Source organism: Oreochromis aureus, linkage group 2 (assembly GCF_013358895.1).
Source record: "Oreochromis aureus strain Israel breed Guangdong linkage group 2, ZZ_aureus, whole genome shotgun sequence".
Classification (NCBI taxonomy): domain Eukaryota; kingdom Metazoa; phylum Chordata; class Actinopteri; order Cichliformes; family Cichlidae; genus Oreochromis; species Oreochromis aureus.
In genome coordinates this window covers 27,745,582-27,817,379 of record NC_052943.1, presented here as the reverse complement: position 1 = coordinate 27,817,379, position 71,798 = coordinate 27,745,582, and the positions used below count along the sequence as shown (strand labels likewise).

Below are 71,798 nucleotides of genomic sequence, written 5' to 3'. Positions count from 1 at the left end.
AGATTATGCATTTCTACTGTCTACCCTTCTCTGAAATTAAAGTGCTTGGGAACACAGGCAGTCCATACACAGATATTGTCACTATGCTTTTCTGTCATTTGCAGTTTTGTTGTCTGTACTACATAGTCAGAAAAAAAAGAAATTGATAACATTTCACAGTTTGTCTTGTACTTCAAAAGCGCATATCATTCTTACAGAAGTGGCGAGTGTTGCCAAAACAGTATTTGAATGAACTTACTCTTCATTAACAGGACAGGTGGGTACAGAGAATTTAACATCCAGCTGATAAAATCAGCTTCAGATAAATTCAGTAACCAAAACAGAATGTTTATGTCTATCAGAAGTTCCAAGAGTTCCAAAGGTCACTATTTATTTATTTATTTTCAGTTTTGTTTAACCAACAGTAAAAAGCCAAACTAGTCTTGAATCATAATAAAAACCAAAATAAAAATAGAAAAAAATGAAATGAAATAATTATATTTTTAGACTGAGAAAGTTTACAAAAATGCCAAAGTGGCCTGGGCCCCCCTCAGGTTCTGATGCCCCTTAGTGCCATTTTGTGTAGCCTGCCAGTGTGACAGTTCACGTTATAGTATATATAAAGCAACAAAGTAAAACAGAATTTCTCTTCCATTTTAACCTATATTCTAGCCAACATAGATAATTAAATATTCCAGTCATTAACAAATACAGCTGGTGTCAATAAATGCCAACTCAGTTTAAAAATGTTGATTATTACAAAATACTCAACTTAAACCACCATTATCTGAGTAAATACTGTACATTAAAACTCCTAATACATTAAATTAAGACTTGTCTTATGTTTTGATCCGTGTATCAAGCCGAAGAGAAAGTTAAAGTAATTCGAAGTAATACACATAAACATAGAACTTGATAACATTTGACAGAACATGACAGTGTTTATGTGCTAAAGAACACTCAGAATATCATTAAAAGGCAGAGACTCCTTTCATATTTCAGTTCACTGACCCTCCTGGAACACAAAACTAAATATTTAAATATATAAGATATTCTCATAAATGGCTGTGTACTAGGAAGCTTACAGTTTAAAGCCTGTTTAGCATCCAGAAGTTTGCTTTCTCACATATAGCACAGGTCAATTTGGAGAATTGTTCTCTCCTGCAGTGCATGTGTTTTACATGATGGTGTCTCTTATATGCATGTGCAAGTTCACAGCCTGATATGGGTCTGTTGGTGGAGTCAGATGGGACTCGGACATAAGGATATTGCACAGTTCATATACAACTGGATCACATGGTTTGGTCAGTCAAAAAACACACTCATTTTTACACAGATCAACATGTTCTTCTTCAGTGGGGCAAAGGAAGTCTCTTGTCCCGTAGAGCTCAGGTAATGGATACATTAGATTAGGCCGACCGCTGGGGATATTGATGTTTTTCGATGGCCTGATGGAGTGTGTGTTCCAAACCTGTGCAGCGTCATCCAGCTCATCCTGTTAGAAAGAATACATACATTTAAGAAATGTGTGTGAGAGAGAGATAGAACTTGCAAATATAACAAAAATAACAAGACAAAACTTAAAAACGTCAAGTTTCCATGAATATTGCTAGGTGTACACAATGTTTATGCTGGAAAGGGAGTAGGATGAAGTTTACAATTTTTCTGTTCCTACCCCCTTATTTTAAATTTCATTACTTACAAATCAGTATTCAGAATTCAACATTATATGATCCATACATGTGTAACTATATACACAAGTTTACACTCATATACAACACATAAACATACACACATAAAACAATTTCAGCTCATAAACCAAAACAACAACAAACTACGTTTTTACATAAAGTAAGCACCCTGTGGTTAACACCCGCTTAATCTCTGAACTTATTTTATATCTATGTGACAAATACCTGAATGAACACTTTAAGCCTGGGTTATTCTTGCCTTGATCTATAAAAATTAGGTCAAGGCTTCAATAGATCATTAGTCCTTACTACTAGCGTGGCTTACCTACTCCCTCATAAACATAGAGTTTGCCACATTAATAGTTTTAGTTTTAGGAGGTTGTCCATCTTTTACAATTTCTTTAGCCAAGCCAGGACCAACATCGAGAAAAAAGTCATTAAAACCATTTGCAATTTGTTTTATGTCACTGATCATTTTATTTTGTATTTTGAAAGTTATTTGGATATTCCAATCTATTAGTTCCTTTATTTACAATATTATTTCGTACTGTCCACATGTTTTTCATATCATTTCATTTACTCCCTGCTCCTCTCCACCTCTTCTCCCTCTCTTGTCTCTTTCTTCCTGCAAGTCTCTCCATTCCCTCAACCTGGTCCAGATCTCATCTCTCACTATACTTCCTCTGTTCCCTTTATCTCTCACTCACACATGCATGCATCCATACACACAACAAAACATAATTATTAACTCACCTGGATAAGTCCCATGCAACAAAACTGAAGGAGGTTTTGTACCCGTTGTCTCTGGTGTCTGCGAATAAGGACAGTTCTTTGATTGGCGGTACTTGCTCCCTCCAAGTAACTCTTAAGGGTGGCGTTAGGAGCCACGGGCCCAAGGAAACGCTGAGAACCTCTAACATGGCCATTTTCAGTTCCAAGATCGCCCCTCACAACTCTAGGGCAGCCCTTTAAACGCTGCACAGCTTCTATGTAATACCCCCTGATCACTTTCGGATTACTATTTGTTGTTTAAGCATTAAACCAGATTATTTTTCTCGAGAGACCATCAATACTCCCATTGATACAGATGCCATATGGCTTCAGTTTGTCGTAGGAGTCCATGTGCCAGATTTCGGCCCTTTTGAAAAATAGTTCCTTCTCGTGAAACGTCTTGCTTGCCTCAGTGCCACCCCTCAGGGATCCAGCTCCTTCAACACCAAGTACACATCCTCTTTCCTCACGCGTAGTCCATGTTCCCTGCATTTAGCATACATCCATTGGTACCCGTGAAGCTGCCCAGATTACTGCAATTGGTTGTCAATGAATTCAACCAAGACTGCCAGGTCAGAGTAAGCTTTGTGACGAGTGTGTCCCCTTGCGCTTAGAACTCTCTTCAGATGTCTCTCACATATATTAAAACTGTGTCTACTGCCAAGCACCGTTTTAATGTCTTTATAGTTTAGTCCAAGCTCAAAATAAAAATCTATGAATCTCTCACATGGATGTGTGTCCTCCATCGCTGTGATAGTTCCTAAGGTTTCAGTGCTGACCTGGAGTTGTAAGGACTTTAGACTTTTGCGAGATGTCACAAAAGTTCTTCTTAATTTTTTTTTTCTCCCATGTCCCTTGCAGGGCTCCGTACAACCCCCCTTATCCCGCACCGTTCCAGTTTATTGATTGAATTAAATAGTGTCTCTGTATGTTTTTACTAACTTGTGTTTAACACCAACCTGCCAGAGGGTCTGCAGATGGAAATTAGCCCAAGGCTATAATCTGGCATATTTACATTTATTAAAATGTTCATTAATATGTATTGCCCCTCTTTCTAAAAATAAATAAATAAATGAATAAAATAAATTGATGTGTCATGACAGATTGTGTCAACTGCTTTCTTGAAATCCAGAAATAGTCCAGCTGCATACTGTTTCTGATCTATAGCATTTGTAATCTCCTCAATTGATTCGATTAATGCCAGTGATGTTGATCTTTTCAATTTGAATCCATATTGATTGTCAGGAGTCATTTATATTTATCTAAGAGTTTGTCTAATTGTTTATTAAACAGATTTTCTAGGATTTTGGAGAATTGTGGTAGTAAAGAAGCAGGCCTGTAATTTGTGAAGTGGTGTCTCCCCAGTTTTATACAGCGGCACAACTTTAGCTATTTTCATTCTGTTTGGAACTTTTCCAATCTGAAATGATAAGTTGCAGATGTATGTTAGTGGTTCTACGATTCCTTCTATGACCTTCTTGACAATTTTCATGTCAATATCGTTACAATCAGTGGATGTTTTGTATTCAAACATGTTTACAGTATCAATTATTTCTTTTTCCTCCACTGCTGTGAGGAACACTGAGTTAGCTTCCTATCAATCGGGCTTTCACTACAGTCTGCTGATGGCAGTGACTCGGGAATTCTTTCTGCCAGATTTGATCCAACATTTACAAAATCATTTTTAAAGCTATTGACCACATTAGCAATATTTTCCATTTTAATGCCACTGTAAATAAAATATTAAGGATAACTTTGTTGTCCAGAACTATTTTTAATAATACAATTTAAAATATCCCATATTCCCATCATATTGCATTTATTGTTGATCAATATTTTACTATAGAGCTTTCTACATACTGGATAATATTGGTCAACTTATTTTAGTATTTTTTATATTTATTTTCTGCCTCTTTTGTTCTTTGTTTTAAGAATTCCTTATACAGTGTATTTTTCTTTTTACATGCATTCTGTAAACCCTTAGTGATCCATGGTCTATTTGAATATTTTTGCTTTCTGCTGTATTGTTGGATAGTTTTTATCATACAATGCCATGAATGTTCTTAAAAATGTGCCATAAGTAATGTCAATATCACTTTCTTTGTAAACATTATCCCAGTTCTGATTTAATAGATCATTCTTAAATGCATTCATGGTTTCTTCTGTCCTTACATGCCTGTATCTCAGTTGTTCCTCTCGTCCTCTTGTAATTAGTGTCAAACTGCAAAAACGGGTAAGTAATCACCGGAGATGGGCAAATCCGATTACTGTAAGGGATTACTGTTGCAAAAAAAGTAATTAGATTACTGTTACTTTACCTTAAGCACGCTGCGTTACTGCGTTACTAAACCGTCGTGATTTTGTTTGTGTCTCATGACAATGACGTAAGCGCGTGCGACGTCCGTGGTAGCAACAGATGTGTGTAGACCAATGACTGTAGAAAACATGGACGACGCGACAGCTGCCACAAAATGAAGCCAAAACGTCTCTATCGCCCCCTGGTGTCTGGCTGCAGTATAGATCATAAACCCCGCCTCCTCCATGTTAGCGGATGGGACTGGGGTCAGACTAAAATGAATTAATTCTCCTCAGGAGTGCTGACTCATTCAATAATACAGACTATTACAGTAACAAGTGTGTAGCATCGCTAACTAGCTAGCAACAAGTCTCCAACACAATGCGTATGCTAGCGGCTAATCTAGCAAACAAATTAACAACAGAGTAGTTTAGATGTTTTAGAATTATAAGACGTTAAGCTGTGTGTCTTTTTCATAACAGTGACGTGGTTGTATTTACCTTAATTGAACAAGTTGTTAGTCGTGGTAAACCCATCAGCAAATAAACTGGAGCAGCCGGGCTACGAAAAAAGTGTAGGGGGGCGTGTTTGCGCTCATGTCCAAAGGATATGTGGGCGGGAGTGTGACACAGTCGCTCCACCTCAAGTCACTACTGCGCAGACTCTGGCTCCAAAAATGTAAGCAGCCTACAGAAGCGGGATATTTTGGCTTCATTGTTGCACAATGGGCGGAAGTGCAGTCGCGTCGTCCATGTTTTCTACAGTCATTGGTGTAGATCAACAATGGATAATATGGAGTCCGGGAGAGAGTCTGACCATGCAGCGTTTAAAGCCTGGACATACTTAGATTACTTTAAGTTTTATTCCGTAAAAAGTGACAAAAACATTAGCCTTCGCTGTACACTCTGCGTGGGAAGAAAACTTCTTTCCACAGAGAAAAAATAAACTTCAAATCTGAGCAAGCCCGAGCACACTGCCACTGTAATGTGAAATTCATAGAGAAACCCCTGGATCCCTCCGCTGACACGACCGCTGCGGCACCAGGGAAACCGGCCCCACTCCTGCTAAACAGGTGCTGCTGAATCTTTGATTTTATTTATTTTTTGCTGTGTTTTACTTGCATCTATTTGAAAGAGCGAGTGTAAACACAACGCATTATTTTATTTTATATCCTGGAATCTGCAGAAAATAGGTTTAAATGTTAAAGAAATTCTTAAAGTCAAAGACAGTTGCATATAATTTAATTTTTGATTAAGACTAATAAAACAAATTTTAAAACGAGGCTTTCCATTTGATTCAATTTTATATGATGGATTATGCAGAAAAAGTAGGATTGGGCTGAAAGGTCTATTGCTTTATTACGTATTCAGGTTGTGTATCATAACTAAGTAACTAATTACTTTTGAAAATAAGTAATGGGATTACTTTTTGGAGAAGTAATCAGTAATTAGTCACTAATTACTTTTTTAAAGTAATTTGACCAACACTGGTGATCATTGATGTCATTAATTATCGGATAATTATCAGATTCAACTGGTCAGTGTTAAAATCACCATAGGGAAACATAACTTTTTGATTTGTTTTAGAGAATACTTCTTCTATGAAGTCATTAATTACTTGAATACTAAAGCCAGGTGTTCTATATATACAGCTAATTACATTTGTCTCTTTTTCTTTATAAATTTCAATTGTTATACGCTCTGATAATTTAGAGTATATAACAATTTATAAGGTGGTGTCATACTTTTCACCACCTTATAAATTAAGTTTTTATCCACATACACAGCCACTCCTCCTCCACTTTTGGTAAATGGCCTGCATTTGTATAGCGCTTTACTTAATCCCTAAGGATTAGGCGCTTTACACTACATTCAGTCACACACCCATTCACATGCTGGTGATGACAAGCTACATTGTAGCCACAGCTGCCCTGGGGCGCACTGACAGAGGCGAGGCTGCCGGACACTGGCGCCACCGGGCCCTCTGACCACCACCAGTAGGCAAACATGGGGTTCGTATCTTGCCCAAGGATATTTGGCATGCAGCCAGGAGGTAGTCGAACCACCGACCTTCTGATTAGTGGCTGACCTGCTCTGCCACCTGAGCTACAGCCACCCCTACGAAGTTCACTTCATATCCCTCCAGCCCAAAGTCCAGTCCTTTCTCTGCATTGATCCATGTTTCAGAAATGGCAATAATTCCAAATGGTTTTGTCAACTGATTTATATATTCCTTTATATTATTGAAATTGGTGTACAGACCTCTGTTATTAAAATGGATTATTGATCATTTGTTTTCTGTGTTGATGGTGTGTTTAAACTGTTCGTCAGTGAAGTAGCAGCAGGTATTGCTGATGTTGTAGAAGTAATTATTTTCCAGGCCTATATCCTTTTCCAAGTCTAGAACATTATGGTCTGGGTATTGAAATGTTCTCAGTTCCAGATTATCATAAACAGAATTCCAATGAATTATATTGTTATTGTTGCCAGATGCAGATGAAGTTCTTTCAGACTGTGCCATGTGCTGTGTTGTGTGTCACGTCGTCTATGCATTTGTACCTCCAGTGCAGGATGAGCATCAGTATTTGTCCAGCACCTCAATGTTTCTGATGACAAACCTTTGGCTTGTTCCGGTGTTGCATTGAGTTTAATGAATCCTGTACAGTTTGTGGTTCATGTATTGTGAATTTTTTCCTGTTTCTTCAAGTAACGTGCTTTCCTGGTGATGTCCGCATTTCGTTTTGTCAGATGTTCAATCATGAAGACATCGGATCCTTTCAGATTCTCTCCTTGTTTTATCAGTGCAGTTTTGTGTTTTCTGTTAACAAATCTCACAATGATGGCTGGTTTGTCGCTGTTCGGGGTAGAGAGTTGCCAGGTCCAGGATGGCTTTCTGCTGCAGTTTGACAGCAGAAATCTCCTCTGTCATAAACTCCAGCGACTTCTAAATATCATCGCCCTCCTCAGCTGAGAGACGCTCTCGTAGCGTTACCCTGACGACCCACTAGGTAGTTTCCCACTAGCATCCTTTGTCCAAACTATTCCAGGGAGTTTGGATTTAAATTAAGCAGTGTTAACCGAGGTTGGTACTGATAGTCCACTGGCTCTGCTCCAAAATCAAAACTCCAAAAACTATGAAAAAACTATTTCAGTATTGAAAGCACTGTGTGTGTGCATGCGTGCAACACAGCAACAAACAGGAACTCTCTCATTTATGTATCATTCCAGTCTACATCACACAAAGGTTGGTGACAAACAGCAGGTTATTTAATTAATTACTACCTCAATACAAGCCTTCCTACAGTCCCAGTTTACAGCCTGAAGCAGCCTTGAGCTTCAGAATACTTCTTACTCCTGCTAATGATGCTGGCTACAGTTCCCTGTATTTCTCTTCCTCTCTGCAGCCCATGTGGTTTTCGCTTCATTTCCAAAACGTTCTGTGTACTTATACATCAACAACTTCTGTTTGTAAAAGTTTTTTTAAATTGTAAACTGTGGTGAAAGTCACAGGATTGAACGATGAGAACGATGTTTGGTATTATTATTCCTTCTGATGTTACGATGGCTGTAACATTCATTGGAAAGATTTTACTGACATGACCATTAATAACAAATGCAGCTTAAAACTCATTTATTTAGTCTGGCTTTTAACTAGATTTGTGCTTTATGTTCGATTGTGCTGTTTTATGTTTACCTGTTTTATATTATTGTGAAGCACTTTGTGAATTTTTATCATGTGAAGAGTGCTATATAAATCAATAAAGTAAAGTAAAGTAAAGACAAATGCGTCCTCTTTTTCACCTAGATTTGAAGGACGGGTCGGGTGTATCCTTCGTGGCCCGCCATATCCCAGGATTCATTGCGAATCAAAGGTTGAAGAAAGTTTTTTTGGAAAAAATGGTGGACTGTCGAAGCGAAGCAGTCAAGAAATAAACTTTTAAAAGTAAGTATTGGGTTTTATCTCACTTAAAATATCCAGCGGAATAAATGTTAGTATAATGAAAAGTCTTAAAAAGTTAAATTTATCCAACCTTCGGCTATGTTAGTTATTGCCACTTAATGCAGCGCAGGTCACACGAGATTTGGTTAGTTAGTTAATTTAGTTTCCTGCCGAAGCTGGGTCTGTTTGTCAGTGTGAAGCCAAACGTGCTTTTAGGAAACACCAACCAGAAGCTTCACCAAAAGTCTGACCTGTGAACTGTGGCGAGGAAACAGACTCAACAATGCTGTGCTGAAGTATTTGGTTAAATGAGCTCTCATCCTGTATAAACCACTAATAATGAGACAGACGGTAAATGGAGAATTTCTCTTCCTGCTCAAGTTTCTTATATCAAAGAGCTTGAGCCTGTCACCTGTGTTAAAGACCAACATTTCTGCAGGATCCTATGGCCTGTTTCCCCTTTCTCTAAGTATTTTCCCTCTTTGAATGATTGTATGATTTAAATATATAAAGTGTGTCCAAGCGATTCTATTAGAAAACTGTGTTTTCATTCTGCAAGTTAACAGATATTTGATAAACCTCTGCTGCTTTTGTTGTAAACTTCTTTTGTTGATTTCCTTCTTCAAGTGTCCAGAGTTAGAAGTGACTGAGAAGGTGAGAGGTGGCGGGACAGAGGCTCTCACCCCTGATGAAACACCAGGACAGATTCAGCAGTGTGTGAGGAAGAGGAGGAGGAAAAGGAGCCAGCAGCAGCTGAGAGATGCAGAGGAGAACAGGGGGAGAATAGACAGCTGTTCTTTGTAGTTGAGGAACTGGTGAAAACATTTAAAACAGTTTCTAGATATTTGCTTCATGTATTTGCAGAAGTATCTCCAACACAAACAGCTGCATGCAGGGAACAACTCACTGATGTTTATCCTGCAGGACAGGATCTGACAAGGAAAGAAGGAAAAACAAAGGAAACCACAGACAACTTTAACATTTCTTTGATTTATCCAGAATACATTTAGTTCAAATATTGCTTTCATCACAGTGGGCTGGTCTCAGTGGGAAAGTGTGCAGCTCATTTAAATAAAACGTTCAGAGAGCTGTGAAAAGTTGTCCCTTCAGAAAGTGTGTCAGTATTTTATAAGGATGTCATGTTTCTGTATCATCTCTCTCCTCTTAGACCCCTTACCCAAACATCAGCCTGTTTAATGCTCTGATATCTTCAACATCTTAAATAAATTATATTTCAGTTTTCTCATCAATAAAAGAATATTTACTGCATCATTTTGTCTTCCATTTTATCTGAAACATACAAGGATCAAATCTTTTTAGTTTATTTTGGGATGTGGGACATTGCCCTTAAATATATCTAAAGCTTTCAGACAGTGGTCATTGTATATTAATATTTGTCTGTTAGACAGTCTCACAGGTATAAATATGAAATAGAAATATATACCTTGAATTTTAACTGAAATGTAATATTTAAGACAACTGAGTTAAATTTCATTTTCCTGAAATGGTGTAAAATATCAATTTGATGTACCATCAAAATCAAGTGAGACTCGTTTCAAGAGCCACACTGACAAACTAGTATACTAGCTAAACTTAGCATTATTGTTGGCGAAGGGGACTCGGCGCATGGCTGTAATGTTCACCCAGATGGATGCCACTCAAAAAGGGTGGCACCAGGACACACCCATGCAGGTCAAATTCACAGGTGCTGCTGCTGGGGCTGTAACATTCACCAATCTGCAACAAACTGCATCTTATAATTGTGCAACAATTACAAAAAATTGTTCCTTAGTGTGAAATTGTAGGGACTGTGAATATGTCATCATCTGTTGTGCATAAAATCATCAAAAGATTATGAAAATTTGGAGAGGTCATTGTGTGTGATGATGCCTGGAGCCATGTGTACTCAGACAGCACTGCTTTAAAAGCAAATTCAGTTTTGTAATGGAGATGAGGGCATGGGCTCAGGAACACTTCCAGAAATCACTATTTCTGAACACCGTTCACCATGCCGTTCACAAGTGCTCTATCATGCCAGGAAGGCAATGTAAGCGAGTATCCAGAAACACCGCCATCTTCTCTGGGCTCATTTAAAATGGACTGAGGAAACGTGGGAAACTGTTCTGGGGTCAGACAATTAACTGAAAATTCTTTTTGGAAAACAAGCAGTTTAGACTATGAAAGCCATGACTGGGATATCTGGGACTTGTCCTACATAGCCCCTTTTCCATTAGTACCTACTCAGATCCACTCGGCACGGTTCGCCACTGTTTTCGGGGTGTTCCATTAGGTCATAGTAAAAAACTACCAGGTACTTTTTTAGTACCTGCTCACCCAGGCTTCCAAGCGATCCGAGCAGGTACTAAAATGTGACGACAACAGACTGCATGCCACCGATTGGCTGGTCAGTAGAGTAACTCGATGAGTCTTGAGAGTGTCTCGTTCGTGAAACTCAAAACCGCCGTTTTTGAAACCGGGCAATGAGGGAAATGGCTGCAAAAAGCAACACCGTGTTCCCCAAGTCTGACAAAAAGACACAGAGCGAGCAGCGGGCATATTCTCTCCTCGACATCCAGCTTTTTTGTAGCATTCGTGTCACATATTAATTACGTAGTGACACATTCAGTCGAGTTGCTATGGCGACAGCCATGCAGGTTAGGTAGTACTGGATTGTAATGTAAAGCCAGCTGATCCAAATCGAGTCGTGGCGAGTAGGTAGGTACTAATGGAAAAGGAGCTTATGTAACCGCTGAAGCAGTCGTACTTAATGCTGCACTGAACTAAGATAACAAAAGTAAACACAGAATGCAGTGCTTAGCAGCAACAACTTCAATCAAGTGTTTGCTGACAATGAGTCTTTTACAGCTGTGGAGGAATTTTGGGACACTGATGTTTGCAGAATTGTTATAATTCAGCCACATTGGAGGAGTTTCGTTGAACTGGCTTTTTAAGGTCATACCACAGCATCTCAGTCAGATTCAGGTCAGGACTTTGACAAGGCCCCTCCAAAGTCTCCATTTTGTTTTTCTTGAGGTAGACCAGCTGTTTTGGATCGTTGTCCTGCTGCAGAACTGCTTCAGCAGATGGCTGGATGTTCTCCTCCAGGATTTTTTGGTAGACAGCAGAATTCATGGTTCCATTTACAACAGCCAGTCTTCCAGGTCCTGAGGCAGCAAAACAGCCCCAGACCATCACACTACCACAACCATCATATTTTACTGTTGGTATGATGTTTCATTTTTAAATTGCTGCATTACTTTTCTGCCAGATGTAATGGGACATAAAAAAGTAGGGGTGGGACTCGATTAAAAAAATTAATCTGATTAATTAAAAGGCTTTTTAATGAATTAATCTCGATTAATCACATTAAATCTCACAAGAAAATTTGCCCCAAAGCGCAAATGTGTTTTTAATTTAAAAGGGTTTTAGTGGACAACAGAATCAAATAATAGACATGGTCATGAATATTATAAACTCAAGCACTTTTAATTTCTGAAAAACAACAAAGCATTTAAACTGCATTTCAATTCAAAACAGAGAAACCAAAATAATATCCCTGGCCAAAATTGGGCAGACTTAAAATTAATGTGCTATTTTAAGTATTTGAAATACATTTTCAAAACGTAAATTGTCTTTAAATAATAATAATAAAAATTTCAACATAAAGTGCAGTGTTTCCTCTTAAAAAATAGGCAGAAACATAAACGGTTATTTGACCTGTCCTTCTCTTTCAGCCAGCTACTTAGACAAACTAGCCTGTTCACATTTTCAGAGCTCAAGGCAGCTCTCTTTTTTGTTACTATGTGACATGTGATGTCTGCAGGACAGACAGCTGCAGGTGGGTCCCTGCTTGATTGGACCGGACAGTCTTTCTCGCTGATGGTGGATTCTGTTCTGTACAAACTCAGGGCCCTGTTACACAGGGCTTCCTCATCTGAATCAGAGTCTGAAGACAATGAAGAGAGGAGGAGGCTCTTCATCTTTGCTGGCTCCTTTGTGGTGGCATCTTTACACTTTTCCTGCAGCAGCGCCTCAAGGCTGGTCCAAACCTCTTCTCGCTCTCCCCTTACAAGACACTCTATGTCCTTAAAGCGTGGGTCAAGCACAGTATCGACCTTGAAACACTGATGGCTGAGTGTACATTGGGATAGGTCCTTTGTGAAGGCAGTCTTAAATTTCACCATGTAGTTTGAGTCATCACCTCCATGGTGTGATGCAGGTGGCAGAAAGCAGGTAAAACCACTGAACATGAGACATATGTCTCACCTATAAGAAGCTCAGTCACAAACCTGTAGTAGACAGTTCAAGAAAGGAATTATTAATCTACGCAATAACTGTCAACTGTAGAGCTTTTTGAAGAAACAGTAACAGTAAGTTAAAAAATTGTTTTATGTACCTGCATGGCTCAAGGACAGTCGCCAGCTTTTGGAGTTTTATCAGCTCTGATGGAGTTAAAATGACTGACTTGTGCTTTTGTTTGTCTAAAGCGGCAAAAACGGCTTCTTCAGTAGCTGAGAAACCATATCCAGCATTGAATTCCACCGTGTGGAAACATCCTGTGTGAGTGGCTCTGTTGCCTCAGTCTTGTTTGCTCTTGGTGTAGTTCTGCCATATTATCAGGGCTGTGTTTAAAGTGACCCACTATCTTGCGACATTTTGCTAATCCATCATTAAACACGCTATCAGCAAGGCTAACAGTGATGGTTCTTTACAAGATGTGAGAAACACGAGGCATGTGTTGGAATGGGAGGTGTCTTACTGCAGCCACCATGGTTCGTGCACTGTATGTCCCAATTGTGGTGATCTTTTGTTGAATTCCCCTTTCCACTGCCACAGAGAGAAACCGCTCAGAGCAGTTTTCGGCATAGTTTCTGGTGTTTGTCTTCTGCACAGTCAGGGCAAACGACTGTAGAGTCCATGTCCCATCTTTGACATGTGCAGTGACTCCCATGTAATTAGAATTACTAATGGAAGTCCAGTGATCCCCAGCCACAAAGTCTGCTTTCTGTAATGCATCTGATTTTGCTTGCTTTTCAGTGTCATAAAGCTGTTGAATTTTACTTGGATCGCCTGATGCTAACTGTAGCACATTTTCTAACCCCCATCTTCTACCACTGATAATGGTCTACAGTCCAGAGCAATCCATTTGGCGAGAGAATTTGTAAATTTGCCCGATGTTGATTTACTAATTTTGGTCCTAAAGTCAGTCGTGTCATCAAGATTGGGCTGCCGACACCTTTTTTTGATACTCGAACTGTGACTGCTAGCACTAACAGCTCCCACAGTTTCTGTGCTCGCTGCAACATATTTTGCATTTAGATGGTACCATAAGGTTGAAGTGCTTCGGTGGTATGCAAACTCCTTTTTGTACAGTTTGCACAAAACAACGCTTTTATCAAGGCTTCGGTCAGGTAGTCTTTTGAAATGAAATTTGCCTCCAATCAGTCCTAACATCGTGCTTTCTTCTGATTCTTCCATTGTTGTAGTACTGATGTGTGCATCAGTGTGATCGCTGTATTGACAAAAGTTCCTCGTTGCTTGGATGCAAAGAGTGATTAAATGTGTTACTATTTTTTATGCGTTTATTTGTTTCAGATTAATAATTGCAATTAATGCGTGGGGGTGTCATACATATGAACAGCATTAACAGAGAAAAAATATATAAAATGTACAAATATACAAACCAGTGTAAAAAAGTAAATATGTAATAAATAGTGTTGTGTATATACAGTTGGGTTATTGCACATAGAATTTGATATTGCACAGTGGTGGTTTATAGAGAAAATGGGAAAAATTGCGGTGGGGGGGGGGCTGTGTTATCGGTGCATGTGAGAGTTCAGGGTGGTTATGGCCTTTGGGAAGAAACTGTTTTTGAGTCTGTGGGTTTTTGTGCTGATGTTGAAACCAGGGTGGGAGCTGTCCTTGATGATGTTTGCTGCTCTGCTGAGGCAGCGGGAGGAATAAATGTCCATCAGGGAGGGGAGAGGGCAGCCGATGATCTTTTGTGCTGTCTAGACCACACTCTGAAGCCTCACACTATCCGCCTTGGTGCAGCTGCCGTACCATACCGTGATGCAGTAGGTTAGCAGGCTCTCAATGGACGAGCGGTAGAAGGTCAGCAGCAGGTTGGAGTTCAGCTTGTACTTCCTGAGGACTCTCAGGAAGTGCAGCCGCTGTTGGGCCTTCTTTACGACTGCTGAGATGTTGTCTGTCCAGGAGATGTCAGCAGAGATGAGGACACCAAGGAACCAGAAGGAGAGAAGCCATCTGTCCCACTTTAGATGGAACAGCTGTCATAGAAATCTGGCCAAATTCATTAAAGCCCCCAAAATGTGACTATCCAGTGTTGAGATCAGGAGGGAGAGTTGCTGTACACACCTATCTGCATCTTCTCTCCTCTTTCCATCATGCCAAAACCTCACCCGCTTAGTGATGGTGTCTGCTCCCAGAGCATCAAAAAACAAGCTAAAATGAGGCTTCACCTTGGTGGTTTCAGAATTTCATCTCAGCTTTTTGCAGATGACGTGATTCTGTTGGCTTCATCAGGTGGTGGCCTCCAGCTCACACTGGAGTAGTAAACAGCTGAATGTGAAGCAGCACCTATGAGAATTACCACTGAAGCTAAGCTTATATACATATTTAAATGTATTTTGTTTTTATTTGTTTTGGCTGGGGGTTCATTATAATTTTTTTCTCCATTTCTCTCTTCAGATCTTCAACAGCTTGTCTGTGGGAAAGAGGAGGCTCTGACAGACCAGCAGGTCTGTAAGCAGGAGAAGAGCTCCAGTGTGGACCAGGAGGACCCAGAACCTCCACAGATGAAACAGCAAGAAGAGAAACTCTGCAGCAGTCGGGATGGAGAGCAGCTGGAACTGAAGCAGGAGGCTGACGCCATCAGAATTGATGAAGAGCGGCTCAGACTGCTGGCAACCATCTGGAAACCTGAGATAAAGCTGCACAGAATAGGTCTGTAAAACTGTGATGATTCATAGGAAGAAATAAAGGTCCAACTTCAATAAGCGGCATGAATGCATCTCTTTTCTGTTAAAATTTAACACTGAGCCTACATTGTCTAAATCAAAGAAGACACTGAAGTCTGAAAACTAATTAAGCTGTGAACTCAGTGATTTTTTGTGTTAAACTGTTGTTGCTCGTTTTCCAACAGATATTAAGTTGATGTCTGTGAAAGTTCTCAATCATCCAGGTTATTGTGGTCTAAGGAGCTTGGAAAGAAAAGCATCTGCAGTTCTTTAAGTTTGAAGACGTTTCATTAGAGAAGCATCTTCAGTTCTAAGAGCAATTGGTGGAGAGTCCCAGATTTAAGCCCTATGGGAGTGTCCCCCAAGAGGGTCATAGACACCCTAATGAACATATCACATGAGCCAAGGTGTGAAAACAGGTGTAGGTCACAACCAGCCAAGGTTTTGAGCTCATTGTGAACCCTAGCCCCACCCTATCACCCCTCACCGTCATTTGTTCCTGAATTTCTTTTGAGGATCTTGTGGTCTACTCTGCTTTGTCAGGCAGGTCCTGTTCAAGAGATTTCTTGATTGAGAACAGGCGTGGCAGTAATCAGGCCTGGGTGCAACAGTGTGCCTGTGCCACTGATACACTGATCCACAGGTTAGAAAATACAGGTTGTGCACACCAAACAAGCCAGACAGAAAGCGATGCTATAATTATTCCTAACTTGTGTTTCTGAATATGAACATTTCTGAACAGTTATTTCATTGCACTGCTAATGTTCTTATATAAAATGCAAAATCGAAATGTAAATGCGCTCCAATTGTGCAACAATGTGTGTGTGCCAGAAATATGTGGCGCTTATTAATGGTGATTAATAAGGTCAGTGAAATTCTGCTGTAAGAGTGAACCAGGAAGCTCTGGTACTCTGCTTATAACTGCTGGCAATTCTCAAGCTTTATGCTCTCCAAATAAATTAACAGACATAGTGGTACCTTTATTTTAATCCTGGTTCAAAAATGTTGTGCTGGATTTGGACACAAATCCAAATCCAACAACTGGTACATGTCCAGCAAATAAGTGTCCAACCTGCAGTGTATTTATTTAGTTATAGGTCAAAAAAACTCCATGTGCTTACAGGTAGGAGAGCACTAACAGTTAGTAATGTTACACATTTATACATTTCCTATATTGTTTCTGCAATCAAAGCTTTGTCATCATCCCACGACCCCTCAACCTGAATGTAGGGAATAGACCAGCAAAATTTACAGTGTAACTTAAAAACATGCAGAATTAGGCTACATCCACACATACCCGGGTGTTTTTGAAAACACAGATTTTTCTATGCGTTTGGGCCTTTCGTCCGCACGTAAACGGCGTTTTCGATCACTGAAAACTGAGATGTTTAAAAACTCCTGCCAGGGTGGAGATTTTCAAAAACTTTGTTTTTTCCTTTACATGTAGACGAGGAAAACTGAGATTTAATCACGCAACGTCAAAGGTGTGCGCCATTTCTGACGTCACGCCACGTTATTGTTTACATGAGATACATTTCTACAATGGCAGATATAGACAAAATACTGCTGCTGTTAATCTTGCTAGGCATTTACTGTCCCTCCACTTAGAAAGACAGAGGCGTCAGAGTGAACTTCTACATTCAACACAAACACTCTCACAAACAAATCCCGACGCCAACGTCATCGTCGGTTTTGAATAAATTAATTTTTTACATTTGAAATGATGAAGGAACTTGAGAAGTAACACAAAATTAGCTGCTTTTGCAGAAAAACACAAACTTTTCAGGAGTAGTTAAGGTTTGCATAAAACCCCGTTTACTCTTTCCCTCCCAGGCTTCTAGACTTCTGATTGGCCAACATCTCTATATGGTTAGGATTCGGCGTGTTCTTGACAGTGTTTGACTGTGTTTTTGGCGTTTACATGTGGACAGAGATATTTTTTTCAAAATGAAAATGATAAATTTCCGTTTTAAAAAATACGTACGTGTGGATGTAGCCTAAACAGGAGCAGGAGGAACTCTGCAGCAGTCAGGATGGAGAGCAGCTGGGACTGAAGCTGGAGTCTGACGGTATCTGGGCTGATGGAGAGCGGCTCAAACTCCTGGCGACCTTCTGGAAGCCTGAGACAGACCTGCACAGAATAGGTCTGTAAAACTGTGATGATTCACAGGAAGAAATGAAGGTCCAACTGTTTCAGATGTCGTGGAAATTTCTTTACAGATGTATTGATCACATATTTAAACCATATCACTTTAGTAATTGTAGAATTGCATTGTCACCAGTTGTATGCATGGAGGATGGTATCACATATACACACACACACAGTGGGGCCATTGTAAGTTCGTGGGAGACGTTAAGCAGATAGTGAAACTCCTACTTATTAGGGATGTAAAGCTTGTTCATACAATGGAAGCTGGGCCCAGCATAACGACTAGTGGAGCCGCAGGGGGCGTCCCTAGATTTTTAATCCTATGGTCAAAAAGGGTTGGAATTGAACGCATGGAGTATGTTGTGTGAGAGAAAGAAATGTCAACAAAGAAAAGAGTTAGGCTGGCTGATGTGCGTAGGATGAATAATGGAAAGAGATGTGTTAAAATGTGGAAAAAGTAGTGTTTTTGCTGATTTAGAGAGGGCAAGTGTTAATGAGCAGAGATGAAAATTATATTAAATAAATGTCTTAGTGAGTCAGTCCCAGGCGACCACAGACCTGGATCAACTTTCTCCACGAGCACAGCGGGCGGAGCAAAATGATAGATACATAATTGGAACCACACCGAGGCCGTGTTTCAGCTGAATATATAACAGCTTCACCTCCGTGTACATCTTATACTAAAAAACAAGCTTCAAGGACAATCAACCTCTCCCTGAAGACAAAATGCAGCTCCAGAGCAATGGCATCGACATCAAGAGTCAACAACGAGGTGAACAGACAACAGCACTGCCCTAAACCTTGAAGGGTCCAGCAGCATGTCCAAATACCATCGTAGGTGGAAGCATGATCTTCCAATCACAACCTGGGAGGTTCACTCGCAACATCACTGTGTGAATGGACTTGGGAAGAATGAAAATTGGGTGGAAAATTAGGGACAACTGACTCATGGAGGTTGAGAAAGTGTCCGGATCATCGCAACAAAGCTAAAAGAATGCACACACACACACACGCAGAGAGATGTAGAGAAAGGCATCTTTTAAGGAAATGCCTTTTTGGGGTGAAAAAGCAGCTGTTTTTTGTGTTATTTTGCAGAAAAAAGCGATGAAAGCCGCTCCGATCTGGAGTCCCGTCCTCCCCAACGTTTTTTTCCTCCTAGAACGGCCAGAAGAAGAGAGGTTAGTGAGCGCGAGGATGAACACTAAGTGTAAAATTGTACCTCTAACACTGTAGCATGATACCCATAGTGAACTCTGAGTATGCAATGCTGTTGCTGTTGAATGGTACTGAAATAGAACTTTTCTTTTGGTGATTTTTGTATGATTAAACTACAATTAAAGGGTGGGATATAATAGGTATAATTCTAGTTTATCCTCACATTTAGATTTAGGTGGTTAGACCTTCACTGGAGGAGTTTGTATAACCTTTGGTTTGCTTAGATGAAGTATGTGTATGTGTCAACATGACCTGATGAAAACTGCTTAGCTAGGCCTAACGATGTTTCACTATGTTATCTGCTAACAGGACGAAACTTCCAAGCATCCAGCCCAGGTGCCTCCTGAAACATAGATAGTAAAGTCTTCCCTGCCTGGCCCGGGTGGGACAAAAGACCATTGTAACTGAAAAGATACAGAGTGTTTGGCCAATGTTGTAAAAGGGACGCTGCCACACCCCAAGGTTAGAGCTCTCATGACTGTAGAACTGTGATGTTTGATGTGTGTTAACTCTCCTGCATGCAGTAATTAAAATAGCTTGACCACAGCTGACCTTGTTGCAGACTTTATTAACAGAAATTCCACCACAATCTGTACTCGGTTTTAGCAGATGCCTGAATTCACCGTGCATGAACTGGAAAAGTTGGATTAGAGCGTCCCTAATTTATATAAGAAGGTGGTTTTATGCCAAAAAATACAAAATAGTGTTTAAATCAAAGCTGGTGTTAACTCTAAATGTATCCTAATTAGTGCTGTCAGCGTTAATCTTGTTAAAATGACTTTAACGCCATAACCGCATTAACGGGGCAAATCTCCGTTAGCGAGTTAACGCAGATCGCCCTGTGCGAGGGCTGCGCGGCGTTAACGTCATTTTAACGAGATTAACACTGACAGCACTAATCCTAACTCTATATCTGTAGAATAGCAAAAATGACTTTTCTGGAAAAGGTAAATATTTTCAGGGTTACATTTATTTTTTGTAGTAATTAGAGGAAAAACAACCAAAGAAAGCTCAGCGTAAAGCTTAGTAAACTCTTCTTTCACTATCATTTACCATCATAAATCTATAAATGTAAGACGCATGCGAGGTTTTAGACAGTTAACTAGTAGAAATAATCTGAAATTATCCATTCATCTAACTGAATAACAGATTGTGGACAGAATGACCAAATCCAGAAAAAAGACCAGAGAAAAGAGTCTTTGTACAGATGAATTTCAAAATAAGAGCTTCCCTGTTACCCATCTCTGTTAAAATGCATCGCTGTTAATATGTTAAAAGTTCACAGAGACTTTTCCAGCACAGACAAACTTCCACATTTTGTTTTTGCATATGTTGCGTATACATGAAGTCGCAGAGCTTTATCAACTTTTGAGAGAAAAGTTTTCTTCCTTAAGCCGTCTCTAATCTCAGATGACTAATTTAACAGTAAGCGAACAGGCAGAATGTGACTGCCAGCGTTGAAAAGAGGATAAAGAAAGTTGAATTCTGCCTCGGCCATCAGCGCCGCTCCTCCTGACCTGCACATGTTTGTGCTCGCAGGGCATTTGTTCTGCTTGTCAAAGTCGCCGTCCAATTGGGCGCCGCTCGTATTAGAGAGATCAGTGTATTTGCATGTCTCCACGATGGCTGCCTCGCTCGTTTCTCTTTGTGAATATAAAGCAGACAGAACTTAAAGCTGAGAGGTTTCATTACCGAGTCTATCGCAGCCGTGCAGTTCTGCCACACAAATTAAATTGTGCCACTTTGTTGAGCACCGACCTCGTCTTCATAACTGCAGCTTCATCTAAGCAGCCGTCAGCCTGCAGAGAAACTTTCCACCAAACGGACGTCGTAAGATTCACCTTTTTACATTTTCTGTTAACCTGCAGCTCAAACACACCTAAAAGCGTCTGTTAGTTTTCATTAAAAGGTTTCAGGTCTCACTCGGGAAGCAAAACGTGACGAAATCTTAATAAGACACAGCTTAACGACAGAGATTTTCAGTGTTTGTGAGATATGTTGCTAATTGGGAAAAATGAAGTAAAAGCATAACACAGCAAGGAGGTTTAAATGGGACGCAAAACCTGAAATATCCTCCTGCAGTGTTGTCCATACAGGAAGGCCTTGAAATGTCGATGGAAAGTGAAACGTGGGTGAATCAGGAGTTAAACTGACAGCTTACAGGTGACATGATGAGAGTGAAGGATATTAACCTACATATGAGGCAACCTCAGCTAACTGGAGTTCTGGGACCGTTTTCGTACTTTTGGAGTCTTTTGGAGCATTTTTAATGACATCATCTGACCAGTTATTATTTTTATTAACATTTATTTAACCAGGAAAAAAATAAACTCTCAAGATAAAAAAACTCATTCGGGGTGGCTGTAGCTCAGGTGGCAGAGCAGGTCGGCCACTAATCAGAAGGTCGGTGGTTCGATTCCAGGCTGCCTCCTGGCTGCATGCCAAATATCCTTGGGCAAGATACTAACCCCATGTTTGCCTACTGGTGGTGGTCAGAGGGCCCGGTGGTGCCAGTGTCCGGCAGCCTCGCCTCTGTCAGTGCGCCCCAGGGTGGCTGTGGCTACAATGTAGCTTGCCATTGCCAGTGTGTGAATGACTGAATGTAGTGTAAAGTGCTTTGGGGTCCTTAGGGACTGAGTAAAGCGCTATACAAATGCAGGCCATTTTACCATTTACAAGAGTGTCCTGGTCAAGAAGGACAGCAGTACGATCATAAGTTGCATACATTAATAGCACATAAACATACAAATCCATAAACCGTAAGTACAGTGAAAGAGTAAAAAATAAACCAAGACTTATAAATGTCAGCATTAATAAAGAATATATACCAAAAGTATTTGTCTAATATCAGAAACAAAAGAAAGGCAAAACATTTTGGTGTCTGAATTGACTCCATTCAAGTGGTTTAAAATTGCCTTCAATTCATTGACATCAGTTTGTTCAGTTTTAGTTTATTCTGCAGCTGATTGCAGGAGGATGGAGCAGCAGATTCGAATGATCTTTTTCCAAATTCGGTGTGAACCTTTGAGACAGATTTAAGGAATAACTCTTGGTACCAATGACAATGACTCCCCAGATTTTTTGATTAATTTATGTCTGTAAATAAGATGGGAGCAAACCTAGAATAGCCTTACAGATAAGAAAATACCAGTGGTGGAGTCTACGACATGACAGAGCAGACCAGCTAACCCTTGCATACAACATACAGTGGTGAATAAGAGCTTTAGAATTTATAATGGATCTCGGTGCTCCATGACAGACAGGATCCTGCACATGTAATCATTCACATGATGCATGCAGGGGCAAAGAGGGGTGCATATAAGTGGTCCGTAGGTGCGCATTCACTGTCAAAATAAAAGACACGCACCAGATAAAAAGTTGCAACGCACGTTTGCGTACATAAGATTTTCTGGAGGAGGACAGACATTTATTTAGAACTCTTAAAGATGTTGAAGAAGCAAGCTCCTTTAAGCAATTACTCCACCTCCAAAGAAATGTCAGAAGGAGTCCAAACCGCAAAAGAAGCGCGTATTCTCGGAAAAGTGGTTGCAGGAGGTGAGCTGGCTTCAAACAAATGATGAACGCACGAGATTTGTTGCAGAATATGCCGTGAAAATCCCACTGTAGCGGACAAAAACAGTGCCTTTTATATGTACGCAAACGCGCGTTGCAACTTCTTATCTGGTGCGCATTTTTTATTTTGATAGCGAATGCACACCTGCGGACCACTTATGTGCACCCCTGCATATAAATCACATTGCCATAATCAAGTATGGACATAAACGTCCAAAATACTCTCTTTCTTTCCTTTAAGGACAAGCTGGACTTTATTATAAAATAAAAACCACCATGGGTGATGTCATGAGGGCTACTCCCATCTTTTATATACAGTCTATAATGTGAGTTGTTTTAAATAATATGTTTAGCTCTTTCTTTAAGTTTCTTCTTTACTGAAATAACAGTAAAGTTAAAAACTACAAGAAAAAACTACAACACCCAACACCCAGAATGCTCCAGCTCTGCACAGCCTCAGTAGCATCTTTGAAGATTGCAGTAGGCAGGATGCTCCGGTGTGTGTTGGCCCTGCTTTGACGTCTTCCGTACGCTGGTAGAGAGAGGGTGGAGGTGTTTCATAGAGGAGAGCCCTGCCGCCCTCTGAAGGCTTTATTACTGCACCGCATTACACAGAGAAAAAAATATTAATAAATTGTATAAAATTCATTAAAAATGATCAACAGAAAGAATTTTCTGGGAAAAAATGAATAAAACTAAAAATAATGTAAGAAAGGGAAATAAATGTAAATTTAAAAAGAGATACCTCTAAAATATTAATAAAAGCTTGAACTCTGAATACCATATGTCATAATGGTAATATAAGTTAGAATTAAAAATCTCACATATTAATGTGTAAAAAGAATTAAAATAAATAAAATGTCTGTAAAATTTGGAAAAAATAATCAAAGGTCTGTAAAATACTGTTAAATAATCCCAAAACATTTTTTAATTAATACAATTTACCAAAATAAATAAATAAATGAATATGTGAAAAATTTAAAAAACATACTTTCATGGTTTTGAGGCAAAAACAAAAAAAACCTAAACGATTAACTGATGATTAATGCTGTATGAAAAGTTATTTTTAATAATTATGTGCGGAGTGTATGTGCATAAAAAAATGTATGAAAATACCTAAAATGTGTAAAAAACATTAACAAAAATCCTGCAAATTAGAAATGAAGTAGAGGTCATTTATTTTCCATCTGCCTCGCTTTGAATTCCCTCCTGTGGAGCCATTTTTCCTTCTTTGAACTCGAACACGATAACAAGCGCTGAAATGTCACAGTGCAGCTAATCTCAGGCTTTAATCCCAGTAACACATCACCTCCGTGCTGCATCACCTGCTCCTCCTCGGTCTGATCTGAGAATTCGATCGATCTGTGACGGCTCTTCCTTAGTTGATCACTTCATTCACGGACACCTCAACTTCTGTGAGGTAGCTGATGTGTGGCTGACCTCAGCAGACCTGTGCGAGAGTTCAGTTCATCTGTTTTCAACTTTTTGAATTCTTCTTTGCTCATTTTTATATTTTTACTGCATTTAAACTTCTTAGATTTGGGTTAGAGGTGCGTTTTAATTCATAGACAAACAATATCTTAACAACTTGAACAGACTGATAAGATGCCTTTGTTTTTTCCCACCTTTTATTATTGCACTGCTCTAAAGAGCACACCAGGACTTATATCCTGTAAATGGAGCTTATGTAGGTGAGAGTGCTGTGTCATGTATCATTCTGGTGTTTATCATTTTAATGACCACAAATTCACTGTGGTTCCTCCACAATAATTAGTTAACACAACAAAACACACCTGTCAGCTTTTCTTCTCTTCTGAAACTGGAATGAAGTGTTCCCGTCTTTAAGGCATTATTGGTCAGCTTCTGTTTTAACTGTGTAAAATAAATCGAAAAGACTTGAAGAGTATAAAATGGTAAATTAGCTTTAAAGGTCGCCCAGATGGCGTGTTTTACTTAACACATTCATGAGCATCTCAGTAAGAAGCTGAGAAATGCTTCGACTTCCTGTTGCAGACAGTTCACGCGGACATCCACGCGGCCACCGGGAGCTGCGGAGGTGGTGAGACGGAGCTGCAGCTGACGGAGGAGGTGCGGGAGATCCAGAGGGAGCACAAGGACCAGAGGATCGGTGTGTCGGTGGAGCGTGATGAAGATACCAGCTGGCTAACTAAACCTTTGTTGTAAAGGCTAATAGTTTATAGACTGTATATAAAAGATACTTCAGTTTAAACTTCATTCTGATTGAAAAACTTTTAAAAGGAAACACTGGAGATTAATTCATTGTGACGTAGAAATCAGAACGTTTATTTACAGAAACATTTTCGTGAAGGTAAAAAACTTGATCAAACATGGCAGATATTTACAGTGTGTACAGAAACCTCTGCTGACTCGTCCTGTGGCGTTTGCTCCTCAGTACACTTTGGCCCTGCGGAAGAAGACGTAAAGTATGAACTTTAGTATTTAAGGAAACGACTAAGATTTGTACCGACCCAAAAAACCCACATGAGGACGCCATCACCTGGAGAAGGCGGATATGGAGATGAGCCCGAGCAGGAACTCGAGGCCGTAGAAGCAGAGCAGCACGGTGTTGAGCAGGAACTCGAGGCGCAGGACGAAAGTCTGCAGCAGAAGGTAGTACACGGCGAGCGCGGTGCAGGGGAGCAGGACAAAGAGCGACATGCAGGAAGCCAGAGAGCGCTCGCACAGGTTTCCCTTCCAGCCTGGATGGAGACGCAGTTTGACACTCAGTTTGTGACGTGAGTGTTGTGTGTGTGTTGTGTGTGTGTGTGTGTGTGTGTGTGTGTGTGTGCGACATGTTTTTGTGAAGCACTTTGTTGTCAGACACATAAATGTCTGAGGCGACTGTTGTTGTGATTTGGTGCTATATAAATAAAATTGAATTAAATTGAATTGAATTAAATAGGAGATGGCAGGAGCAGCAGAGCATGAACAAGACAGATAAAATCATCTTATCTGACTTCTTAAAGGACATGAAAGACCATTCCTGTTATAAATAAAGATTTATTCAAAATGAGACGTGACTTTGCTCACCGTAAAAGATCCGCAGAATCTCAAGAGCGAGGAAAAGCAGCAGCAGAACGACGTCCAGAACCAGGTTATCTGACGGGTACGGCAACAAAACTCCTGCAGAGAGCAGACATCAGAACGCCATCACCATCATCATCACCATCAACATCAATATGACCCCATCATCATCAGCCTCTCCATCTTAACAAACACCATCATCTTCATCACCATCATAATCCTCTCCTCCAGTTTAAACTGTGGAGGCTGTTAATTGGATTTAACCTGCTTAAATAAAGTTCTACAGCGACGATGGACCCACGTATGACTTCTTAACAAAGTGAGTTTAAGGCTGCAGCTGAACAAAAACAGGAATATTAAGCTTTTTTAATGTAAAAATAAAATGTTAAGTTAAATGTGACTCGATCTTAAAAAATAAAAGCACATTGGACTGAGTTCAGACTTTTGTGGGTTAGGCGTACATCAGTAGACCTCCTGAAGGACTCCGATTTCTCTCCGACTGTAGCCCGGCACAGTCGTAGCCGGGCTATGACTGTGCACTTGCTGAGCTTGGAAGCTTCGACGGTAAATCAAGTGCCCCTCAAACTCAGTCCCAGTTCAGCTTGAGCTCGCAGCGCTCGGTCAAAAAACCCAATTCTCTGTCCCATTTAATCGTCTGCGTGAACGGCACCATTTCTCAAACTCTGTCTCTGAGTTCTGTGCTGCAGGAGAAAGAGGAGGTAGAGGAGGATGCTCTCACACACCTTTATAGATGAACATGAGGACCTCGGCCAGGTAGAAGGCAGCAAAGTACCAGCTGTTCAGATAGAACAGCACCTGCAGAGGAGCGGACGAGAGCTGAGGAAGAGGAGGTCAAGGAGAAACAACGGCAGACACAAAGTCACATGACCTGCAGCTCTGCGTTAGAGTCAGGTGAAGGATACGATTGGTTGGCTCCCTGCAGGAAAAAAAGTGGGAACAGGAAGCAGAAGAGTGAGTTACAGACCACAAACAGGACAGATCAGATTACTGATTAACCTGCTGATTGTATTGGTGATCTTGATAATATTATTAATGATATAAAATGTTTAAATATTTATTTAAGTGATTTCGTTGTACACACAGATTTGCAGGTGTGCTTTCTTTCTTCTGTCTCTTTCGGCATATCTTTGACATTTCTAATGTCTGTGATTGTTTTTACTGCATTTAATAATTTATTTATATTCTTTTATTATTCTATTCTTTATAAAGCAGCTTTGCGCTCCAGGATGTCTGAACTGGGGATTGTCGTTCATGCATCTATGTCATCACTTCTGAATTATAGCAATTTTCAAATTTCTTTGTTCTCTTGTCTTAACAAAGCTTCGCTAGAACGTCTGCAGGTCATTCAGAGTGCCGCTGTGAGGGTTCAGACTGAGTCACTGCTGATTCAGCTGCTTCAGAGTGCACTTTAAGAGTCTGGTTTTGACTTTTAGAGCTTTCCAGGGACAGGAACCTACGTACATCTGTGAATTTTAACATCCATACACTGCCAGCAGCTTCCCGTGGTCATGTTGTCAGGCTCTGAGTGTCTGAGATCTGTGGACTCTTTTAAAAGTCAGACTAAAACTGATATTTTTAAACTTCCTGTTTAATGTGTTGTTTTTTAGGCTTTAGCATCTTTGTTTTCAGTCTTTTCAATGTGACTAACTGAGCTGAAGAGAGTAAATAAGGAAACGCAGCTGCTGTTTCTGTGTAAAAACATGTGCTGCGGTTCTTTATCAGTAATGTTAGCGTCTCTCTGACTGCTGTGGTTTGATGAGCTGACAGAAACCTGACGTGTTCGCTGCTCTGACCACGCTCAGCCTGCTCAAAAATAAATAACCATATACAGTTTTATTCGACCAGTAAACTCTCCACTGACTTTAACCTATGAAATATTTAAAACTTTAACCCTGCACCTTCACCGATTTATCAACAACAAAAGCCTCACACTCACCGGGCGCCATGTCCGCTTCAGCCCTGTTGCCGTGGATACCGTTTGATTTGGTCTACGCATGTGTGAAAAAGGCTTTTTCCCGCTTTGGTCTTTCACAGTAAAAGACCACGAGATTGTTTTCGTGGTCTTACAGTAATACAAAATAATAATAACAGGCATACATCAAAGCATTTTAATAACAACTCAGTTTTACTTATGAAATGAAATATTTGTTTTCCTTTGCTAAATAAAATCAATAAATTTTCTTGTTTTTTTTTAAACAATGTCTCATAAACGCACATTTTGAGTATTTTTTTAGGTACATAAACTAAAAATAAATGATTAATCATGATAAAATTGTTTATCATTCATTTTAGAAGCCCAGAGCGTTTAGAACTACAACACCCAGTATCCTCCTGCGGTTAGCCGATTGGCCAGAGTGCCGCAAGGGTTTACGTGGCACTGCTGTGACAGGCGCATGCTCAGTGTGAGTTCCGTGTGTCCCGGCAGGAAGATGGCGTCGCTCCGGATCAGGATGCAGCCGTGTCTGTTTTCAGTTTTACTCCTGAACGTTTTGTGCAGCTTCGTCTCCGCGCTGTACTTTCACATCGGAGAAACCGAGAAGAAATGCTTCATCGAGGAGATTCCGGACGAGACCATGATTATCGGTGAGAGGGGGGTGGGGGATCTGTGGGATAATGCTAGCAGCTAGTTAGCCGAGCAGCTAACAGCTAAAGTTTAGTGTGTCGTGTCTTCAAATATGTGTGCACTTTTTCAAAAAAATCTAAACTTAATTAAAATAAATATTATTAAAAAAAAGTTCACGATAGCATGATTTGATTTTATAGTAAGGAAAATCCCCGCAAAAATCTAAACTTTAAAGTGTGATTAAAGTTTTCATAAAGGTATTTTTCCATTAAAGAAAGCTGTTGAAATAATAATCCATCAACACTAAGTTTAAAGTGGATCCTTTGGCCCGTTGAATCCTCCTCTATAATTTAATCCAGGTTAGATTAAAGGTAAGTTTATCTCAAAGTTAACCAGCCCTCCTCTGTTTGAATGAGAGAAACTAGCACATGGTACACACTATCAGTCTGGCAGGAAATCTGTCTGTTCAAAGAAGCTTTTCTTTCAGCATCTTAATCTGCACAATTTTCATCAGATTAAAGGTTAATTCGGGATCATTTCAAGTGCATCTCTCACTAATGCATCTGCAGACAGAGTAAAGCAGTGAACTGAAAGTCTGCGGTTAACTTCAGGTTGTGATAGTGAAGGTGTTTTCTAAAGAAAACAAAGCGAATTCTGTTCCTGTTGCATTTACTGTATTTGTTTTTTGTTAACTGAAACATAAAGTTCAAAACATAAAGAAAAAAGTGGACATATTCAACCTGAAGTTGATAAACTGATGTTGGTTTCAGTTCGAACCCATATTCATTCAAACTGCTCACTAATCAAGCTGTGTGTGTGTGTGTGTGTGTGTGTGTGTGTGTCTGTGTCTGTGTCTGTGCAGGTAACTATCGGACTCAGCTGTATGATAAGCAGACGGCGGAGTACCTGCCGGCCACTCAGGGTCTCGGCATGTTCGTGGAAGTCAAAGATCCTGATGACAAGGTGAGCATAAAGTTCATGTACTTAAAGAGTCTATGTGGCGTCATGCTGTCGTGGTTAACGCTCAACTGTACAGCCACATATGCCTCATATGTGAAAGGTCCTCAGATCAAGACCAGGAAGAGACAAAAACCCAGACTCAGGAAGTCACAAGCTCAGATAAATGGGGAGGATTGCGTCAGGAAGGGTACCTGGAACAAAATAAATCAAATGTGTGGATCCATCTGCTGTGGGTTTCAGCTCAGAGTAGCTTATATATTTTGACATATGCAGTATTTTTACGCCTGGACTGTGCTCGAGGAGCTTGGCAGGATTCACAGTAGTTCAGTTTAAAATGTTCCTCCTTCAGCTCATACTCTGAATCAAGATGTATTAGCTCCTCCTCCTTTAAGCCAACTTGTTCTGATTGGCTGCCAAAGCTTTGAGCAACAGGTGGGTGGGACTTCCTTGCTTTGTGAGATTACAGCGATGCAGAAGAAGAAAAAAGTGTAATAAACTGAGTGCTCAGAGCAGGCTGCAGCTTTAAGCTCTCAGGAGTTACAGTACAAATGCTGAGACTTCTGCTTGATGTGGAAGATGTTTTGTTTGTTCCCTGCAGGTGATTCTGTCTCGACAGTACGGCTCAGAAGGACGCTTCACCTTCACGTCGCACACACCTGGAGAACATCAGATCTGCCTTCACTCCAACTCCTCCAAGTTCTCGCTGTTTGCCGGCGGCATGCTGGTGAGGAGACACTCAGACATACAAACGAGAGCTTCAGCAGTTTATTCCTTTCTGTTCTGATCCGTGACATTCAAAACCGCGGTTTGTGATTTTTGTGATGTGTTGCAGCGCGTTCACCTGGACATCCAGGTGGGTGAACACGCCAACAACTATGCTGAGATCGCTGCCAAGGACAAACTGACGGAGCTGCAGCTGAGAGTCCGACAGCTGGTGGAGCAGGTGGACCAGATCCAGAAGGAGCAGAACTACCAGCGGGTCAGTCAGAAACACTCACTTCTGCACTTTTTTTGTGTATGTCAAAAGCACATGAAGACTCTGAACGTGAATCAGAGCCGCTCATCGCTCAGGCTCTTTGATATTATGTACACGCCCAAAACAATCAGTTTAACAGAACATTTTCACCACTTTACCTGCTGTCAGCACCAGTTTCCTGACAACATGAAAGCCTGTACTCTCCACCAGACTCCATTCATGAAAACAGCTGTTTTACCTCCTGATGTTCTTCTATTCCTGCCTCAGCTGGTTATTTAGTTTTATTGTGACTAAAAGTCACCAAAGTAGAAAAGCAGGAACCCATGTTCTTTTTCTGTCAGTGAAGTCTACATTTATTTAATTCAAATATGAGGTTTATGTTTAAAACGTTTAGTTTTTATTATTTTTGCTACAAACTCAATTCTGAAAATGTTCAGACACTGTGTATTGTCATAGCTGTCAAAAATGCCAGCGCTCTGGTTTAATGGGCGCCCCCGGCCGTCTGTTTTTCCCTCAGTACCGTGAGGAGCGTTTCCGTCAGACCAGCGAGAGCACCAACCAGCGGGTCCTCTGGTGGTCCATCGTCCAGACCCTGATCCTGGTGGCCATCGGTATCTGGCAGATGAGACACCTGAAGAGCTTCTTCGAGGCCAAGAAGCTGGTGTAATCTGGAGTCAGAGGTGTGTGTGTGTGTGTGTGTGTGTGTGTGTGTGTGTGTGTGTGTGTGTGTGTGGTGTCTACTGATGGATGCAGTACTGAGTGGCGGCGGCGTTGCTGGCGGGCGGCAGAAAAGACCCAGCTGCAGGATTTGGCTTGAAAAACATGTTTAAGATTTTTGTTGTTACTGTTTTCGTCACCGGCCGTGATCGTGACGAGCGTTTAACCTGACCAATCAGGGAATGTGTGACCCACCCTCTCCTCCATATTTATTACAGCGCCCGGCGGCGGAGCGGTTTTAGATTTTCTCCCCCTCGCTCGCAGCATGTGTTACTGGCCCATAAAGATGCAGGTCTGCGGGACACGATAGTCACGTATATGTGTGATCTGAGCTCAGAAATGATCTTCTGGATTCATTCGTTAATCCACAGATCTGATGGTTACTGAGACGACGTGTGATCTCAGTGTTTGCGTACTCGTTACCAGGGACGGGAAAAGTTTTCTCTTTTTTTTGCAACGCTGACTAAAAGTGGGGCGTGATTTTAACGCTGCCGCTCACGTGATTAAAGATCTGAAACTGTCTTATTTTATTTTACTGAAACACCGAGGGTTGTTTCGATGTTTCACTTCATCACATTACTTTCAGGTTCTGGATGTTTGTACGTGTTTTTTGTGCCGGTCAGCATCGCTGCAGCTGTCCTCTGTGTTTCGAGTCTGCTGCTTTTGAGAACATCTGAAGCAGGCTTTGCTCACTGTAATCAGTCCCAGAACTGATTTACTGAAAGACTCCTCGAGCTGCTTCAGTTCAGGGGCTCGTTCGAGGCTTCGGGCGATTTTCAAGGAAATGTGATATCTTTGGTCGACCGTTCGGGGTGATGGTCGCTGATCTCAGTTCAAAACTTTTCTGTTTTCAGATGAGATTTAGTTTCTTTATAACAATAAAGGACGGGTGATCGTGTTTTCAGTTTTTAGAAATGTTCCTGTAGGCGGGCTTTAAATCGGATGGTGAAATATTTTGGGGTCGGGAGAGGTGCTTGTTATTATTTTTTTTAGCGTCCACGTGAAACTCTGTGATTGCACTCAGAATAAAGTTCAGTTGGTTTGAAGGATGGTGTGGTTAAATGACATTCTTGTAATATTCCCGCCAAAACACAGCTCATAAAGTCACAAAGGAGTTTTTATACACAGTAATTGTTTTCTTTTAAGGGGAAAGATATTTTAAAAGAATCCTGAGTATTGTGACTGCAAAATATAATAAAATTTAAACAAGAAATCAACGTGTTTGTGTGGCTGATGAAGTCAAATTTAAACTGCTGTTATAAACCTTCAAGAATCACTGTTTGAGGTGTAAAACTCGAAGTGTTATTGTATATTTGGGATGTTTAATCCAAATATTTTCAAGTATTTCATATAAAATATACTGCTTTAATTAAGGTGATCAGGGATTTCTTGTTGGAAAATTAAAAAAAAGCAAATTTTCTGCTTAAATTCTGATTTGATGTGTTTGTACTTGAGAATAAATTTGAGATTCTGATTGGAATTAAAAACGATGGTGGAAATAAAATAAGATCAAAGGTGTTGCTATTAACAAAACGCAGCAATTAAACGGCTCAAACAGCTTAAATGAAAACAAAAAGGATCAATGTGGTTCAGTACTGTGCATAAGTTTTGAGTTGCCCCACATTTCTTTGTTTTCCATCCAAAGAGCCAAGCTTTGTTTTTCAGCACATCTCAAGGCTTCCTGAAGGTCTTTAGAAGTTTTTCTTTCTTCATTATGTGACTGAAAAGTTGTTCAAAATGTTGTTGAAATGAAAACAACATGAATAATGTCTGTTTTTAGACATCTGATGCTTTACTCAGCTTTACACTGAGTTTCTTTTTCTTCTTTTTTAAACACCTAACCCAACAGTAGAATTAAACCGTACACAGGGTGTTGCTGATGTTATACAGTCCAGTCCAGAGATTAGACTTATGCAGGGGAAAACTGTTAAAGACATTTTCAAGCTATAAACAGAATATGTGTGATTTTTATGAACTTTAATCTATATTTATTTGCATTCTTTGCTGTATTACTGTTAAAATTGATTTAGTAAATCAAGAAGTTGAAGATGAGCCTCTTCATCAGAGGTTCAGGCTGATGAGGTTTTGGTTGCCTGCAAACAGCTGGCAGCCTGAGGCAGCACATCCAGAACAGACCTGACAAATGGGGGTTTCTGAGAATGGTTTAATTCTTGACTTGCTGCTGTACCAGAGTGACACTCAGCTGGAGGCCTGCAATGTCCCCCATCAGCACATATAAGAGCTACAGGTACACGGACACAGACAGGCGAGTAAACAAGGCTCCTCTGAAGTCCACCGAGGAGATGGAGAAGAAAGCGGTTCCTCATTGTACGTGGCACTTAGTCACCAGTGATGATGCATCTCATTCTCAAGAGGAACAAAAACAAGTTGGGCGGTGTTTTGTCAACAGAGGTGAAGGTGGAGGCGTGTCCTCAGTGTCCAGTTGCTACAGTGACACCAAGAGGAAGGAGCAGGTGAGCTGCTCTGATGTCATCAATGTCAGATCGACATGCTGGTCCACCTCCAAAATTGCCCCACACGAAGAGGTGGTGTATCCAGATGTTTGCATATGCAACGGATGTCGGCCTCATCCACGGATCATCTCCCGGTGGGACTGCAGGTGACCTGTCACTTACTTTTTCAGGATCCAGGTGTTTTTAAAACTAACAGAGCACTAAGTCGGGTAAAGGTTCATTTATGTTATAGACGTGTGGTTAAACTGAAATGTTTGGTCCTGAATGAGAACTGCTCTCATAAAAATAACAGGTTAACATCTGTGAAGGTTTATCCAACAGGACTGAAACATCTGAAGAACATCTGTTGTCACTTTACAGCAAAGCAGCATGTCCTATTCTGTGTTAACAACAGCAATATTAATAATCTGTAGCACAAGTGGCAGTAAAACAGGGATATGTTTTTGTTCAGTCTCTAAACTCTCAGCAGGTCTCCCTGCGGGTGTGCTGCTCCTTTAATGAGACAAAAACCATAAGAACCTTTGCTTATACTCGCCGCTGTTCCCCATCGGACTCGTATAGAGGTTGGACCACAGTACAGTCAGCTTGCTGATCTTTCAGCGGGTAAAAACGCTGAAATATGCTCCCGATCGGAGCCTGTCGTGTTAATTTTTTGTTTTGACAGAAATAAAAATTTAGCAGACACTCGCGCAGGCTCGGTGAGCGTCGGTAAAGGCCAGGTTATAGCCGGGAGTCGCTGAGTTTGGACCCGGAGCGGCGATGTGAGCGAACCGCTGATGCTACGTGTACAGTTAGCTGCGGAAGCTAACGGACCGGAGGAGGATTTAAATCTGAGCAGATGTTGAGCAGCTGTAAGGCGGCAGCAGAGCGGGGCACAGAGCCGAGGGCCGGCATGGAGCACAGTCTGGTCTCCGTCAACACTTACAAATGAGGAAAGATGGAGGAGAGAAGGCTGAAATAACCAAGCTATAATCTATAACAACAACAAGAAGGAGAAAAGAGAAGCTGGTCCGACTTTACAGCGAGTCCGGCAACATGATGTATTCATCCAGGAGGAAACCCGTGCTCTACTTCAAAGAGGACAGGAGGTGAGAGGAGAGCACTAAGTTTGTTTTTCCTTTCTCTTTCTTATTTTCATGCTTTGATTTAGTTTCAGTAAGTTTGCTACAGCCGAATGTCAGACTCACTGAAGGTTCAAATATATCACGGAGAGGTTAAAATCACTGAAATAATCTAGATTAAAGTCGTAAATTTACGGTTAAAAAGAACTATTAAAAAGTAACTATACAGAAGAACAGATTTCAGAGGGAAAAATAGAGAAACTGTCAAGTTTACAAGGAAACCTTGCAAATACGGAAACAAATTGCATATATTTAAGAAAAGATAAATGATTTTTTCAACAAATGTCAGATTTACCTGTAAAAAAAATATACAGCAGAAAATACAGCACATTTACGAGGAATAACTGGCAAATTGACATGAGAAAAGATCGCCAACTTTCCAGTAAAAATGGGGAAATATGCAGGGAAAATGCCTCAACAAAAGTCATGCTGTTTAAAAGAATATGTTGTTGGTTTTGTTTTTTATCAAAACAAACATACATGGCTCTTTCAGTTTAACAGCCTGTTTTATGGGTTTTATTTCTGCGTCTTACTGTTACACTGGAGGGAGGAACTCATGTGAATTCATTGATTTTAAATTTCTTCTTCTTTAAACTAAATGTAAAAGAAGTGTTGGGAAATCACCAGAAACCTCATTAATATTCTTTCTTGGCTTTGAAGAAGTGATCCATCTAAAGCTCCCAGGCAGCAGGAGAAGTGAGTAAAACTTCAGCCTTGTTGTTTCCACCAGCGGTTCCCAAACTGTGGTTCAGGGCCATCCAGAGGTGCTTAAAGTGATTCTGTCAGGGAGTCTTTCTTCCTTTATCTTTCCCCAGTTTGTCATCCTCACATTTTAAACTTAATTTGTAGCCCAGAGTTACTCTAGTTTTTAAATTTTCGGATTAGTTTTCATTATTATTGTATGGAGAGCGTAGGACAGAGGTGGTGAACTTTTTGACTCTTTGTCTTTTAAAGGGTAAACACATCCATCAGAGATTCGTCAGAATTAAAACTAAGACTAAAGAATAAGGAGATTTCCTCTGTGTTCGTTTTATTATTCACAAAATCATTTAAGAGGCTGCCCCTCAGGACTCGACCCGAATCATCATCATCATCTCCTTTATGGCGACAGATTTGTCACAGCAGCTTTAAGTCTTTGCACTTTTCTTCTCCATTAATGACTTTTGCATCACACCAGGTTATCTTTAAGGAAATTTCCCATGCATTGTTGAAGCATTTTAACGGTTTTTGTCCGATTCACTGTAAAAATGTCCAAAGTTGCTACCCCAGAGTGTCTACATGCTAGGGGTGGGGGAAAAAATCGATACTGTGTATTATCGTGATATTTTGTTTGCTAATAATGCATCGATACAGGGACAGCAAAAATCGATATTTTGTTACAAAAAAAGTTTCTGTGGACTGGAACATGCTCTGACTTCAGAGCATGTTGATCAGCTCCTTTTTCTGAGCAAGAATCCTGACATTCCTTCACTGTCCAAATGTGTTTAAGTTTTTTTATGACAGCAATAAACATGACAGTTTACTTATTTTAATTTAAGACATGTTTTATTTTAATTAAGTTTAAAACTTTTTTATTTAGTGTAAAATTATATTTTGTTTTAATTTACTTTCAAATTCTTCAGTTGCTGAAGGGGCTGCATAGTTTTCACAAATTGCATAGTTCAGAATAGCTGTAATTGTACCAGATGGTTACGTTCAGTTAAGTTGGACTAGACTGTAATACAAACAGTTCAGTTTGTCAACAATAAAACAGACTGAAATGAGAGAAAGACTGAGTGTGAGACTTTGTTATTAGATAAAATGAATATTGATAAAGTTTACCTTAATGTACAGAATCTTAATATCGCAAAATATTTTAAAAAATTGCAATAATATCGTATTGTGCATTAAGTATTGTGATAATATCGTATCGTGGTATGTATGGTGATTCCCACCTCTACTACATGCACACCAGCATGGTGAGTTTTCTGTTTGAGACACAGTTTGGGAACTCGTGCTGTTGCCTCCTTGTTGTTAAGTTTCTTCGTTTTACCGATTTCTCTGCATGCTTTGAATATTTGAGTCACAGCTTTTATGTTCAGCAGCTTGTCGACTAATCGCGATTTAAAGAAATGTTCTTCGAAACAAAAAGTGCAGCATGTGGGCATTCAGGTCTGCAATAGAAAATCAGGTGCTTTTGTGCAGTGTTAACACATTTTCAGTACCTTAAATAAAGCCAATTTCTTTCAGATTAACAGGTTAAGAGATATTTGGGTGTGGCATGGTAGTCTTTACTGAGCCCAGAGAGCTGTGAAAAGTGGTGACAGTAGTAGTAACAGTAACTTTATTTTTATATTTAAGAAAGAAGCACAAAGACAGGAACGTTTTCACCAACAGAAGAAATAAACTTTAGATGAAAGAGGAAGTATAAAGTGTTTCGTTGGAGCGCTGATATCGATGTGAGCACACAGACGTGATGTAACAGCAAGAAAATGCTGATATCACCACAGACAGGAAGTGATAGGAGAGGGTAGGATTCAAACCATCAGGGCCAAAAACAGAACAGGATCAAATAAACCGAAAGAAAACATTTTAAATTTACTTTCACGTCAGTTTCTTCTTTTTCTTTTCTTCTTGTTTTTTTGCCTTAGTGATTTAACTTCTCACCACTTCCTCCTCGAGGTCCCTGAAGGTAAACTGGTTTACTTAAATGAGTCCCGCAGGAACGTAGTGTGTGCTGCAGGGTCAAAAAACATTTCTACACACAGATTAGTGAACGAGGCCGAATTCTACCATTACTTCATGACTCCACCCACTCCTCCAACTATGGTCACTTCAAGAAAACAAGATGGTGGTGATGAAAAACGCCAACGCTGAGGCGTTAGAAATTGTCTGCGAGGAAATGTGAAGAGTGTATGATAAAATAAACGATAATAGATTAGCTCAATGTACATCACCTGCTGATGGTTTGTTGTTAGTGGACTTTTCTGACTACGGTTGCCTAGGTAACCCTCTGATACTGCACAGTCATCTCAGTCAGCGGTGTCCTTCGCTCTGCCTGGTTGTCACTTTGCCTCCTACTTTGTGTCACCAGTGGTCACTTTACTTTTCATCATCTAAAATCGTCCACTTTCTACAGTCTCTGGTAGTCACACGCCTGCTGGGATGCTGCTAGTCATTTACTGTGTTTGCCCTCTAATATCAGTGTACTGGTTTGTTGTGTTCACTGACCACAGGCAGTAGGATTCTCAGGTTTAAAAACCTTTTCAGACGTGTTTAACAGCTCATGTCGAGGCTTGAATCAGTGGTTTCCAGAGTTGCAAGTTTATGTTGTTAAATAAAGTGAAATCATTTCTTTGCACCTGTTAATAAGCCTTAATCTGAAACCAGCCAATCTCTGACCGCTCCACTTCTTCTTCTGTGCATCAGGTACCTGTCCGGTAAATGCACCGTCTACAAGCTGTTCGGGCTGTGCATGGTGCTGGTCCTCGTCTCTCTGCTCTGGCTGCAGCTCAGCTGTTCAGGTGACATGTCTGCGACGCACGGAGAACGATGCATGCCCCAACAGCCGGCGCCGCCCTGCCTGGCCAGCGGTCAGGCATCCGTGGTGGACGACCCGTCTTGGGGGCCTCACAAACTGGCCATCGTGGTTCCCTTCAGAGAGCGCTTTGAGGAGCTGCTGGTGTTCGTTCCCTTCATTCACACATTCCTCAACAAGAAGAAGATCCGCCACAAGATCCTCATCATCAACCAGGTGGATCACTACAGGTGAGGCATCCTCTCCAACCACAGAAGAAAATATGTCAAACAGTTGGCCCAGGGATCAGAACCTGTTTGCTGTTGCTCACTTTGATGGCCACTTTTCAATAAAATGCTGCATTTACAGAGGTGGGAAATGAGAAATATTTCTGGATCTGTGTGATTGTTTAAGTCAGAAAGATGAAACATACGGTCAGTTAGAGAAAGTCAACACCCGAAGGTTTTAGCCGCGCCACTATAATCTGTACTTTGTAATGTAGTGACAGGAAACTGCATGGCAAAATGACTGTTTATCCTCTTTTTAATTAATATCACCTCCTGTGATCAGTGAAATCTCAGAGGAGACGATGGTTTCAGCTTTGTTAACATGTTAGTTCTCAACATGTTATAGAGCAGTGATGTCATTGGCTCAGCAGTTTGACACCCCACTTTAAGCTGATCATTTACAGATGAATTATTAAATAATAAGAAGTGAGGAGACATATACTTAAAACTAGTTTTAAATTTGTAATAATTTCTAAAACATTCAAACTTTAACGTTCAGAAGTAACTATGATGGCAACAAACAGCCAAGTAATTAATAGGATGTGTGTGTGTGTACACAGTATATACTCTGCTGTCATTTACTGATAATTTACACACACGTCCTGAAGACAACCTTCAGTAGTAGGTAGCAGATGTTTAGGACGAGAGCTTGGTGGGTCACATGGTCGTCCGCTTCAATCCAGCATGTTGTTAAAGTGAATGGTCGCCTTCTTGTTGAAGATCAGGTCGAATATTGTCAGCGTTTCACTGAACACATTTTTTTCACACCTGTGTCCTGAAACAAGAGTGGGTTGTCTCTCCTTCCTTTAGTTTACCTTTACTGATTTACCTGTGCCCTGTCGCTCTGTGTTACCTCTGTGGCCTGCAGTGCAGCTGGATGTTCATGTATCAGGTGGTGTCACCAGGTGGGTGTTTGTGGTTAGAGGATGGAAAGAAGTAAACTCTGTCCACCTCGACAGCTGTGCTGGTTTAAACACTGATTAACTCTTTTGTTGTCATTTTGTTGAAAAAAAAGGTTTCATCATCAAGGGTCAGAGTTCATCTGACCGATATCAGAGGTTTGCAGGTCTAGCAGCTGGTAGATAAAATGGAGTATCGTCTGCATAAAAAGTTATAATTAAAGTTGTTTTTCTGAAAGACCTGGAGCCGAGGGTTAACGATGGTGAAAATAAAAGGATCTAAAATGGATCCATGAGGGACGCCACATTTAGAAAAAACAAAGAGAATTTTCCTGCTCAGGCAGAGATTTTAAATAGAAGGATAATTTAAAACTTGTCATTGCAACAAACACAGAAATGAGGATAATGTGGATTTCTTACCCGTTCTTTCAGATTTAATCGGGCATCTCTGATCAACGTGGGCTACCTGGAGAGCGGTAACGACACCGACTACCTGGCCATGCACGATGTGGACCTGCTGCCCCTGAACGACGCTCTAGATTACGGCTTCCCAGAGGAAGGGCCGTTCCACGTGGCCTCGCCGGAGCTTCACCCCCTCTACCATTACAAAACCTACGTGGGAGGAATCCTGCTGCTCACCAAGAAGCATTACCACATGGTACTGAGCCTCCCCACGCCGGCTTTCACACATTTTCAAAGGATCTCCCAGGGCTGCAATAAGAAGAGTGTCTGGAGAGACACTCACCTGCATTTTAGTATCATTTGGGACAATAAAGCCAATATAAGTGTCACAGCATTGAGCTATATCAAATTAGATGGGCTGCTAGTGTTCTGGGGCACTGTGGCGTTTCCTATTATCTTTCAGTCCCTGAACGATTTACAGGCTATTCTAGAAAGCGTTTTGTTGGGGGGGGGGGGGTTTCACAGTGAGTATTTAGTTTAAAAAGTAGTTAACTTAAAATTTAGTTTATTAAAAGATCAACATGCAGCGCGCACAAGTAATAAGGAATACAGAGCGATACGTGCATCTCAGTAAAAGGTGTGTCTCGTTTTTGTGAGGCTCCTACAAATTATGACGCTCTTCTCGACAGCTTGTGCACAGATCAAACTACATTTGAAACAAGATCAGGATCACCCCCCTCCACGTGCTCTTACCTCCGCTGAACGTCTCTCTTTACTGCTCTTTGCATTGGGGGAAATCTGAGGAGGGAATACATTTTGTCCCTGTGAGGTTAAAAGATTCGGGCATATATAGACCAGAGTGGGGGTGCAGTTACTCAAATTGTCCACCAGGTGGAGCCATTTAACTGTCTGTGATCTTGGCTATGGTTATATCAGCAGATTCATGTTCTGTAGTTTGAAATAACATCATTGATGGTGTTTTTATTGTTGCTCTGCAGCTTTCAAATTTTAAATGAAACTAATTCTTCGGCTCTGATGCAGAACATGAACTTTTATCCCCGTGTCCTTGCAGTGTAACGGGATGTCAAACCGGTTCTGGGGTTGGGGCAGAGAGGACGACGAGTTCTACAGACGGTTGAGAAAAGCAGAGTTACAGGTAACAAAACCAAAAAGAAAACCGCCGGAACAAAAAGACAACAAACAGCGTGGTCCTCTTATCCGCCACACGGCGTTCATCATTGTTTTTAAAAGAAGAAGTTCACAGATGTTGCAAAAAGACTTCCTGTTGGATCCATACCCCCATAAAACTCTGTTAAGGCCTTAGGGATTTGTTAGTTCATGAATATGTGTTGTTCTTGCCAGTGCAGGGTTTAGCATCACGAGTTTTATTCATTTTTAAAAAATTTGAAGTATTTCTTATGGCTCGTACACATGTGAGAGTCAGAGTATGTACATGTATGAAATTTGGTACTGTGTAACATACCAAGATGTACCAAAATCCCTCTTGGAGCCACTTCCTAAGCCCAACAGGAAATCCTACCAATTTGAATTTAAGTGCTTTTTGTTGTGATTTTGCCATTTCCAGGGGTTTTACTTTAGTCTGACGATGATGATGTGTGAGGAAGCGAGTTCTTGTTAAAGGGTGAACTCGGGAATACAACTTGTAATACCTCAAAGGCTTTTTCAGTAACATGTTGATTGAATCAGCAGACCAATAAGTCTTTACGGTGAATCTTTGTGTTGAAAGTCCTGAGGCTGTTCTCTGATGGACTCCTGCTGTTTTTTTTCTCTGCAGCTGTTCAGACCGAGCGGCATCACCACAGGATATAAAACCTTCCTGCACGTCCACGACCCGGCCTGGAGGAAGAGGGACCAGAAACGAGTTGCAGCTCAGAAGCAGGTATGAGAATCCACCTGCTGCAGAAAAGCACGACCGGGCGATTAAAAAAAAAATCCAGCTTGTTTCCATCGAGGCAGCAGAAACTAAAATTCATCAAATAATTTCACACGTCAGCTTATAAAGTGATAAAGTCGCATCTCTTTACCTTCACTTGTCTACATGACTTGTCAGCCGCAGGTCATTGATTCCCTGAGATGAATCCCAGAAAACAAAAATACTCTGCTGTCTTTATTTTAGTCAATAACTTAACTGGAACGGTTGTACTTTTTCTTAGTACCTGTCACACATCGCCTGCTCCAGTGGTGGAGGTTCATAATAAACATGAAGTCTGTAATAATGAGCTCAGTGTGTGAACGGTAACCCCCGAGAGCCAAAAGCTCAGACTGCAGATGCTCCTTACACTCAGTTTACTCAGTTTTTTTCAACAGTTGGGTCTGTCTGATGTTACAGAGAGGGGCTATCCGTAATATGGTCATCTCAGGAGCCTAAACTCCCCCCACCTACTTTTCAGACTTTAAGAAGAAGCTGCTCAGAAGCTTGAAAGAAATATCAGATAAAGAAGGATTAGGATTATTCTGAACTGAGAATCATGCAAAGCTCCTTTAAAAGAGTCTGAGACTAAAACTGAGGAGCTGAAAAAGAGAAGGGTGACAGAAAACATTGTCAGAAAAATGTTTCAGCAGTGTAATTTTAATCTAAAACCATAAAACGTTAGCATTACACTAATGCGTGGTGATTGGCTAGTTAAGGATTTAGGTGACTCCAGCAGACGTTAGGAGCGTAGTGAACGTGCTGGAGAAGCTTCCATGTGTGTAGAAAAAGCAGCTGGAGGTGGTTGAAGGTGATGCAGGAGGCTGCTGCTTGCTTCACGCGCCCTTTTGCCTTCCTTTTGACATCCCGGCGCCTCCTCGGTTCTCTTCGTGCTCCCTTGTCGAACGCCGACATGTTCACAGATCGTTTCATGTCACTGCTGCGCCCCTCAACTGCTGTCTCGTGTCCCTGAGCGATTATCTGATTTGTGACAAAGTTAATTTTTTAGATTTTGTTGTAAAACTGAGCTTTTGCAGTTTTTAAACTCAAAACAATCACCCCCCTCCTCCCCCTCCTCCTCCTCCTCCTCCTCCTCTTGTTCCTCCTCCCTGTAGGAGCAGTTTAAGGTGGATCCGGAGGGGGGTCTGACTAACATCCGTTATGAGGTGGAGTCCCGACAGGAGCTGACCATCAGCGGCGCCCCCTGCACTGTCATCAACACCAAACTGGAATGCGACCAGAACCAGACGCCCTGGTGTCTTCTGGGATAGCGGGCAGCCGATTTGAGGACGGCGGTTCCTGTTTCTGACTTTTTTACGGATAAATCTGCAGCTGGAGCGTCCAAACAAATGTTTTAATTTACTCTTTGAGGTACATCTCCAAATGAAAACTGCTGTTTTAGTAACAATAATTAATAATGAACAATGCGAAGACGGTTTGCCGGCGTCTGACCTCTGACCTCAGCAGCCTGGACGGAGAAGGATCCAGTTCAGGACTCGTGTTTTTCTGCTCTTCCTGGTACCTGCTGGCACAGCCTGTTTTTCAGCTTTTAGACTCAGCTCGGGGCCGTGCAAATACAAAGCAGAGAGCGCCGCACGCTTCTCCGGGCGTCACGAGTGTCCGTTACTCCTGCATCATGTGAGCATCACAGGACTGATTTTTAGCTTTTTACCCACGATGGAGGTAAAGATGGAATAAAAACTCATTAGTCAGTGAAGTGAAAGTGTTTTTATTGTCCTGCTGAAATCGAGTCATTCCTTCATGTATTTTGTTTTTTTGTTTTCGTTTTAGGGAAGACTTTGGTCAAAATGGACGCTTGTAGCAGTGTTAGGGTCACTGTACGCTGATTTTACATTTCAGAAATAAACTCTGTTTCAACCCATCTATTTCTCTTCTGGCTGGTATTAAACCACCGCTCAGTCATATTCACAGTTTAAACTTTTGTTGTTTTTCTTTTTTTTTCAGCAGTAAAAGTCATTTCCGGGTTACGGCACTTGTGTCCAATGGGGAGAAAAAAACAAAAAATCTTAATGGGATGTGTGTGTTATTCTTTTTGACTGTTTTATTTTGAAAAACAAATAAACTAATGATACATTGATTCATTAACTTTGGTGCCTTTTTGGTGGTGTGAGAAACCAAAGCTCCCGGAAAAATCCTGTACAAGCACGGAGGTGTGTGCCCGCAATGTTAAATTAAGGAATTTTACTTAAGTACTATTCTGTAATTTTGATCATTTCCAGTTTGGCTCACTGGATTTAAAACTGCTTTTGCTGCACTTCTCTGATTTGAAAATAAGAGCCAACCCGCTGGAGTGGAAAGTTCTACAAGGGATTTCTGACCTGCAGCTAACAAACAGTTTCTGCAAAATCCAAAGTTTCATTGAATGTGCTAGATTAGGTGTTGGCACACCTCAGGTTTGATTGAATCCACATTATGGTTTAAATATATTGTTATCTGATGGATCGGATTCTCGAGGGAAGTGATCAGTGATGTTGCAGAGCTCTGTGTGTGCAATGCAAAGTAGACATGTGTGGACATCTGAGTTAAATCCTACAAAAAATTGCAATCGTCTTTGTGTTTGTGCAACACTTCTACAGCTTGTGTTGTGCAAATGTTCTCCCGCCTTCTCCGTCTAAAGATCAAAGTTAAGTTAACTCCAGTAATGCTGAGGACCTGAAATATGCGGAGCTGAGCTCTAAACTAAAAGGTAGATTCCCGAAGATTTTTACCTTTAAGGTTAGATTCAGGGAATAAATGTCTTTTTTGGAAATGAAATGCAGCCAGAGGAATGTCCAGGTGAAAACTCACCTGTTCCTCCACGATTACACGTCTACAATACAGCAATACTCCAGCAGACGCTCCTCACAGCTGTCGCTTCCTCTTCTCTCCTTGTTTACAGGTTGAGTTGTGACTTTTAGCGCGATGGTGGGAGTCTTCAGCAGGCGGGGCGAAGGTGAGCACAGGTTAACGGAAGTATGCGGTAACCTGAGTGACGGAGCGGAGGTTAGGACGACCGTTAAAACGACACGTTTGTTTGCCATCGACTTTCTCCTAATGAGCCTCTGAGGATCAGCCCTCAGCCTTCATCCTCCACAGTCGCTGCACCAACACGGGCGACGACTTCGCGTTCACAACTTTAAACACATATCAACAAACCACGCCGCAGACTCGTGCTCGTGGCTGATGATTTCATAAACTGCATCATGAGTCACAGTTCAAAATAATCCTCCTTTAGTTCACAAGTTCTCTGTCTGAAATGAGCTGTTTTAGCTCCTCCCCTTTAAACCAGCAGCAGCTTTTGGCCCGAAACAACCAAATTAAAGATCTCTCTGTATGACATCATAAAGAGCCAGCAGCAGAAAAAAGGCACATGACACTGAGTGTATATCAGAGTCTGAATAACTTACACTGATTATTAATTATTTATCATGTTTCATATTGACCTCCAGCACTGGAACAGTAGCTACACAACAGGAAATGGACACAAACACTTCCTAAAGGAGCCTTTAGACTCACAGTTTGTCTTTGCCTTTCTTGTCTAACAGCAGCGTTAACACATGTTGATTAGCTCGGCTTCGTTTCGCTGCTGGATATCAGCCACTCGTGGCTCCCTGGAGGCCCCTGAGGGCCCCTGAAACCCCCCCATCATTTCTAGCAAACAGAAACCAGCTCAGATGGTACAGCTGTGGATTGTAGGGGATGAGCCAAATCCGGCAGTGGAGACAAAGAGAAGAGGATGGGGTGAATCTACACCTTCACCCCCCTCTGAGCTGTTCCCCCCTCTGGGTGCAATTTTCACCTTTCGTTGGAGGTGACTGCGATGGGGAAAAAAACACCTCCACGCTGCTACAAATAGACCCGAGCAGCACTCCTGCTCTGCAGCTCTGTGCTAATTTTTTTAATTCCCCACTCAGTGATTATAGTGCTTTATCGGAGCAGTAATATCAGATAATGGAAATTGTATAGTAATAACTGAGAGAGCCGGGCGTCGTGGTTCACACGTATTTATAGACACCGAGGGCTCGGGAGCAGATGTGACGCCGACACTTAATTTTCAGCCTTAGTTAATGAATGTAGGGGATTATGCTTCTATTATGAAGCAATTAGCAAAAAATAAAATATAAACTTGAGGGATGAGAGGCTGTAATCATGTTCACTCCACGGCTAATAAAACACAGAGGGACCAGACAGAGGCAAAACAACCAAACGGCTCATCTGGAGGTTTTTCTCCTGGAATAAACGCAGCTTTTACACGCATGTGCAGAGCTGCTCAGCACTGCTTTCTCTGTTTGAACCGTGTTTGTTTGGTGTTCAGTTTTCATCCTCAAAAACACCCATGAGATGCTCAAAAACGCCTCGTTTCCATTCAGTCTTCGCCGTGTCCACCTCTTTAGTAAATCTGCTGCAGATCTCTGAGGAGCCGATCCATGAATTTAAAGTTTAATCAGACATTAAAACACACCACAAAGTTTTACGGTGCTCATGAAGGAAAAATAACCTCATTTTATTCCACTTCTATTTTCTTTCTCCTGTATACTCTTTTTATAAATCTGTCTAAACTCCACATTTCCAGCTGAAAATAATCTCACTTCGTTCTTTCTATGAAACAACTTTTAGCTCCTCCTTCAAGACAGCTTTGTTCCGATTGGCTGCCTCAAAGTCTGACCATAAGGTGGGTGGAGTTTCTGCCTCTGAGCTGACTATATTAGGGGTATCCTCTCTTTATGACATCATACGGATCCAACAGTAGAAAAAACTGTAATAAACTGAGTGTTTAGAGTATCTGCAGCCTGAGCTTTGTCTCACATGGATTAGTGTTCATACGCTGACATCATTATATATGAATGTCCACTGTAGCAGGAGACCAATGAGAGGAAATAAGGGTCCACTTTAATTTATTTTTTGGAGTTTGCTTTCTGAAAAGCAAACTCCAAAAACAGACTTCATCCATTATCCCTGTCAGGGCATCGTCTTCTTCACAGTCAGTGTTACAGTCTCACAGAGCTGAAAGTGAGGCCGTAGACCTTCACATAATGTCACGCCATTTTCACCCACGGCACTCCTGTTATTGTGGGGAAGAAACAGTCACCAAAAAAGGGGAGAGGACATTGTAAAAGTGCTGCTTTTCTGCATTGTCTGTGCATGTTGATGCTTGGAAACAGGACAGAGGTGCAGAGTGATCTTCAGTCCAGCTACACTGGTGTGGAGATTATTTTTAGCAACAGGAACTTGGCTTTTTAGGAACTCCGGACCAGCAATTAAACTTCCTGCCCGCTGTTTTTAACAATTTTTGCTGAATTGGTAGCTCCTGTACTTCCTCTACCTTTTTGGTTGTTCCATTCAAACAGCATCAGTGGAACGACTTTTATGAGCCATCTTCACCCATCAAGGGTTGTTGGCAGTATGAGCCGATGGGATGCAACAATCTACAGACCTTACTTTGAGAGTCAGTTGTGAAAGGATCCCGGCATATTCATCAGCCATTGTGGGATGTGTCAGAAAGCCATGGGAACTTGTTCCGTTACATTTAGACGGAGCCGGACAAAGTAGGACATGACTGTTTTTAATATTTTCACCCATGCTGAAATCAGATGGAAAATAAGCAAACCGTGATTTACAAAGTTTCAGTCGGTGCATATTTATACGAATCATTATTTTCAGCATATTTTTATTGATTTATTTCTTTTAAGGTTTTTCCGACTTTGACACTAGTTGAGTAGTTTCGTAATGCTGTACGTGTTTTTATCCTGGAGTCAGAAACATCCCCAGTTCTGACCAGTAAAGACGAGTACATGACTTTGCTGACTGATCTAGGATCTGTCAGCGTTCCAGCTGCTTTGCTTCTCACGTTGCTGGGAATCATTTCATGCGTGTTTCTGTGTTTGTAGTTTACACTCTGACGAAGTTACAACAACACATGACTCATCTCATTTTTTAGTCCACGGTTTAAAGACATGACACGGTCTGTGTTTTCTGTGTGTGTGTTTCGGCATCAGTCCACCTACAGATGGTCACGCTCACACTCGTCTGTCACACTCTGATTGGCTGCTTTGCTGCTGCTGCTGGAAGCTTCTGAGGAAACCTGACAGAAATTTCACAGGACCACACACACACACACGTATGTGATGTATGTATTCCTGCAATAATACCACGACGAGATCCGAATTAAGTCAGTTATTACTTCTTACTTCTTCTGTGGTTGAAAACCGCTCCACAATTAAAGCTTTGCTAATAACAGAGACGTAACCTGAAAATCTGTTCTTAAAAATAATTTCACTTCCACCTTTTTAATGGTTAAGACACAATAATTATTCTTCCCTCATCTGTGACAAGAATGAGAAACTCAAACGACGGCTTGAACCCGTGTGTCTCCCTCTCAGGTTTCTTTCTGATGGTTTCGACGACTCAAGGACGTTAAACGGTACACAGTGAGACAAAATTTACATAGAAATAGAAATTTTGTTTATATTTTTAATAACCCGACATCTGATAATATTAGCATTTGTGGAGTTGACGTTGTTAGTTGACTGAGTTATGAAAGGTCTTTTTAAAAAATAAATGTGCCTAATGTCAAATTTCTTGCTTTGTAAGCAGCGCTTCTGTTTCATCCATGTTTTCAGTACTTTTATTTTTTATTTTAGTTTTCAGTTTAATTTCAGGTACTTTTCTGAGTTTCCTTATTAAAGAGTGGGGTTTTTGTTTGTTTTTGGGTTGTTGTTGTTTGTTTTTTTTACAAGGTTTTTGTTTTATTTTTATAAGTTTCATTGTCAGTTCTACTTATTATTATTGTATAGGAGGTATTTCCTTGCAGCTGTAGACTCCTCCCCCGTGCTTTCAGAGCCAAAATGTATTCTGTCATAGGTCAGAGGTCACCGTGACACTATAATACCTACCTGTGTCGGAAAAATACCGTGAGCATCGCAATTACGAAGTTACCAGCTAACCCTAAACAGCTAGCTAGCAAGCCAGCTCCATAATAACTGCTATTAAGTAGGATGCTAATTTAGCTTTAACCTTTGCATACCTGTAAACGAGTACGAGTCTCGTCCGATCCTTGGTGTCCTGATATTATTTGATAACTGAATGACTTTTTGTCTTTTATACTCGGCTTGAAGCCATTTTCCCACCATCACAGCGAATTAAAATGATTTCTACCAGCTGACTTGTTTTCACCTGGAATCTGCTTCAGTGGAAGGATAACAGGTCAGGTGTGACGCCACATTTCTGACAGGTGGACTTCTTGAACGAGTTTCTGCTGAGTCAGTGAAATCTGTTTCCGAGGAAGGTCACTGATGATGACCTGAAACAATTCTTCTTTGTTTAATCTGAAAACATCTGTGGTTTCTTAAGTGGACCTCACTGTGTCTGTGTATGTAAATTATAATAATTTAACACTTAACAGCCATTCAGAGGCACTTAAAATATATTTAAAATAATCTCTTGAAAATCTCTTTAAAAATAAACATGTAATTTGAATAAAATGTTGAGCCTTAAATCGACCAATGTGTAATATTAATAATCAGCTGCAATATTACAGGCTGCATCCTTATTAATGAATCAATAGCAGGGTCCATTTTTCAAATTGTGCTTTTATTGATTTTTATGTTTTACGTACATCTTGCTCAGTTGTTGCTCAAACAGGACAGTTTTATTAAGCACTGATCTGTTGTGCCCGTGCAGATACAGGCCACTGGGAGGCGCTGTGCTGTTTGTTATGAACTCCACTGCCTGTGAGTTCCACAGATCCAATTTCCTCTCACAGGTTTTTACTCAAACAGAAGAAGAAACTGTTCAGCATCTCTGATTTCTTCATAACCCTCCAGGGAATAATAAATCAGGCAATAACAAGCTGATTTATTTCACTCTATACTAACAATTAGGATCAGCTGAATCCAAAGTAAATATGTATCGGTGAGTTCACAAACAGACGATAGACTTTTAGACTTTTTGTTTGCTCAGTGAAAACTCAAAGTTACAGAAACTTTGGAATTAATTTTTCAAACTGTTGCTCCGTTTTTACATTTTTCTGTCACGTGTTAAAGGAACAGGAAACCGAACATGAAAGTTTATCAGTTTTTTAAGTCTGAAATTTTGCTCCTTTGATTTCAGTTCATTGTTTTTCCTTTTGTGGTTCACTCATATTTTTGTTTTATGCTCGTCAGTTTAGAGAAGCTCTTCATGTCATAAAAAAATAAAATATTATTTGTTAAAATGACGTTTAATCATCACTAAGAATCTGTCATTATGGTTTCATCTGTATTAATTTTTGTGTTTTGTTTTTACTTTACAACATTGAGTTTGAAATCATGGACATGACTTTTGGGTCTGAAACGTGAAGCCAAGGACGAAGCGCCTTAAACCTGGATTCTTTCTAATGGCCAGCAGGGGGCGATGGCTGTTTATGGTCTCAGTTGGTCTTTTCGGTCATACTGAGTAAAACGTAAAGTCGTTCATGTAAGTTTGGGTCGTCAGCTGACGCCACGGAGAAAGCATCCACATAGGAAGAGATGGCGAGTGACGGGCAAAATAACCGCAGGGCGCGTCCCGAGTTCAGCTTCTCTCAACTTTGAAGCGATTGAAGCAAAGACCAATGAGCGCGAACGATACTGCTGACATATGAGAGGGCGTTAAATACATCACAGGGTGTCTTGTGCAGCCGGAGCCTCAATGTCCGCTAGCATCCCGTGCGGACGCCCCTGTTGTCATGGTTTTTTCTGACGCTCATGTCGAGGCCAAAGCTCGCTGCTTTCATCCACAAAAACGTAATAAACGTGTTTCAGCACAACTGACCCAGAATACGACTTGCGTCGTGTCTGGGTTTCTCCTTCTCTTGCTTCTGATTAATCAGAGTTTCGTTTAATCATTTTCTGCAGGTTTTTCCCTCCGCGCCCGTGACGAATAAGTAATGAAAGGTACTTCCTGCATGAAAACGTAAATAAAAAGCTGTTTATCAGTATAAGAGCTCGCGCAGCGTATAATCCACGCTCGCCTCTCTCCGATAACGCCCGTGTCTGTGGCTGGCGGCGGCCCGGCGCTGAGTTATGACATTTTTGGCATAGCTGCGCTGCAGGTGAAAACACGTCGTGTGAATGCAGTTTAGCTAATGGTGCAGCTCCTGCAGCAATTTGTCCTCCACAACAGCACGTAAATTACCATTTAGGAGACGACCGCGGGAGCTTCCAGGCGATGAGTGACGGCCTGGGCGAGGACAGCACCGGTTCTCTATCTGAGGCTGGTGAGCCCCCCGGGGTCCCTCGAGGGGGTTCCAGGGAGTCCCCGTTTACATCTCAGCTTTGATTTACAGGAATTTTCACAATTACAGACTGAAAAGGGTCTTTATGTTTAAATCATAAAGTTTTCAGACGGCTGTCTCATCACGTCTGCGGTAACACTGGTGTGCTTTATGACGACCAGCCTGTCGTCTAGAATATCTCTGAAAATCTGCACAACTTCCACAAATGGTGTCGATTAAACATCTCACGATCTCTCATATTCAATCAGCAATGCTTCAGAGGGCCTAACCCTCCGTGAAGTGGCACAAAGGAACCACCGAGTCCTGTTTTTGGTCTCCTGACCCCTCACACAAACCTCTGATTGGCCCAGCTCCTCTTTAGTTTACAGAGAACATTAGAAAGCTGTTTTAATCCTCGGATAAAGGCACAGGTCATAACTTTTCACACTGAGGAGATGGTTTTTTTTAAATATACAGCAGTTTTAATGAAGCACTTTTGCTCCGTCATGCTCTCATCTGTTTAACTGTGAAGAATCACAAACTGCTCATTAGTGTCAGATGATGCGGCGCTCCCCGTTTCTCGTCACCTTTGAGGAAGCGCAGAGCGACAGGAACCGGCGTGAGCTTTGTTTTAAGCTGCTGACAGACGACTTGACCCGTCCGAGATGAAAGAGCCTGACAGGCAAAGACCCGAGGCCCAACGTAATGTCTTAATGTGCGCTCCCTTCACCGGGAATGTCGTCCAACCACGTCAGCAGGAGTCACAGGTAACAGGCCCAAACATTTATTCCACCTGGTCGCTCTGCCCCCGTTTTAGGGCCTTCGTCATTTTTAACCGATTTTATTCGTGCGCTGTTGTCACTGAAGTTGTTCTTCTCTCCTGCAAAAACCGTCTAGTTTCAAATCATAGATGTGACTTGATTATAAAGTAGCACCTCATATATTCATGTGAAACATGCAGCGGGCGGATCAGAGGGCTCAGCGGGGTGTTTACGGAGACGCTGCCGGACGATGTGTCTCAGCACGACCTCGGCCCTCACCCGGCCCGGCGTGCAAATGGCCTGCACGCCTCGGTGTTAAAAAAGGACGCTTCGATATGTAGCTGGCATCAGAGCGGACATGTCGGCAGACGTCTGAGTGTTCGGTGGAATCAAAGATCTGAGACATTTTCCTTTGTTGTCTCCTGCAGGCCAAATCCGGATCATCTCTTTCTCCGTGTCGCCATCCGCCGCTCACAGCCGTCAACTAAATATTAATAAACCTTTAATCTCTTCATTCATGCTGCTGGATTACAGATGTTTATTCATGCACTTGCAGAGTTCAGTGAAACAGGAATCTGACAACGTTTAGTATAAAACACACACACGTTAACACTTCAGACCTTTACAGACGCACCAATTAAATATTGCCCAAGCGGCTCACATTTCGACCAGCGTCGGTGCTGCTGGTCCTAATGATTGAAACTACACTACAGAAGGTTGGTGTGTTCTTGTAGATTTTTGAAATTTCATATACTTGTTTTATTGAACGAGCAGACCAGAAAAACCGCACCAATGTTTTGTTTCGGGAACCGGGAAACTGCTTACAAGCCGACAGACAAAAAGTAAACCTGCCACAGCTCTGCATGCTGGGAGGGTTTCCAACATACCTCATATTAGTCTGTTTCATTAACAGCCTGTCAATCAAACATAAAGCAAATGACTTTAACAGCAAGATAACTTAATTCAAGATAGCCAGTCAGAGGCAGAGGAGAAAGGTGAGCTGGATGTGAGTTAACAGGATTAGTTTATCCTGATAATCTGCAGCTAATCTGGATGATTTGAGCCTCGGTTGTGTGCTGGAGCTGATCTGAGAGCTGTCACAGTTTCTCTTTGATGTGCTGACATTACCTGCTGGATGAGCCCAGGATGTTTATTCCATCCACACCTCAGGTGATGACAGGTCGTGATGAGGGGGCCTGTTCAGGTGTGTGTGTGTGTGTGTGTGTGTGTGTGTGTAGGTGAGAAACACTCCCTTTGTCTCCAGGTGTATGTGTGTGTGTGTTTCTAAGGGACATTTATCTGTTTCTTCTCATTTCTACATTTGTGTGTGTGTGTTCTCGCTCAGGTGTGTGCATCCAGGTGAGTCCTCCTCATTGCCCCTGGGCTCTTCCTGTAACAGCGTATGTTTCCAGCCCCTCAGGGCCGTGGGAGTTTACAGCTTTTAACTGAGGTCATAACAGCTCCCCAGTGAACACAATTAGCTGCTAAACGCCTCCCTCCTCGTCGTGGTTTGTTTACCCGCCCGCCAGCCCGCCGTGTTTCTTTTTGTCCGTGGACGTGTTTACCTGCCGAGCCGACAGGTACGTCTGGACAAAAACAGCAAGAAAAAAAAACATCTGTTGATGAGCCTGATACCATAAACACCCGGCAGGTTTTTAGCTAACCCTGCCTGCTCTCACTGCTTATTTTTTTCCTTTTATTTCAATTCATGACCTTTGACCCGCAGCTCACATTGACCAGCCCTTTAACTGAGCCGTAAAAACCAAAAGGATCCCAGATTCAGCCCAAATGTGAGAAAGTCAGTTCAGTTCATCACACTAGTGAGAAAATATGCAGTCTATAAAGAAGTTTATTTTGGTTTTTTATCTCTGCGGTTTTCACATTTAGACACTTTTTAAAGATGTTAAAATATTTTTTATTTTTTTGTGTGTTAGTTACTGTCTGAATCAATTGGATTCAATATAAAATGACATGAACAACATGATAAATCCCGTCACAGCGTTAGAGTCAGGCTGAGGTCCGAACTTTGACACCCGGTAACTCCTGTGGAAGCCATAAAGGTGGGCGGTTTCTGCCCGTCTCTTTGGTTTTTGTTCAATAAATACCAGACAAGTTATTTTTAATGTATCCTGATTAGTGCTGTCAGCGTTAATCTCGTTAAAATGACGTTAACGCCATAACCGCATTAATGCAGCAAATCTATGTTAGCGAGTTACCGCGGATCGCCCTGTGCGTGGGGCTGGACAGCGTCAACACGTTAACAAGCTAACCGTGCATATGCGTTGACACCATGCAGCCCCACACACGGATGATCCGCGCTAACTCGCTAATGGAGATTTGCCGTGTTAATGTGGTTTGACGTTAACGTCATTTTAACGAGATTAACGCTGACAGCACTAATCCTGATACATAAAACCCAAAATTTGAAAGGTAATTCAAATTTTGTTGTATAACATTTAAAAACATCCAGACAGAACAAGGTGATCAAAGACGCTTACACATGTATACGAGGTGTACGAGACAATGAGCTTGTGGGTCATATTCATTTGTCAAACGTCTGGTGCACACTCTCCCCTCACATCAAGTTGTGAAACATCACATAAGAAACTGGCCCAGCGCTCCTCGGCCATCTCATCCGGACGTCTTCTGAACCTGAGCGTTTAAAGAAGCGGTACTTTCTTTTCACTGTGATGCTCAATTTAATTCCCGTAACAGGTTTCTTTATCCTCTGAAACAACACCTCATGTTTGTGTCTAAATTACAGACTAAATCAGTCTCATAAACACTCAGTGACTCTTATGTTATTGCACCTGTTTGAATTGTAACACTTCTCTAATGTGAATGTCTTTGAAGTACTCTTGATTTTGTTGCTTTCATTTAACTGTCTGTCCCACATTGTGAATAAATGATGGATGGATTCAGCCGTGAGACCGAGTGAGCTGATGGATGAGATTAGTTCCAAAGAGCTGTCTTAATTAAATTTGAGCGGTTGTTTTTACTTCCTGTCATCCCATCATTCCTCGCTTTGAACCGGATCACCTTCGCCGTCTGGCACTCCTCCTCGTTAAACTCAGCGCTCCATAAATAAAAGACGTTCCCGCCCCTCGTCCTCACTTCCTGCCTGCAGCTGTCTGACGACTCTGCTCACCTCCAGCGCTGAACCTGAGGGGGAGGGTGGGGAGGTTGCAGCTACTTAGGTGGTAATATATCGTCCAGGATGCCACAGGTGTCTTCCTAAAGTGGTCTGGATCAGATAAGGACTGACCCCTCCTCCCCTTTCCCACCTCGCACACTTTAAACTTCTTTCCATCATCAGCCACTCTGAAAATCAGAGCACACCACAAACTTCAGGTGAGCTCTTTGTGCTGACTGACCTCACTAAACCAAACAGAAATGATACCAAAGGCCATGAACAAGGTCCGCGATTACAGTTTAGATAAATTAAAGATGACTAATTGAAGGTGTTCACACTAATCTGAACCGAACCAAATACCTCTTCGGTTTTGTCCCGTCCTCCGTTTAAGTGAAAGAAAAACATTCATGGTCCAACTCAGACTTACTGCTGTCACTCTCAGACACATTACGAGATAAAGTGAAGATTTTTAATATAATCCTTGAGCTTTTAAAGTTGCAGTCTGTAAAATCTCACCACTAGATGTCAGTAGATTGCAGAATGCAGTCAACTGAGTTTTGTTTTTTTTGTTCCTCCCAATTCAAGTGCATAATCCTAGCTACGGTTTCAGCTATAGGACAGATAAGTTTTAGTCAGCCAAGAGACATCAAAACACAAAATTTATGCTGTACCCCATAATGGCCACATCCAGCCAGCATCTGCTGTTTACCTCAGCTGTCTATGCTGGGTGAAAGCGTAAACCTTTATTTTTCTCTGCAGGAGGCTGGAAAACCTTGTGAAAGGAGTTGATGACTCTGAGAAGCTCACATCTGACCAGTGACAGTGACACTGAGGTGAGTTGTATAGCAGCAGTCCCCAACCCCCGGGCCACGGGCCGATAACGGTCCGTGAGTCGTTTGGTACCGGGCCGTGAGAGTTGAGGCTCGGCTGTGAAATTTATGGTTTTCACGGGTTTTATAGTTAACTCAGTTTCCCTGGGTCTTTTCCCATGTTGTAGTTGTGTGTCTTATTTTGAAAGAAATATTTACGCGTTACCATAGCAACCAGAAAACATTTAGGGGCAGAGAGGACGATGTTACTCTCAATGTTGTTGGCGCACTTCAGGAGGACGCAAGTTAGACATTTACACAGTGAATTCACATTTATTTTTATATTTACAAAATACCACAGTTTTTGTCTTGGTCGTATCACTTTATTTTGTTGTATTTATCTGTGACACCTTAAAGGCCAGTCTGTGAAAATATTGTCTGACATTAAACCGGTCCGTGGCGCAAAAAAGGTTGGGGACCGCTGTTGTAGAGGACATGTTGAACTGTTGCTTATGCTGCTGTTAGCCTCTGTTAGCTGCTGTTAACCTCTGTTAGCTGCTGTTCACAAGCGTTCTTTGAAGTGGATAAAGTTGAATAAACTCTTATATGATGTGAGAATGTAATCAAACCGTTTATCAAAGCCCAACATTAGCAAACATTGCAAACCGGCTTCCATGTAATTTAAATACATCAATTATAAGTTTATGAGAAGATTAGTTTGTTACTAATCTAAATACCTTTTAAAAACCGCTCCACAAACACAGCTGCAGCACAGAGAAAGAATGAAATGGTTTTAAATATTTTCTTTGCTGTGGATAAATTACACCGAATGCTGTATTCAGTAAAACATAGCATTTTGTCTTTAAAACATCATATTCTTTTCACTTTCTGGCTTCTGAAACTAAAAACACATTGAAGTCAGAGGAACGAATTCCAGCTCTGGAAACCATCCAAAACACATGAAGGCAGGGTTATTATCAGATGTCATTATTCGTCATTGTTATTATGGGAAATAAGGACAGTCTGTGCTTTATTTGTGTGTTTTTTTTAATTATTGCTGCATGTATGAAGCTTATGATAAGCTTGTGGATCCTCCTGGCTGCACCGAATGGAGCGGCGCAGACCCCCGCAGGAAGGAAATGTGAAAATAATGATATATTTAAAGCAGACAGAAGAAGACTGGTAGTAAATTTTGAGACGGCAGTCTTCGAGCTAGCACAGCACGGTGGTATGTTTGCTTTTTTCTCTTGTGAGAGATGGACGTGTGGAAATTACCTGACGTGTGTGAGCGGAGGGTTGTAGGTCTTCATACCTGTCGGGGATAATAACAGGTATTTTAGCAGCAAGATGAATCAGTGATTACAGCAAAAGGCATTTTCTTTCTCACAAGGAGGGAGGGAGCTTTGGCATTTGTAAACTGGTCGTGACAAGTAGCCATAAATTACTCTTTAAGACATCCATTAAAACTCATCTGACACAAATGCCATCTATAAACATACCTGAGTGACAGCGGCGTTCAGCGTCTGCTGCCACGAATGCGGTTTCATGGACGCGACACAAACTGGCAAAACATATCTGAGTCAGTGATTCAGTAAATGGTGTAAATGACGCAAGGATTACTAAACTACTCAACACACCTGCACAGGTAAACCTGTCAAGGTGGATGGGTGATGCATAAGATAGATTGATGTGCTACTGGAAGCTTGAGGTAAGCTGTGAAAATGTGTCGCATCAAACATGTTAAACAGCAGAAAGGGCAATAAAACAATGAGTTTCACAAAAAAATCTTACATTTCATTAAAAAAACTGCAAAGTTTGTGATTTTTACATCGTGTTTGTTGTATTTGGTGTAACAGTGTTACAGTGAGGCAGCTTGTCTGTGTTTAAACACCCTGGATAATCCTCTTTTCTGACTCTAATAATGACCATAAATCACAAAATGTACTTCATGCTTTATTCAGGAAAACCTGAAAACTGCTTCCAGAAACTCATCGGAAAACTGCAAACTTCCCTACAAGCATTTCCAAAATAAAGCTCTCGAGGAGCACAAACCTCCTCGAGGGCAGCTCATCATCTGTCTCGTCAGCCAATTGTCTCTTTGTCTGTTAGCAGTCTAACATCCACAGTTTTCTAAATATCATGTTAAAATGTTTGTCTGATAGTCGATACCAATAACAGCTGAGCTGATTTAATTTTGGTAAAAAATTGGCTCACGGGCACATCTAATGTGAAAATCTATAGAAACGTTATATTTACTCACAATGTTGTATGAATTGGCTTCAATTTAGGGACATAAGTACCTAGTTTGCTTAACCTTTTGACCTTGACCTTCATTCTTAGCACCCAAGGTCAAAGTTGACCCTGAAAAAACATTTGAAGAAACCATATCGAGTAATATATATAAGGGCATAGAGCTGTGCAACACTTTTCAGCCAATTCTCCTCAAATCAAAAATGAGTAATAAAATAAAACACACAGTTTTAATATGTAATTTTTCAAGGTCATGGGTCAAAGGTCAGATATAAGCTTTTTAGTAATTTTCCAACAAAAAATCATGAAGTTGACAATTTGGTGGATGTAAGTCAGATTTTAATGGATTGTTAACATGACCCCACCCTGGTAGTTGTATCACGTCCAGTATGATGGACAACTCTCAAGAAGTTATTATCATTATTATTATTATTATTATTGTTGTTGTTGTTGTTGTCATCTACTGATTGGAAGGTTGGTGGTTCAATCCCTGGCTCCCCCTAGTCTGCATACCAAATATCTTTGGAAAAGAACCCCAAGTTGCTCTCCGATGCATCCATCAGAGTATGAATGTGTGTGAATGGTAGTTAGAAAGCACTTCAAAAGAACAGAAACAGTGCTTGTGTGAATGGGTAAATATGGCATGTTGTATAGAGTAGAAAAGTGCTATATAAGAATCAGTCCATTTACCTTAGCGTATAAAGCGCCTTGAGGTGACCATGTTAACTGTTGTGATTTTTTGCTATATAAATAAAATTGAGTTGAATTGAATGCTGTCGTGCGAGAAAGCTCAAAAAAACATGGACGGAGCTTTGAAGTCAGAAAAATGAAGCCAGTGTGGAAAATGTTGACCGTTTTTGGTCAGTGTGTGTCAAAAAGGAGGATTTTCCATGATGTGCTCATTGGCACGAGTTGTGATTGCCAAGTCACAGTCAGACCTGTCCCTTTGAGTTTTTGAAACCAAAATGGCGTTAGTGAAACTGCGAGTCTTTAAAACAGGACTTCAGAATGGATGATATCGCTCTGCCTAACACCCTAACCCTGAATTTCAAGGGTTTTATCTGGAGATCACGAGCTACACTTTTCCAGAGGTCCTCTTTCTTTTTGGTTGGGGTCGTCGCTGATGGTGTAGTAACCACGTTTTACGTACCTGACCAGTTGTCCTCTGTTTGAGGGGCGTTCTGCTTCATCTGGACCTTCAATCAAGACATCCTCCAGTCTGAGGAGTATTGCTGACCATTTCAAGATTGTGGCGTGCATCGGAGAGCCTGTGACCTAACTTCCTCACTCGTGGTAGATGGGTTGGACTTTTACGCATCTGTAGCCACCTTTCATTAGCAATCCACAGCAGTCTGCTGTTAGCTTTAAGCATTGTAGCTTAGCATCTATCAACGATGGCAGCAGGTTGAGGACATGTAAACGGCGTTCATTTGTGCGTCAGAATCCACGTCGACCACAGCTGAACGTTTCACGTTTCCTCTTTGTCAGTCCTGTGAAACACATTCTTTCTGCTATTAACGGTTACAACAGAGTGCATGTGTCACTCAGTGAGCAGAGGAAACTCCGTGCCAACTGCCAATCATGAATCTGTGCGGTATGTAAACACTAACAGCCCACGCCTCGTTTGTTCTGGACTCGACCCAGCAGGCTGTGTGTGAAACTGGATCACAATGAAGCGGGGTGTGACTTCTCTTTACAGGCCTGTCCGTCAGCAGGATGAAGAATTTTAATTGCAGGCCTGGCTTAAGTCCGCGGGTTGCCTCCTGATGAAATGCTTACATTTAGATTCATGCAACAACAGGAGAGCTGTCACCCCTGTAGCCACATGTCTGCAAAGCTGCAGAAGTCAAAGAGTCACCTGTTTAGAAGCTTTGTTCTACATTATGAAGACAAATAACCACTGATGTGGTTTAATCAGTGAAAAACCAGAGGGCAAAGATTTACAGGAGATATTTTAAAGTCTTTAACATTACAGAGCTTTTTATTGTTTGTTAACGCCGACAGCAGCAGCTGTGAGGCCTGTTCAACTTGTGGCTAGTGAGGTAACTTTGTCACTTCTCCGAAAAGTCCAAATTCACCAGAAAATCCACATCTGCAGAGCACACTGTGTTTCTGCTGAAGAAAGAGTCCCAGTTTACCTCCTGGTTTTACTCATTTAGATTATTTTTAAAATTCAAACCGTGAACAGATGTTGGAGTGTAAAACATCCGGAGCCTGGAGGGAAACTGATGTTCATTTCTCACTTTTCGTCTTCTTTAGTTGCTCAAACAAGCTCATAGATGGACACTAAGTAGTGTGATTTCCTCGCTGCAGGCGCTTTGGTTTAGTTAAGTCAACATGAGCGTGACTGAAAACTGGCTGATCAAACAGGCTATAGAGTTACGCTGCTGTCAGCCTGATGAGTCTGTTACATCACGCTCACGTTGACGCACCTGAGCTTTTCAGGAAGTCTTCAGAAGTCTGAACTCAGGAGTTTAGAGGATTAAGAGCTCTGAGGTGAGGAAGGAAAGAAACTCACTGGTTTTCACCCGATTTCTACAAATGAGTGTCACTCATGCTTTACATCACATAGTTTATTCACATTTTCTCTGCAGACAATTTTATCTGCTTGGTTTATCCACTAAATGTTTGAAATTAGGAAAGTTTAAATTAAAAAATAATGCCAAGAGCAGCCGATTCAACATTTCACTGCTTCCACTCAGATTTTTTGGCTAGTTTGAAGATTTGCAGATAAAAACAGATGGAAGGAAACACGACCGCAAGGTCTGATTGCACTTTTTCTGTGTTTTTGCTTTATGTACAAAAACTCTGGGGATGAAAAATGAAGCCAAAAATGAGGTGACAAAAACTGCCACCTCCTACCAGGCACTGCTAAAAACATTTTAAAACAAGAAGTAGTCAGAAAAATTTTTACATTTAATTTTCAGATGTTATTTAAGCTGAATGATTTATAAGCATGACGATCCCTCACAAGCAACGTCAGAGCTGAAAAATTAAGTGCCAAAACCTGCAGTTCCTCTAAGGTCCACAAGGGGCTCCAGCAGTGAGTCAGTTCCCATAGACCAGGGGTGTCCAACTCCAGGCCTCGAGGGCCGGTGTCCTGCAAGTTTTAGATCTCACCCTGGGTCAACACACCTGAATCAAATGATTAGTTCATTACCAGGCCTCTGGAGAACTTCAAGGCATGTTGAGGAGGTCATTTAGCCATTTAAATCAGCTGTGTTTGATCAACACAGCTGATTTAAAACCTGCAGGACACCGACCCTCGAGGCCTGGAGTTGGACATCCCTGCCAAAGACTGTCATGTTCAACTTTACAGCAGAAATAATCATGTTTACAGCCTGATACAAAAACTGTTTTGGTCTCTATCGATAACTGGCCCATTCATAATGACTGTTTTTATAACTCACCTGTTTAAATTGTATTAAGGGTTGCATTGTAAGGGGCGTGGCCTATTTGACTGACAGGTGGAGTACCTGCCGGTTTTGTTTATACGAATTTGAAAATGAATTACTTGAGGTTTGGTCAGGCGGGACGTTCTTCCTGTCTTTCAGCACTGCAACACTCCTGCAAACCTCTGGAAATGCACTGCATTGTTATGCTGTCACTGCTGTTTGTAATCAGTGTTTGTATGATTTCCTAAGCCATAAATCCACAAACGGTCTGTGAGGGATTCAACATGTAAACACAGTATAAAAATAATTTTTGCATCTGTCTGTAAATTTCCATGTTGCAAAATACATAGACATGTAAATCAGTGTTTGCATGATCGTGTGTGTGTGTGTGTGTGTGTGTGAGTAGCTTCTCGCAGTCCACATCACAGATGGACGAGCGACTTTATACCCTCCTCGACTCTGGGAGAACAAAAAGGAGGAATGAAGAGGAGACGAAGTGAGAAAGTGTGGACATTTAACCCCTTCACTTCCTTATGAAGACTCCAGTAATTAGGCAGTGTGTGTGTGTGTGTGTGTGTGTGTGTGTGTGTGTGTGTGTGTGTGTGTGAATGGGGGGTAAAGTGGGAGCATCGCCCCTGGCCGTTTGGAGGTGAGAAGATCTAATCCTGAATTAAATGATCTGGCACTTTACAAAATACACGACAATTACACAGATAATTATACCAAGCCTTCACATGGAGCCCACGGGTCACAGTTAACACGCACACACACACACACAACCACACACACACCAGCTGTAGCTCAGACCTGCTGTCAAGCTGTGTGAATGTACGCTGCACACAGAGGACAATAAACAGTTTACCGAATGACCGACAGCATTTAAAGATAAGAGCAGAACCTCCTCCTGATGAGCAATGACAAATAAAGAGAGCATAAAGTCAAAGCTGCTTTAAAGGCGGTCAGGGAAAAATAAGTCGGCTGTGGAGATTTAAAGTGGAAGCAGCGATTATGGCAGCTGGACACACCATGGACACATTCCTGTTAAAGTTCTTTGAAGGATGTGCTGACCACTCAGAGATTCATTATCACCATCTGATAATTACATTTAAATAACTCTGAGCCAAACGGACCCCAGGAGACGTGAAGGCTGATTGTTATTAGCAATGGATAGTTTTCTCCCCTCAGATCCACCAGCAGTCACCTTAAGGCTAAAAGATAAGGTACAGGGACAAAGTCTGCAACACTGACTTTTCTTCTCTGCCACTGGTGGTACTAAAGATAGACACCAAAGGTCCTGGATGCAAACAACATGAGGAATTGCAGCACTGAGTGCAGCTAATGCCCACTGGACACAAAGAAGGTTAGTCATCACCCAAGAGTTTCTAATGGAGACCCTGGCCTGATGGTGGAATTGAACTCAGGACCTTCTTGCTGTGCGGCAACAGTGCTAACCACCGTGCTGCCCTACTTTGGTGTCACGGTTCGATATTTTTTCGATACAAAAAAATGTTCATGCCTTTTTAATTTGTCATTTAATAAAATTATAAATATTTTAACTCAAAAGTACAGTTTTTAAATTTAATGTTGCTGAAACAACAAAATAATAAAAAATAAAATAAATCTATCTGATCGAGAAATCACTCATCTTTGGAAAAGAGAGTTTATTACAGAGAAAGGGCTCTTTCCAAAATAAAAGCTATACTATACGCTTCTTCTGGGGTATATTCTCAGCAGTATATTAAACATATCAGGTCCCCATAAGGAGAATCATGTGCTAACGGCTGCCTAAATGACTCGGGTAAAGCTTGTAGCATGCGTGCTTGTTGTTTTTGTCTGCTTCCACTTGTCTTTGCACTAGGATGATGTCGGCGTAAATGTGCAGTCATATTCGTTGTGTTCCCACTAGTGCTGTCAGCGTTAATCTCGTTAAAATGACATTAACGCCATAACGCAGCAAATCTCCGTTAACGAGTTACAGCGGATCGCCCCGTGCGTGAGGCTGGACGGAGTCAACACGTTAACAAGCTAACTGCGCTTACGCACTAGTTCCCACCAATGTAATTGAGCATTGCGTGGCACATCCGACATACTGTTTTACTTTTGTCCATGACGTGCTTACCATCAGGGTCATGCTTCACATGAAAACCAAAATAGTTCCAAATGCTGGATCTGAATGAGGATGGGGGAGGTTTAATTTCGGGTAGCGTTGAGGCAGTTGCCATGTTGCAATGAGCTTAACTTATGTCTTGCTAGCTTGCGCTGCGCTCAGTGGATCTGCACTCGACAGTGCAGCCTAGGCGGAGTAGTCGAATGCAGATCCACTGAGCGCTCAACACAGACAGCATCGTCAGAAGAAAAGTTGATAAAATAAATTAAAAATTTTGTATTGTTCGATACATATGCGTACCGAACCGAAAGCACTGTATCGAACGGTTCAATATTGATACGAGTATTGTTGCACCCCTATTAATTAGCTAGACTTTATAACGAGAGGAGGTTTGAGGCTTCACATTTCAGACCTGGAAGCCGAGTCTGTGTTTTATATGAAGGTGATGGCACAGACACAAAGGACTAACGTACTGACAGTTACAGAATACCCATTGTGCATGCCCCGACAGGTCAGAGCTGCTTTACTGCCTTAAGGGAGACCTACACAGTATCAGGCGGGTTGTTTAGAGGTTGTGGTTGGCAGCTTGGTTTGTAATTTAGTGTTTAAAGCGACACAGTGGCTTTTCAGAGCTTCAGATCCTGGTCAAGATCTCCCCCAGAGCTCCTCCCCTCTGTCTGCTTTTACTGTTGTTCAACATATATATTGGACTATTCATTAGATCATTATCATTTTCCAGTCCCAGATGTGTTTGTTTACTCTGTTTACTGTTTGTTTGTTGGTCTGGCTCACAGACTCAGTGAACGAGGAGTTTAGTTACACTAATGATGACCCTCGGGCTGTTAGTTAACTAGCTCCCTGCAGACCTTAAACATAGCTAATGCACACCTTCAGGGACACACTAATGTGTGCTTTGTGCGCGTGCATAAACTCAACATGTGTGGACCTGCATGTGCACGAGTATGTGCGTCAGCTCCAGTGTAACTCGACGTTTATGCATGTACTAACCCCTACAGTGAGGTAATCTGATGTTTCCTGTACTCCTCTCGCAGCTGCTGGACAACATACATGACACACAGTACACATATATATGACAGAGAAGAGACTCACTTTATGGCGCCATGCATAAATAATAATAATAACCCTTTTCTGCATATGACACACAGGTCATGTCAAATGTGAGTGTAATGTCCTCTGAAGTGCAGAAAACGTGGGTGTGTGTGTTGTTGGTAACTGTCTCCTGTGGACCATCTGCAGCTTGGCTTCCATCATTAACCAAACCACAGTGATGTCATCAGGGACCGATGGGCAGCAGCTGCTTTAACATAGACACACACACCATCCAGTAATAATGAAGTCATGTGATCTCCGACTTCAGCCGACCACCAGTCTCATTAGTGTACTGTAAATTCTGAGCCATAGATACAGCTCCATTTTCATTCTACTGGTGTCTGTCGTTTTAAAGTTAAGTTTTATGAGTATTAGGGAGGTCATAGAACCACATGCACCCCTTACATGCCTTTTGGAGTTAAAATTTGAAAATGTGCACCACTGAGGAACAACCAACCAATCAGCATGCATTAACAGAATACCTAGTTGTAGTTTAATTCAAAAATAGACATATATTCGATACAGTATTTGTGAAAACTCACAAATTATGCGTGATTATTTTAGTCGAGTTTACACATCAATGTTGAGGACTATCTCATGAAGATGACGGGATTAACAAGCAGTGTAAGAGCTCCCATTAGTCACTCCTGTTGCCAGTTTAAAATACTGATTTATTGCTTTTATATCAAAAGCTAAAGCTAGGTGCTGCTGTTTCTGATGCTGGTTTTTATCTTAGATTTCATCCAGTAGGCGCCATTCAGTGGAGCTAAATTATCCATCAGGAACTCCAGTTTGTAAATTGCCTGTAAACATACAGACATCTACATCACCAGATTACTGAATGAGTTATGTATGCACTCCTTTTAGCTGTTGTTGGCCAGTTTTAGTGAAAGCTTCTTTGAAGTGGATCTATCTCATCGCTGGACTTGAATGTAATCGACCTGTTCATCAGCGAGTGTGATTTTTAGGACACTCAATCCAAACATTAGCTGGCATGTTAGCTTATAACCCATGCACTACTTTGGGAATTTGGGAATTTACATAAGTGGGTTGTTTTGGTAAAAAACACGGTATTAGACACGGTTAATGCAAACGGTCCCTGATCTCACTGACTCTAAGATCTAACATGACTCAAGGTTCCAGATTTATTACGTGAAATTCGAATAATTCAAATCACCCCTCTACCCCACCCGGCCTACTCTTATCACTAAGGAAACCAGTCCTTCATTTGAAAAAACATTGTGATGTTGTTCGTTCCCTCACCCCCAATTGGTCGTGGCAGATGGCTGCCCCTTCCCGAGCCTGGTTCTGCTGGAGGTTTCTTCCTGTTAAAAGGGAGTTTTTCCTTCCCACTGTTGCCATGTGCCTGCTCAAATGCAGTCATTTGATTGTTGGTGTTGCCCTACAATATAAAGCGCCCTGAGGCGACTGCTGTGATTTGGAACTATATAAATAAAATTGAATTGAATTGAATTCCTTTTATAAGTTCACTGTGACTTGTTAAGCTTGGCTCACCTCGATGACTCTGAGTGAAGAAAATGGGGCACATAGCAGGACTCAAATCCAATTCTGAACTTATACAAATAGATTCAAGTTTGGATTTTTCTGGCATACCAACAGGCTTCAGACTTTTAGGTATACCTTCAAACTAGTCTGTAATATAAATAAGGTTCAGTTTGTAACAATAAGGCTGGCTGTGGCACAAATTAGCCACAGCCAGCTAATCAATGCTGAAACTGGATGTTATTTTTATTTATTATTATTATTTTTTATATTTTTTTAAATACCATGCACAGTTGGTGCAGAGCACCCAAAATGTGGTAGTACAATGACAATCAAAGGCTAAAATGCTATTCTATTCTTTTTGCACATACATTGTCTTAACTTTGCACATATTGTACATTTTATCTTTGAAGACATTATATATTTTATTTTCTGCACATACTGTATACATTTTATTCTGTATATATGGTCTTTATTTGTACAATTTCAAATTTAGCTTATCTTTACACCAGCAAAAACACTTTAGAAACTGGCTGTAAACCCAGTGAGGCTAGCCATGCGAAGTAACAAGTTCAACTCGAGCAACAATGGATGAACAAAAATCTACAGCTTTAAAACTTGTTGGGACTAAGGAGGAAAAGGAACGTCTTCTGTGGGTAGATTATGTTGCTGCATTTCAGATGTTGAACAGTAACATGGTTAGAGATCCTCCCCTCATTCCCAAACACTCGTGGCAGATAGCTTTTCCTCCCTGTGGCTGTTTCTGCCAGAGGTTTATTCCTGTTGAAAGGCAGTTTTATTTTCCACTGTCGCCAAGTGCTTCCTCATGGTACGCAGAGCTGAAACTAACCATTCCTTTCATTATCAGTCTGTTATTTTTTAAATTATACTGACATAAAATTATGTAAGACCAAGATGGCCAAACATATTCGGTTTCTGGTAATTTATAAGCACACAAAAGGAGATTCTCAGCAAAGTTCTGTAAAATCTTTTTGTTCCTGTGATTTCTGAGCAGATTTATGGATGTTTCTGTCTGGGTTTTTTGGGGGCTCAATATCTAAACCTGTTACAAGACTATTTTCTGTCTCTTCACTAAATTTTAAGTCCACCCATGCGCTAATATATAGAACTATCACAGCTGTTGGACTGTGGACAACTGTGTGTGGATTTATTTATTTTTTATCTTACAAAGAAATTAGGATTTCAATCTAAGCAAAGATCAACTATTATTTTAATTATCAATGTATTATTCAAGGATGGGATATTTACTGATTTATGAGTTGTTGAAAGATGCTAAAGTCCAAGAAGAGTCTTGGAGACCTCCCACTTTCTTTGATCAACTCAACCAAGTGTACTCAGACTCATCAGTTCAATTTCAATTCAATTCAGTTTTATTTATACGGTGACAAATCACAACAACAGTCGCCTCAAGGTGCTTTATATTGTAAGGTAGACCCTACAATAATAAATACAACAATCATACAAGCCCCTATGAGCAAACACTTTGGTGACAGTGGGAAGGAAAAACTACCTTTTAACAGGAAGAAACCTCCAGCAGAACCAGGCTCAGGGAGGGGCGGGGCCATCTGCTGCGATTGGTTGGGGTGATAGAAGGAAGACAGGATAAAGACATGCTGTGGAGGAGAGCCAGAGATTAATAGATGTAATGTAATGTATACTTTATTGATCCCCTTGGGGAAATTACTCTCTGCATTTAACCCATTCACTCAGTGAAGCAGTGGACAGTATACTAACATTTATAATCTTAGTCGTCCCACTGCAATAAGAAAAGCCCAGTTTAGGAAGATTATCCGGCCTGTCCTTAAAAGTCTGTCTCTTTCTTTGATTTTTGGATTTTTTGTCAGTGTTTAATTGATTTTAGGTTTTTGGTTTCAGTTTTTAAGTTTGAAATCTCATCAAATACCACTGGGCCATTTGTTCACGATCAAGCATTTTTTTAAAAAATAGATCACATAATCTATTTAACCATATAATGCCCTTTGTATCATATTTGATACCTGAGTTTCTGAGACCTCTATCTCATCAACATGACCAATACTTGCCATAATTTCAAAATGTTATGGACAAAACTCTTTTTTTGGCTAAAATTAACATTGTTGTTAACAAAAAGTTCATAAAAGTTCATAATAAACATCTCAGTTCCTAAAAATCAGAATTTTCTGGCTATTTTTGATATGTTGGGTCTTACAGGGTTAAATATGAGATCCTTTTTTATTGTGACATCCAGTAAGGCTTCTTTGAGGTTTTCCACAACCAACACACAAAGATATTTAGTTTCCTTGATTTATGAGTCCATTAATCCCAATCATACTGGAGAAAAGCTAAAAGCACAGAGATCGTCAGTTAAGCTCTGAATAGTCTGACTTTTATTTTATTTCATTTTAACAATTTCTGTTACTGACTTTTATCACCTTATGGATCTTTTCATCTACAGATATCGATCTAAGATGTTAGAAGAAAAGTCTGGTTGTGTTTGTTCTACCCATCATTAGGTCTTTTCATCAGAATCAACAACAACAATCAGCCTAAATTAAAGATGAACACGTTTTGTGATAAAGTGAGATGAATCAAAGATAGCTGGATAACTCCAACACCAACATTAATATGTCCCTTATCCTCCAACTGTGACACTGTTTGTTTAAGCTGTTAACACCTACTTGAACTCATGTCCGAGGAAGGCAAACAACCCTGAACCACAAACTGAGCTCAGAGCTGTGAAAACCACTAAGACTGAGTCAACAGTGGTGAAAAAAGCCACTGATGGCAGATACAAACATGCAGCGGTGGATGAAATATTCATCCATTGTTAGAGTTAATCTGTGCCTGCTCAAACATGAGCAGATTAAAAGGCAAATTTATGAAAAACAACTAAAATCCTTGCACAATCAAAAAGAAAGCCCTCCAAAATGATAAACCAAACCTCACATCCTAATTTTGAACTCACTAGAATTTTTAGAGCCCAAGCTGATGTCGTCCGTCAGTGGTTTCCCTCCAATTCCCCAAATATTCAAAGAGAAACTGCCGGTTGCTGCCAATCAGAGTCACTAATGAGAAGTTAACAGGCCTCGACACTGTCAAGTTAAGACATCGTTGAACCTTCATCACCACTTAAGTCCAAGTATATGTATATATTTATGTATATGTTCCTGTGTGGATCAAAGAATATCCAAAATAATCCAATTTTTGTTTCTGAAGTCAATAAAGATGCATTCTGTGCAATCATTCCACCCGCAAAGTTCACAGACGTCATTAAAAGCACATAATTATTGGTATTATTGGTACATACTCTATCACGAATGTCCATGTGCTGTTTTATTGTTTGGTCCATTCTTCCAAATAAAGTTAAAAAGAGACAGACTCTTCAGCTTTAATTCAACTCTCAGTTTCTAAATTCAGGGGTAATTAAAACATAAAGCCATTTTCATGACACTTTCTTCAGTGGCAAAATGCCACTGTTAGATTTTGTGCTTTTCTCCTCTGAAAAACAGTTGCCTGTTAAAAACAATCAGATTTTATTTTAAGATTTATTTGTGAGTTAAAGAGTAGTTGCAGACAGAAAAAACAAGCTGTTGATTGTGTGTGCGTGAGGCTGTACTGTGCTTTCTGTGTGATTCATTTGCAGTTTCGTCGCTCTGTGAGAACTGGAGGCGTCGCCTTCACTTCCACGCCGTGGCCGAAACATGTTGCCGTGACATATTTCACCACGCCGTCGTGCCAAACACACGCTGACATACAAAGCGGCCATTGTTTCACAGCAGCGTTGTTGCTGTTCAGCGAAGTTTGTTCTTTTCCTTTTTTTGCAGGACGGCTCATTCTTTAGCGATTCAGCAGCCTGCCTGGGTGTAATGAGACATATGCTTTTTGTTTTTGAGACTTCAGGCTGTGCGCATGCAGCCAGCACCAAGGAGGTCAAAGGTCAGAAAGAGCTGATAGGCTGATTTTAAGCTGAAGCAGCTTCAAAAGTCTTAAATAATTTGCTGCATCTTGTTTCATGGTGATTTTTTCTAGCATTGTTCCTGATCATAGATCCTGTAGTGTTCTGTATATATGTTTTTGGTGACCCATAACACCTTCTACACAATTATGTAAAGCTATTTGCATTTTGCAGTCATGTGACTGCTAACCACCTGACTTTAATTTGTTCACCACTTTGGATTTGTGACACAATGTTGGATCAGATAAAACACGTAACCACAGGTTGTTATCATAGACAGTATAAAACATGGGTGTAGCTTCTTGGTCAGAAAAATTGAGCGAATGTGGAGCTGGCTGAAAAATGGCTGTAAAAACACTTCTAGTCCTGTAGAAGTCGGCAGGAAAACCGAAGAAAGTGCAGAAAACGGATAAAACTTGAGTCAATACAAGTTCAGAGGTGATCCATCCGCTGTACTTTGGTTTATTTGCTACAGAGTCCTAATCCTAAGCTTCATGCCCAGACTTAAATGTTAGTTGGACAGACTGATTCTTTTGTGAAGCCTTTAAATATTTAGTTTTCACAATACTGTGAGTCCATGAGCTGTGCGTAGACCATGGACACTTAAAACCTCAACTTATGGTTGTATTTTAACCCAAACCTCTAACCCAACCAAGTAATAACCAAGTAGTTTTAGGCTACTTTTGATAACGCAGCATTATCTGTGCATTTTGGTGTTTTGTCCAAGCGTAAACAGCATTTTCATCACTCCTGCCAGGGTGAAGTTTTTTGGAAACTCAGTTTCACAATTTACATGCAAACTAAGAAAACAGATTTGTCTAAAACCTCATAGGTGTGTTCCTCTACCTCGTTTTTTGGCGCCTTATCGTGTTTGTGGGCGTCTGATTAGGTGTTCTTCAGGGTTGTGGTTATATGGCCTGCTGTTCCTGTGATGTGCTCTTGACAGCGCTTGAGATCTTTCTTTTTTTCCCTTTTTCAAAGCAAACTTGTCATGTGATTCGAGCTCTGTGGCATAAAAGGTGTAAACATTTGTTATATTAATATAATGTTATAAATAATGTTATATAAGGAACAGACACACACCTTTAACAGATTAAAGGTCGTGACTATTTCATGAACCAGGTCGAACAGAAACACACAGTTCTAATTGACTCTTATAGATTTAAACAAAGATCCCCCAAAGCTTTTCAGATATTTCCTTTGTCATTGATTTTACATAATGTCAACATATGAAATATTCTTTTATGTTCAATATTATCCAACAATATTCTGGATCACTGAAAATGGAGATTTAAAAATCTCCTGCCAGGCTGAAGATTTTTGAAAATGTTATTTCTAAAAATAATCTTTCTTTTAAAAATATTTTTTCCCATCGCTCTGATATCTAAAATAAATTCTCATATCATAAAAGGAGAGTCAGTGTTAAGGCCTGTGGTCTGTTTCTTTAAAATGGTGGAAAAGAAAAACTTTCCACAGTTGTTGTTTTGCGCCTTTCTCAGTCTCATTTTCTTTATGACACGTCTGAATATTTTCTGTTTTCTCTCAAATCTCAGGAATTAATCTGTTGTGTAAAACATCATCTTGACAGGATTTCACATCCAAAACTACAAGATTCAAACCAAAAGTGTTCCTCTGAGTGCAACATGGATTTTGGGGCTGGAGATTCGTCACTGTGCCAGAATCAGCCGTGTAGTTGGCCGTCACATCCCGCGCTAATGAGTGCCCATATCACCTAATTGTCCGACAAACTGTTCCTTTAATATCCGCCAGTGTGTTTGTAAAGTGTGTGTTTGCTTAATTTATGCAGGATGATACAAGACGCCTTCTGCCGAGCTGCCTCTTCCCTCTACAATAACACACATCCACCCTCCTCCTCCACCTCCTCCTGCTCCTCTTCCTCTCACTTCAACCTTCTGTTCTCCTCCTCCTCCCTGATTCCCTCCCCCCATCTCTCCCAGACAACTGTGACAGTTTTAATTCTGACCGCTGATTAGCCTGAATCAATTAAGTCCTCCACGCTGTGTCCAACAGCAGAGCAGCATGAGGTATTTAGACTATT

The 71,798-nt window shown here is 40.9% G+C and overlaps 3 protein-coding genes across 3 annotated transcripts; 2 read left to right on the top strand and 1 right to left on the bottom strand.

The window, feature by feature from the left end:
• Positions 1–24,869: 24,869 nt before the first annotated feature.
• On the bottom strand, positions 24,870–27,666 carry tmem216 (transmembrane protein 216). The gene is made up of 6 exons (XM_031751750.2): positions 27,596–27,666; positions 26,562–26,575; positions 26,382–26,475; positions 25,645–25,737; positions 25,112–25,313; positions 24,870–25,018 (listed from the first exon to the last, which is right to left on the bottom strand). The coding sequence occupies exons 1-6, from the start codon at positions 27,603–27,605 to the stop codon at positions 25,003–25,005; spliced, it is 429 nt and encodes a 142-aa protein (XP_031607610.1). The 5' UTR covers positions 27,606–27,666; the 3' UTR covers positions 24,870–25,002.
• A 383-nt stretch (positions 27,667–28,049) lies between these two features.
• tmed9 (transmembrane p24 trafficking protein 9) lies at positions 28,050–32,088 on the top strand. The gene is made up of 5 exons (XM_031751723.2): positions 28,050–28,242; positions 29,085–29,185; positions 29,781–29,906; positions 30,015–30,161; positions 30,676–32,088. The coding sequence occupies exons 1-5, from the start codon at positions 28,053–28,055 to the stop codon at positions 30,823–30,825; spliced, it is 714 nt and encodes a 237-aa protein (XP_031607583.2). The 5' UTR covers positions 28,050–28,052; the 3' UTR covers positions 30,826–32,088.
• A 1,791-nt stretch (positions 32,089–33,879) lies between these two features.
• b4galt7 (xylosylprotein beta 1,4-galactosyltransferase, polypeptide 7 (galactosyltransferase I)) lies at positions 33,880–43,557 on the top strand. The gene is made up of 6 exons (XM_031751752.2): positions 33,880–34,437; positions 37,879–38,217; positions 39,585–39,810; positions 40,627–40,710; positions 41,350–41,454; positions 42,600–43,557. Exons 1-6 carry the CDS (start codon positions 34,385–34,387, stop codon positions 42,753–42,755), a joined length of 963 nt encoding a protein of 320 aa, XP_031607612.1. The 5' UTR covers positions 33,880–34,384; the 3' UTR covers positions 42,756–43,557.
• The last annotated feature ends 28,241 nt before the right edge of the window (positions 43,558–71,798 follow it).

Excerpts from the sequence above, each read along its gene's own strand:
- tmem216 (XM_031751750.2), bottom strand. Across the intron at positions 25,738-26,381 it reads CCTCATGTTCATCTATAAAG|GAGTTTTGTTGCCGTACCCG; the intron begins GTGTGTGAGAGC and ends TGCTCTCTGCAG. Across the intron at positions 25,314-25,644 it reads GATTCTGCGGATCTTTTACG|GCTGGAAGGGAAACCTGTGC; the intron begins GTGAGCAAAGTC and ends GTCTCCATCCAG.
- tmed9 (XM_031751723.2), top strand. The coding sequence starts at position 28,053 with ATGCTCAGTGTGAGTTCCGTGTGTCCCGGCAGGAAGATGGCGTCGCTC. Across the intron at positions 29,186-29,780 it reads TCAAAGATCCTGATGACAAG|GTGATTCTGTCTCGACAGTA; the intron begins GTGAGCATAAAG and ends TGTTCCCTGCAG. Across the intron at positions 29,907-30,014 it reads TGTTTGCCGGCGGCATGCTG|CGCGTTCACCTGGACATCCA; the intron begins GTGAGGAGACAC and ends GATGTGTTGCAG.
- b4galt7 (XM_031751752.2), top strand. The coding sequence starts at position 34,385 with ATGATGTATTCATCCAGGAGGAAACCCGTGCTCTACTTCAAAGAGGAC. Across the intron at positions 39,811-40,626 it reads CCAAGAAGCATTACCACATG|TGTAACGGGATGTCAAACCG; the intron begins GTACTGAGCCTC and ends GTGTCCTTGCAG. Across the intron at positions 41,455-42,599 it reads GAGTTGCAGCTCAGAAGCAG|GAGCAGTTTAAGGTGGATCC; the intron begins GTATGAGAATCC and ends TCCTCCCTGTAG.